The sequence below is a fragment of the Arachis hypogaea genome, chromosome 5, assembly GCF_003086295.3.
Source record: "Arachis hypogaea cultivar Tifrunner chromosome 5, arahy.Tifrunner.gnm2.J5K5, whole genome shotgun sequence".
NCBI lineage: Eukaryota > Viridiplantae > Streptophyta > Magnoliopsida > Fabales > Fabaceae > Arachis > Arachis hypogaea.
Genome location: NC_092040.1, coordinates 26,685,125 through 26,757,213, shown reverse-complemented (window position 1 = coordinate 26,757,213; position 72,089 = coordinate 26,685,125). Strand labels below are relative to the sequence as shown.

The window sequence follows — 72,089 nt, the reverse complement described above, 5'->3', positions numbered from 1 at the left end:
CGTGTTTGTCATAGCATACCTTCACAGTGTGACCTCTTCGACTGCAGTAAGTGCACTGCTTGAAAGAGTCGCTGCCGCATCCAAAAGAGAGATTCGGGGTGCCACGGCCGCGAGCAAAAGTAAAGCGGCGAGTGTTGAAGGTGACGGCGATAACTCTTTTATCGTCAAGGATTCCAACCTTTGCTTGGAGCTGCCTGTCGTGTTGGATCACCATAGCGAACACATGGTTCACTGGCGGCAATGGATCAAGAAGAAGAAGTTGCGAACGGACAATGGAAAAACGTTCGTCGAGTCTCTTGAGAAACTGAATGATGAAGTCTCGTGCTCGGTGTGATTTCGTTGGACAGAGGCAAATGGGTAGAGAATTTTGAGAAAAATATAGAAATTTGTAATAGTCAAAGTGCCCTATTTTAGGGAATAAACTTCTTCTTTGAGTTCCACTATTCGAAATAAATATGACTGAGAGAAACGTTCATGGAGGTCTGACCAAACAGAAATAACAGTTGTGAGATAGATGACACTCTGAGTGATGGACGTAGACAGAAAATAAAATAGCCAAGGAAAGACCAAATTGTTGCAATGTTCCCAAGTAAGAAAAATAAGATTATCAGAAAAAGGGGAAGGAATATGACTAGTAAAAAATTTATATTAGTTTTTTGAAATTATAACCATGGAAAATGTTTTGGACCAAGAATGATAATTATTTCCTATTAAAATTGGTGTAACAAGAACAGAGGTGAAGTTTTTACTAGCGTGAATATGATAGGGACTGCTAGAGTTTTATGATTTAAGATGTGAATTGTTATCTAAGATAAGAGGAGGGTCAAAAGGAGGAGAATTGTTTGGGTTGGCTGTTTTCACAATTACAGAATATCAACAGAGCTTTAAAAACTCTTATACCATAATAAAACTTATAGTAAATAAAAATAGAGTGTAAATAATTATATTTTGTATTACTTAATTTTTTAATGATTGAATCATATTTTATATATATATATATATATAACAGCTCATCAAAATTTTATAAAAATATTTACAAATTCTTTTAAAAAAATAACTAACAAAAATAGTGAGTTATTATCTTCTAAAAAATACTGATACGACAAAAAAGATAAGAAATAACAGAATAAAAAAAGAATAATTATACTATTCGAATTTTTGTGTTCTCTGAGTATTGGATTTATTGTTTATTATGCTCCAATATCACCATTATATTTTAATTTTATACTTTCGTGCATAAATTTAGTTCGATTATATTATTTATAAAATTTATTACAAGTATAAGTTAAATTTGATTATATTAATTATAAAGTTTGATTACAAACATGATTGTATGATCATTCCGCGTATTCACTCAGACACACATATTATATTAGTAAAATTAAACATAATTGTTAATTATTATTTCAATATTCATAAATAAAATATATCAAATTGCACAGGTTGTGATTTGGTGATTCTGGCTCACCTTCTCATATATTTTTTTGAGAAAAAATAAATAGTTTATTTTTTTTGGCTTGTCCTGACTTTTTAAAATCGGACATATCGATTCGTGAGTTTAATTTATCTTATTTTAAAAAAAAATTTTATATGTACATCTATATATCGGTCAGATCAATATAACAGAAGTCATGTTTAATTTCTTTTGTTAAGTTTGCTAGATCCAAGTGAACAAAGAGATTGATGTGTCTAAATTTTGAAAAGGTAAAAGACTTAAATGTATTTTTAAGTCGTTGAAAATTTAAATGTCCACATACCAAAAGGTTAATGACATGTTTATTCTTTTCTCATATTTTTTTTATGATAGAGTATAATCTTAAATTTTTTTCATACAAGGAATAATAATAATAATTAATAATAATAATAAGAATTAAAAAATATGATAAAAATGATACAAAAATTGAGTTTTTAATATATTTATTAAAAGAAAAAAAGTTTATACTAATAGTTACCCTAGCAACTAGCATATATCCTAATTAATATATACCACATCTTAACTAAAATCTAATAATAATAATCATCACATCTCCATCATCTGAATCATATGGATAAATGGATTACTGTTGAATAATCTGACGGCTACTAGTAACCCGTGAAACGCAACGGGCTTCATGTTTTTTGCAACCTCTTTGCATGTGAGTATTCTATTATGCTAACATTATATTTCATATCAATATGCAAGAATATCCAAGATATGTTGTCAGACATAAATCTAACTAGAAGTTAATATATATATTAGTTCAAGCTTTGCATTTTTTGATACTCAATTATGACTTTATATAACATTTAATGCTTCTTAATTAATACCTAATCATCATCATAATTGACTTTATCTTGTTCGTGATGTATACCTACGCTTTAACTTTGTAACATGCTTTTTATTAACTAATGCGAGCAGTAGGTATATCAATATGCAATACTTAATACGCAAGGAACTTTGTCACCACCTTCACGTTTTATATAGAATAAAAAAAATATAAAAAAATGTACAAAAAAGTGCTCAATCATAAGTTGAGTACTTACATTTCATAAAAAGAATGTGTGTTGCTTTGATGGCGGATTATATTGACGGTGCATAATAATACAGATAGCTATCTACTATCAAATCAAAATTAAATAAACGACTTAAACAGTGAGCCCAGAAGATTACAAAAGAACTGGGGAAAAAGAGAAAAGAATAAAAGTAGTATATTTCCTTTGCTTTATTCGAATGTGATGAGAAGAGGCAAGAATAATTTGCTTATGCTGTTGTGTTGGTAAATTTATTTATGTTGTCTTCAACTAAAAAATATTGTAAATTAAGTTACTCAAGCGCTCAAAACCAACTAGTGTATATGTTGTGTAATTGTACAATTTTACAAATAAAATGTATCCAAAATTTTATGCCCTAGTAGTAATCAGTAACTGTTTACATACTTATTTACAGAATTTTAAGTTAACAACTAAAATAGCCGGATAAAACTTAATCTTAGTGTATCCCACTATTTTTCCCTTGGTTCCACTAATTGGAAATAAAAATGCACCAATCTGCATGCGAAACCAGTTACAATGCAGTGTTGTCAACATTAATTTTAGAGTAATTATCTAAATCAGTCTTTAAAAATTTTAGAATTGGACATTCTAGTCCCAAAAGAAAATTAATACACAGATCAATTTCTAAAGTTTTATTTCAGTAGACAAATCAGTTTTAAGTTCATTTTTCGGCAGAATAATTACCCAAATCAGTTCCCTAAAATTTTAAAAATGGACATTTTAGTCCAAAAAAAAATTAACCTACAAATCAATATCCAATGTTTCTCTCTATTAGACATAATAGTCATCTATCCAAAAATAAAATAAAATAATTATTATTATTAATTGCTCAATAATATTATACTATATTTTTTGTATTTTTTAGATAAAAATAATGATAAATTTATTCATTAAATTCATATATATATATATATATAGTCACTCAATAATAAAAATAATAATAATAATAATAATAATAATAATAATCAATAAAATTATTAGAGATTATTTTACAAGAAATTCAAAGTTAAAACTATTTGATATTTTTGTATTTAATATAATCAAAAGATGTACTATTTTAAAAAATATGTTTGTATTAAAAAATATGTATTTAATATAAATTCAAATAAAAATATTTTTTAATACATATTTTTTAATACAAACATTTTTTTTATATAGCACATCTTTTAATTATATTAAATATAAAAATATCAAATAATTTTAACTTTAAATTTTTTGTAGAATAATTTCTAATTATTATTGAGTGATATATATATATATATATATATATATATATATATATATATATATATATATCTAATGAACAAATTTATCATTATTTTTGTTCAAAAAATGCAAAAAATATAGTATAATATTATTGTACAATTAATAATAACAATAATAATAATAATAATAATAATAATAATAATAATAATAATTTTATTTTATTTTATTTTTGGACGGAGGACTCTTATGTCTAATGAAGAAAAACGTTAGGGATTGATTTGTACATTAATTTTTCTTGGAAACTAAAATGTCCATTTTTAAAATCTTTAGAGACTGATCTGGGTAATTACTTTTTCGAAAAATGAATTGAGGACTGATTCGTCTGCCGGAGTAAAACCTTAGAGATTAATCTGTGTATTAATTTTTTTGGAGACTAAAATGTCCGATTTTAAAATTCTTAAAGACTAATTTGAGTAATTATTCTTAATTTTATAGTTTGTGGAGCCAACACATAAAGTTGCTTCATTTTAATTGTAACACACTAAATTCATATAATTAAAAATTCATATAAATCCATAAAATTAGGGAGTATATATACTATATAATAAAAAATCAAATAAATATAAAAAAAATAAAAATTATTTTTTATCATAAAAAAATTTGAATGCTAAAAAAACTGATCACAGAAGAACTAAATGAACTTTATATCTATAAAAGATAAATTATATTTTATAAAAATATTCAATCATTAAATTTTTATTGATTTTATTTTAAAAAACACATTAAATTCTAAAATTAATCTTACCATCAATCATTTTCAACATTCAACCTCCTGTTTATGTCTTGCTTTGAGCCAACAAAAATTTATCAGTGTCATGCTGCTAAACACAAACAATTTCATCCTAGTAAGTGCTGGTCATCATGCCTTCAACAAGAACACTCATATCAACGCCAACGACAAACTCCATGTGATAATCGTACCAACTCACAGGCGCATCCTCCACTGTAAAATCCCAAACACAAATCGAAGCAGTCACATTATGGAGTCGTCGCACTTATTCCAATTGAAAGTAGTTAGCTAACACTTTTAATTCGTGAGGAGGAAACACCTTGATAACAAAGGTTCACAAATATCCCACATGCGGAGGGTTCCATATCGCAATGTAGACGTAATAGGAGTATTCCTGGAAGATGTGGTGGAAGGAGGGACGGTCGAAGGTCTAGAGTTTGACGGTGTCGTCCCAAGAAGAAGTGAAAAAGGAAGCATAATAAGAGGTTGATAGTTGGAGATGATTAATAGTAGGGTTAATTTTAGAATTTAATATTTTTTAAACAAAGTCAATAAAAATTTAATAATTAGATATTTTTCTCAAATATAATTTTTTTTATGAATATAAAGTTTATTTAGTTTTTTCTGTGGTCAATTTTATAAGTATTCGAATCTTTTTATCATTGGAAATGACTATTTACGCATAAAAAAAGTTAAAATAATCAAATAATAATATTATATTTATTATTTAATTATATTTTTATATATTATAATATCTTGTTCATCAGTCTCTGGTATGTTGCTCCTGCGTTTTTTAGTCCGAATGGCATCACCTTATAACAGAAGGTTCCTCCCGGCGTTATAAACGCTGTCTTGTCCTCGTCAGAAACGTCGCATCACCAACATCCCACACGGCTGTTGCTCACGCATCGGGGGCACTGTTACGGCCTGGCCCAAGAAAGAATTTGGGCCTACCCGACCCGATCACCACCCGACCTCAACGGTCAGGTGACCCGAACCTATCCGACCTGCGCATCTTTCCGGGACAGCTGGCCACCACAGCTGTACAAGGAAGCTTCGAAGAAGGTGGGCTCTGTCCTCCTGGGACCCACACCTGACATGGTATATAAGGGAAGGGTCCTACCCTCCCCCAAGGTACGTCACACATTCCACCTAACCTATTCCTCACCTGCATACTAGCTAACTAGAGCGTCGGAGTGTCTTTGCAGGTGGCACCCCCTCTTTCCTTCCACAACGAAAGCTCGGCTATCCGGCAGATCCGAACCCAGCACGACCACGATTGAAGCGTTCTCACCCCCTCAAATATCCACCCGAACTGTCCGGTAACCGCCCTACCGAACAAATATGATTTTTATAGATATGACTAAGCTATATATCATTTTGACATAAAACGAGGTCCATGACGTATAGGCTTATACAATGATAAGTTCATTGGACCCAAAGACAAATAGATTATAACTTGTAACATGAGCTTATATTACCATACCTAATATAAACCAAATGAAGCTCTAAGGTAACATAAATTTTTGTAATTTTGGTGGGGTAAAAAAGGTGCAAAACGAAAAATAGTTTGAATTAAATGACGAAATCGAAAAAAGATGGAGGGATGAAAATCAAGGACTTAAGGGCACAAATTTAGTTTTATTGGACAAGTAATGTTAGCGTCTAATAAAATACCCTAATTCTACTTTATCAAGAATGCTCAAAGCTAAATATTTTAGATATACAGATTTTGTACATGCAGAGATAGGAAGCATACTGTTGTGGGGCTGGAGAAGTATTCTTGAAGGGCGCAAGGTGATCGAAAAAGGCTTGTTATGAAAAATAGGCTCTAGTGCTAATGTCTGCATCTTCCATGACCCTTGACTCCCACCATTAGTGTCCTTTAATGTCCCTCAAGATGTACTCACAATCCCATCAAATCTGCAAGTGTATTATGTTAGTGCGTTACTAAATCCTGATAGAAGTTGGAATAGAAATCTGATTGAGTCAAATTTTTCAGTTGATATATGCAATAAAATATTTTCAATCAAACCAACAGAGGAGAAGGATAAAGTTAATTGGTGCTGGATAAAATCTGGTATATATGAAGTTGGGTCAAGATACAAAATTGCTTATAGATTCTTTCATTCTCCTACTTCATTGAGGTCCCAAAACATACAGAATAACAAAGTATAGAATAGCATTTGAAAATTGAAATTACCTCATAAAATTAAAGTTTTTTTTATGGAAAAGTCTTCATGAAAAGCTTCCGGTGTTGCAACAAGTTCACAGTTGGTTTGCATCCACCCCTACCACTTGTCCAAGATGCATGTTGAAGGATAAATCAATTTCTCATACTTTGTTCCAATGCCCCCTGTCTTCAATAATCTGGAGTCTAAGTTTAATAACCCCTAATCTATGGATGAGAGAAGAAGAGACCTTTTTCAATTGGTGACAATAAGCCTTATCCTGGGTAACGGCTCAATTCGATGGTAGACAAAATACCCTCTTCATAGCGGCGTTGTGTTGGAGCACTTGAAAAGCGAGAAATTGGTGTGTTTTTATGAAGGTAATAAGTTCGGCACCAGAAATAGTGAAAGAAGCCAATAGTTTAGTGCGTGAACTCATAAGCCATACCTGATGGATGCTGCTAATTTTCTTTACTTTTACTTTACTCTTTTTAAGCTCTTAGTCTTCCAGTCACAGTGATAAATGAAAATACCCAATTCTTTTCCTTTACTCTTACTTTACTCTTTTTAAGCTCTTAGTCTTCCAGTCAAAGTTGGTGATAAATGGAAATACCCAATTCTTTTGTACTTCCTTATGGAAACACCTTTATTTTATATTAATAAAATAGTGGTGAATTCTATCGTATCCTCTCTAAAATAAAAGGGTAAATTATCCTTTATAATATATATATATATATATATATATATATATATATATATATATATATATATTGAAAGTGATTCACCAGATGAGTTTTATGACATGAAAGAGATAATTACAAATGCAATTGATGCACTTGAAGGTAGAGGAGAGCTTATGGTCCGTGATGATAGAAGTCATAAACACAGTTAAAGATATTGTTGTTGATGATGTCAAATACAAGTTTCAAGGGATGGTAGATTCGGATCCTCATGAGATTGAAGACATTGTTGTCGATGAGGTAGAGATCAATAGGATTTACAAGATGATGTGACAATTATGCACAAGAATTTAATCATTTTCATGGGACAAAAATTTTGCAGATAGTGAACTCCGAGGATGTTATCTCCATACAGAAGAGGGTGGAGGAGGCACAGTGGGTGTACGCTGAGGTTGGGAAGGAATTGCGCTTATGTAGCAGAGATTTTCCGTACGTTGGTAGCACAAATGATGCCACGTGTACCGAATTGAATACGTACTTGCACTTTGTAGATGAGTTTGTGAATTTACCGCAGAAAATTTTTTCAGCGGTGACAGTCACCACCACCACCATAGTGCTAAACTAAATTTAAATAATCACAAGAGAGAGAAAGAAAAATAAAGAACATATACCTAATTATTATGGTTAACATTCAATTTAATTACAATTATAGGCATTATATAAATCACAGAAGATAATTTATCTTTTATTTTAGAGAGGACATGATAACATTCACCTAATCAAATAACATTTATCTTTAAAAAAAACATAAATTTTTAACATAATAAGTATAAATAAAAATCCAAATAATGCATTCGTGCACTACAAGAGAAGAAGAGAAATACTCAATGACCAGCTAAATTTGTTATTTTTGGCCAGTATTTTCAGCTGTCAATCTAATATTTTTAAAGTTAATTTGAGATCGAATTCGATAGTCCCAAAATATTTGGACTATTAAATAATTTCATAACAAAATATATTTTTTAAGTTTTTTAATAACGGCTAAATAGTCTTTATTTAATTTTAATTACAAATTAATCTTTTATATATTATTTAATTATGAAATTTATTTTTTATTTTATAAATTATTATTTTATCATTCATCTATCATGTTTATTAATTATCAAGAACAAAAACAAAAATAAATTAGATTTTCCATTAATCCTAATAAATATTTTAGCAATTCTAATCAATTAGAACTTTATCAATTATCATTGATCCGTTACATCCATGAACGCTCGTGAAATAGTATTTCTTGGATATTCAATCGATTGGACATACAACACAATCGATTGAATTTCTGAGTTTCTCAAAATTCAATCGATTGAATTTTGTAAGGCACGTAGGTTTTTTCTAATTCAATCGATTGTTCGTGCTACTCAATCGATTGAAGTCATCAAATCAATATGGATTTTCACAATTCAATCGATTGGATGTGTTACCCAATCGATTGAATTGTGCATTGTGTTATATATTATGTCATTCTAAATTTTTCAACTCGTGTTTATAAATTATTATTTTATTATTCATCTATCTTATCTTTAAAATTCTATCTTCAATTTTTAAGTTTTTATTTTGATTTAGATACTCTAATTTTATCTTTTCTTTAATATTAAGATTATAAATTGGTGAATAATCTATCATAAATTACTCAATCCTATAATTAAAGAAAAGATTGCAATTTTGGAAAACCCAGAAATTTAATTAGTTGTGTTGTATGTCTAATCGATAAAATTTTCAAGAAACACGATTTTACCAGCGTTCTCGGATGTAACGTAACAGATCAAGGATAAAATTTTAATTGATCAGGATTGCCAAAATATTTATTACGAATAATGGAAGATCTAATTCTTTATTATTTTTGTTCTTGATTACTAATAAACATAATAGATGAATGATAAAATAATAATTTATAAAATAAAAAATAGATTTTATTATAATTAAATAATATATAAAAGATTAATTTATAATTAAAATTAAATAAAAACTATTTAGTAGTTATTAAAAGTTTAAAAAATATGTTTTATTATGGGACCATTGAATCCTATGTCTAAATAATTTAATTAAATTTAAAAAAATTAAAATATAAAGACTTATATTAAAAATAACTTAATAAATAAGTTATTTATGTTTGAAAAGTTATCCATTATCATAGAAGTACTTATTTTAAAGTTGTTTAATAAATAGGAGTGATAGAATAGCTTTTGAGAAGGAGAGAAGTTTTTTTACTTCTTCAAAGCTCTTAAACAACTTTCAAAAAAATTAAAACATATTTAAAAAACTGTACTAAATACTATCAATATGACTTTTCATAAGTAAAAAAGAAAACAAAGGAGTAGTTTTTGAAACTTTTTAAACGGACTTTTAATTTAATAATTCATAGAGATTGGACTGTCCAGGAAGCATTAAAGGCTTCTTTGAAAATTGGAATTGAACACCTAATAGAAAAGAGGAGTAGAAGAGGTGGCTGACTAGGTTCTTTGCAGTTATATGGAACGTCTGGTTGGAACGCAATAATAGGATGATAAGTTTGGAAAACTCTAAATTAACATTTGTGATGACTAAACATTATTAATATGATTAATTGCAAAAATATTAAATCATATATTTTGAATAAATTAATTTTTACAATGCAGGTTTTATTTGGGCCGAAACATAAAAGAAATATTACAAGCCCAAATCAAAATCAACATTCAGCCTTGGTGTATGTTTCCTATAATATGTGGCTGAAGCAATTTGTGATTAATTGGGCCAGAACTCAAACATTGCCATAAGCCCAATTAGTTTGGATGAATCAAAATTTTATTGTGCCAGATTAAATGTTGTTGCTACTAAGCCCAATTTTAATTTTGATGAATGTTCCTCATACTTGATCCGAAATCAAGAAGAAGAAAAAAGCAAAAATTGCTTCCAACGGATCCAAGCATTTTACCATGTGATGGATTCCAAATTTCATTAAATTATCATTTATTACATGAAAAATATGAGAGAGAAATTTGCAATTGAGTTGATTGATTGTCATAGTGCTGCACGCTACCAATAGCAAAGAAAGGGAAGTAAATTAATTCATTTTAGTTTTAATTATTCAAAAACACTTGATTGCTTCTCTTTCTACATTTTCTATTCTCTCATCTCTTTCTTCTTTTCGGACAATACACAGCAAACTATGGAAGCAACTTTGAGTCACCGAAAAGAAGGAAAAGCAAGTCACAAGACCATCACAATGATGGCACGAAAAAGAAAATATAAAGTATGTTGTAGTTGAGATTCTTATCACTTGTGGAAAGATTTGGTGATGAGATCTTAGCTTCTTCATACCAAAAAAATGGAAGAAAAGATCTCGGCCAGCAAGGTGAAGATCCTTGAAAAGTTGGCTTGTCTCTGATTCTACTCAACCACCACAGAAGGTAGCTAGGGTGGCTACGTGATGGAAGAGGTAGAGATTGGAGCAGATGAAGCCATCATCATCATCATGAAGCATTAAGGGTCAGAATTTCATCTTGGAGAACAAGCCAAGGATGGAGCGCTCGGATTGATGAAGGATGATGACCAAGGAAGAACTAGAGGTATTTGCATGTTGGGTTTTGCATGGATTACCTCTTCTCTCTCTCTGGCCGAACCGGTTATGGGTGAAGAAAAAAGAAGATAAGCTTGGTTTTTGTTTTAACTGTGAAGGCTTCTCCTCTCTATAAAGGGGTGAATAGTCACGGTTTGATTCAAGGAGTTAGAAGTAAGCAGTGAGAGTGCAAGGCACAGGATTCTCATAGCTACCTAAACTTACAGATTTTTTTCTCCTTCAATATATTCTGTTTTGTATTTTTCTGTTTAATTTTGTCATGTCTTGAATCTCATGGAAAAAGACAAACAGTGAAGTTTGTATGAAAAAGCCATAGAGCGAAAAAAGGTAGAGAGTGCAAAATTAAAAGAAAAAGCCATAGATGTCCTTAGAGTTTCTTTGTACATCTGTGTTGTGTTCATGATTCTGTGGGAATCCCCTTGTAAGTTGGGTTAGCACTTTACAGTCTGTAATCAAGAAGATTATAGTGAAAATTCCATCATTGTTGTGATGGAGACTGGATGTAGGCTACACTGCACTTAGCAGCTGAACCAGGATATATCTGGGTGTAATTTTCTCTCTCTTCTACTCCATTTCTATTTCTACTGCACAGGAGCTAAAACTGGAAAAATGTATCGTGTCAAGTGACGAGATAAAAATAAAAGTCTCGTGGCTAGGGACAAGATAAAAATAAAAAAGTCTCCTCAAAAGATCAACAAGTGTAATCAAACAAAAAGGGGGCTAAGATTCAACCCCCTTCTTTTAGCCACTGAAAACCATCATAGGATCTTCAACAATAAAGAGATACATGTTGATGTCATGCAAAATAGGACGTTTTTGAGCTATAAGGAGTGGACTGGTATTGATCCTACTGGTTGTTGATGGCAATGTCACAGATAACATAGAATTGCTAACTTTGTGTTTAGATTTGTTTTATTTCTGTCGATTTTATGCTCTACTCTCATGTGTCGAACTTCATTTGTTTCAAAAAAAAAATTAATAATTTAATAATATACTTTTAGCTTATATTTTTAAATATTAATGACTAATTATTGATAAAAAAATAATAAATTTTATTAACTCTCTAATATTTCTCTTACAAAAAATTTATTCATATGCCAACCTTTTCTCTTTGAGCTACATTTAAAAACCGTAACTGATTCCATTTATAAAGATTTGAACTTAAAGATATTTGAAAGGGTTTTATTTCAACTTAAAGATTTGATTGTTTATAAAAGTTTACTTATTTAAAAAAATTATCTCTGAACATGATTTTTTTAGAAAAAAAAATTTATCGTTCTCATTTGTGCAATTTAAAAAGTCTAAAATATTTAATATAAAAATATTGTAATGAATTTAACGCAAAACATTTTTTATTTTGTAATAAATATTAAATATTTAAGATAATTTTAGGAAAAATAAATGGGTTAGGTTTTTTTTTTTTTTTTTTTTTTTTTTTTTTTTTTGTTACGGAGCTTTGACTGCTCTACAACGAACACCTTTAGAGTGATTTTGATGGTAGTTGATAATAGTCTTAACGAAACACCTATAATAAATGAGTAGAAGAAGGTTCCAGTTCCCTATATATCTGTTCTATTCTAGGATTTGTTTATGCATGAATTATTGTTGACTTCTCTTTCTTGACTCTTGAGAAGCATTTATTTTGGGTACAGAAATAAAATAAACTAAATATAGCATTTATTTTAGGTACAGAAATGAGAAATCGGAACAGGATACCAAAGTAAACTAGGGAAATATCAGCGAGTCACTCTCGAGGGAATTGAAGTTTCCTACGTTAATAAGAGTGTTTGATTTTTATCTTAGTAATTGGGTTTTGGCGGTAATCCTCTTAATTCTTGCTGATTGTCGTAAGAATTCGAAATATAAAGTGAAGCATATTTTTAATATTCAAAATAAACACTCTTTTCGTATACCTTTTTATCTGAAATTCCAACCCAGATAAGAGTTTTGATGCTCTAAGTCCGAATAAAGGTCTAACCTAATTTAATAAACTTACGTGCAATATTGTTTTGAATCTTTAATTATAATCAAATGCCAAAAATACATTTTTTCGAATCTAATATTGTTGTGAAACTTAGCACAAACACTTGTGGTTGAAGCGTTATCTATTGTGCTCTAATGCTCGAGCAACAAGCAAGGCAATTAATCATTGGAAGGGAAGGACGTAATATGCACCACTTCATGTACATTTTTCTTATACATATTTTACTTTTGGTATTAAAAATGATTATTAAGAAATGAAAAAAAAAAGTTTTTCCTTTAATATACCATAAAAATAAATATAGACAAGAAATAGTACACACATCATTCTCAATACTAATAGTTCATCATTACATCATTTATAGCAGTTTGATTAATTCGTAGACAATCTGATACTCAATTATTCATGTACAAACTAAATTCCAGACCAAAACAGAAAACGTTTCGCAACACTCTTTTGGGTTAGCTAAATTCCAGACCCTAAAACAGTTAGCTCCAGCTCAAACCTACCATATGGATCCATGACATAAACAAACAACAAAAAAGCAAGGGGGCACATACACAGACACACCAAGAAAGAAGCATGAGAATAAGAGACTGGTTGAAAAAGGAAAGAAAGAAAAGATAAAAGCAGCAGCTAAAATATCGCTGTGAAAGCTAGGTGAACTCGGTAAATTTTTCTTTTGGTTTCCCACGGTATCCCCAAACTCAGCAAGCTAAGGACTAATCCATGGTGGATTAGAATTAGATTTAAGGGTTTGTCACAGGCTAATGGGTTGCTGCATACACAAGACAGAATTCAAAAATTTAACTTTCAAAAATAGCAACTTTCAATAATAGTATGTTTACTAGTACAATTATAAGTCCAAATAAAAAACGTGATAGTTTAATAACTTTGCTTATAATGACTATCGACATAACTAGATCTTCCAGCAATGTGAGACTTACAATAAGTAAACACACCAAATTTACCACATTATCAAAATCAAAGGTTTAGATTATAAACACAACCTACTAAGTATTAACTATAATGGCAAAAACTTGCCACCAATTAGTGAAAAAGACAAGTGTTGGGAGGAGTTGTGCACAATTAATTCCTCAAATTTGCAGCAACATCAGTTGCATAATGCTATATAGCCATTGGTTGGTTCATCCAAAATTACATGCACAAAAGTATGAATTTCTTCCCCATTGCTACTCAAGTAAAATTCCTATACATAATGGAGAGAACTCAACCAATAGGCAGAGAAGTAACCTGTTAACATGACATCCTTTTATTTTGATTGGTAGTCTGATACTAAGATAGTAACATACTCAACTCGCAAAGTGATGTTATTGATCACGGCAAAGTAGCTCTCACTTCTTTCCTATCAGCACCAAATGACTGCGAATTCACAAGGGCACTACTGGTCAAGGGTTGAATAAAACATAGCATCCTCAATTTTAAAAGTAAAAGACGAAATCTTAATTTGTCATTTTCTTATACTCGATGAAACCAGTAATGAATTTGGAATAAATCGATACCTCAACTCCTAAACCCTTAACATATACATTGGTAAATAGTTCAGATGGGTCTGGCATTGGGCATTCCTGATTACAGAAAATGAACGTGAAAAATAAGATTGTTAACCATGTACGGCGATCACAAGGTAAGGCTGATTGAACTATATATTTTTTGTTCTTTACCTTTGCTTTAGCGATGGCATCATCGACATCTTTTCTGACTTGTTTCTCGATGTCCTAAAAGAAGATCAATTGAATATGTTCAGCATAGTGCTTAAAATAAAATGTTTCATCTGACCCTTAAACATCAAAATATATACTTGCATGTTTCAACTACAAATCTTCCTAAACTCCAATTGAATTGGAAACTTGAAAGAAAACCATGAATACAACTAGTAATTCACAAAATAGGCAACCTTCTACACATAGCAGAAATAGTTATAGGCAGAATATAACTCAATTTAACGGTACTTACTATAATAAGATCTATACCCTATTAGAGGACTCGAATCCACTTACAAACTCCAAAGTATGGTAAACACGAATTGGAACCCACGAAAAATATAACGTAACCCATAATTCTTTAAGTCAAGTCTGATACCTTACATCATAAATTCATAATAAAGAAAAGTTTAATCCATGAACTATATTCAAAGAAATAAAAAATAAAAAAGGCAGGTAATTCGGCAAAGATGTCATCAATATGGAAGTCATAGTATTATACATAACCAACCCTTAAAATTATCACACTTCACATCAAAAGAACAAAGCAAGAAGTCTAGTTCCGTTGACTACCTTTAGCTCCTTCTCAGAAGCAATGTCATGAGCCAATAATAGCTTCCTTACTCTCTCAATTGGATCACGCTCCTATAATCATATTAGCCAATCAAAAAATTTGAGAAAGAACTCCATGATATTAAAATAACAGCACATTATATGCCTTGCTCGGTAGTGTGACAAACCTGTCTCACACCGGAAATCTCATCACGTGTACGGTATGTGCTACCAGGATCAGACATAGAGTGCCCGTGGTATCTATAGGTGTCCATTTCAAGAATCTTTACAAAATAGTCAAGAATACAAGAAAGCAATCAGAGTAAAGCAAATACCAAACTTTGATAATTTAATCAAAGCTACACATGCTAGAAAGTATTAAAGTTAGGGCAATCCTATATGCAGCACTTGGGTTGAGAAAGCCCAATCTTATTTTATATACACAAGTAAGCTTTAATTCAGAGATCTATACGTACACCCATGTCTGATGGCTACAAAGTTTTCATGGTTAATGCAATACCACTTATAAGTTCTTTCAGAGATCTAGAGAGTTTTAATTTGTTATGTCAAGTAAGCATTTGTTAATGATCCACTTAGAACTTTGAATTGCTAATAATTATTATTAAGATATAAATATCAAATATAGCAAATAAATATACTCACAAGGGGCCCATTTTTCAAAGCATTCTCCTTTGCAAACTTGCAAGCTTGTTTCACAGCAAGAACATCCATGCCATCAACCTGGAAAAGTTTATAATATTGAAAATTTTCAAACACTGGATTAAAAGAGACTACTATCATACTATGCATATTCAAAATTTAATGTATGCATCCAAGTAAACAAGTAAATAAAATATACACTTAAACAATGGTAACAAATAACTTATATGTTCAAACAAAACAAAACAAAACACAACATAGTGCTACAAATTTAGATACAAAATCATGGAAAGGAATATAGCCCAGGAACACACTGTACATAGCAACATCACTGTATTGATGACTTTAACTAAATTTCAGTAATTTTCTATAATCTACATCCCATACACTGACATGTATCCACCCAACAGAAGTGTTAGAGAACAATAAAGATTATTGATCACTTCCATGAAGCTAACATACCGAAACAAGACCGAACTAAAAATCTAAGCAACAATTCTCAATCTCACCTTCAACCCAGGAACATAATCTCCACGCTTGTAATAAGCAGGGTTTTTAGCAGCCCTCCACTCTGCTGTTCCCATCCCATCTGCGAAAACCAAAGTCAAATAGAATCAAATCAACCCAACCAGTCCAATCCACTGCAAAAAGCACAAAACTTTAAACGTCCCCAAGTCCCCAAACACTCACAATGGTTATTCTCGCAGACCAAGATCGCAGGTAGGTCCCAAAGCGCTGCCATATTAAGCGCCTCAAACAATTGGCCCTGGTTGGCAGCACCATCACCATACAAGGTAAATGTCACATTCTCTTCCTTGGAGTACCTCTGAGCAAACGCCAACCCACATCCAAGCGGAATCTGTTGAAAAAAGAACAAATTTGAGAGCCAAAAAGAAGGTCAAAGACAAACGGAAGAGTGGAAAGTGTTTGATCACAAATTAGTATAATTATCTACTAACTTAACTACTTTTAACTAAATCTTTGGTTTCTATGGTATCCGCCAGTCCAGCAAGCCAAGAACTAAACTATCGCCTATCGGAGCTCATTTAAGGGTTTGCCAATGGGTTGTAGCATGTACAAGGCGGGATATGAACTGACACTTGCTTAAACTGACTAGTAAGCTAACCATTAGACCCTCCAGCTGTACTCTTAACTAAATCTAACAAATAGACTTGGTTAGGCCTACTTCATCTCTTATCAGGGTCAAGGACTTGAAGTGTAAGATTTGATTTATTGGAAATATGCAGTGGCCTTGACCCACTAACAATCATAGGATATGCTTCATAACAAATTAAAATTGAGTGGGCCTAATCCAGCATGGAAAACTTGCTAACAAGTACGACTAACTACTTACTTAATTCCTCAACTAACTCAACGAATTCTTAACTAGATCATAACAAATTTGAACTAACTGTAACTAACTCTTAGTTAACTAAAATGCACCTGAGCTCCGACGATGCCATGGCCACCGAAAAAATTGGTCTGCTTGCGGTAGAAGTGCATGGAGCCGCCCTTGCCCTTGGAGCCGCCGCAGATGCGGCCCATGAGCTCGCCGAAGACCTCGAGGAGCGTGCCTCCGCGGCCAATAAAGGTGCAGTGGTCGCGGTAGGCGGTGATGATGGCGTCTTTCTTGGTGATGGCGGCCTCCATGCCGATGGCCACAGCCTCCTGACCGTCGTAAAGGTGGCAGAAGCCGCGGATGAGCTTGGCCTTGTAGAGTGAGTCGGCGGCGATCTCCATGCGGCGCATGGTGGCCATGTCCCGGAAGAAGGAGAAGAGCTCCGAGGCGGAGGTGTCGACGGCGCGTGGGGGCGCGTCGCATTTATGGGAGATGAATGGAAGAGAGGTTTCGATGGTGAGGGGAACGGTGGAGTCGGAGGAGATAAGGCGGCGGATGGATAAGGCGGTGGAGAGGGGTTTAAGGAGGTTGGATGCATGAGATGATGATGCTATGCGTGACAGAGCCATGATTAGATTCTCTTGTACCGAAGAACAAAGAAAATTGGTTTAATTTTTGTTTTGGTGTGGAGAGTTTTTGGGGTAAGAGTGGAATGTGGAAATGGGGTTGAGGGGTTTTGAAGTGAAGAAGAGAAAAGAGAGAAAAGTTTGGAGGTTAGAGAGAAAGGTGGAAGATCAAGAAGGAGAAGGAAACAGAGGTGAAAAAATATAAAAGGAGAAATTTTTGGAGGGGAATAATCGTGTCCGAGAGTGATTTGTTTTGTGTCTCGTCATGTTACTGCCACATGAACTAAATTAATTAGTGTGTTAAATGTTTAATATTGTTGTATTTGCTTTTCGATGATCTCTAATCTAATATCTCTAAGAAGTAATAAGTAATAACTATATACTAAAATAATTAATTTGTTTAACTAGTATTTGTTTGGTAAAATACTATATGTTTGCCATAGGTCTAAATATTATTGCCTAATTATTAAAAAGGTCAAATAATTAATTTTATATTTATAAATATAAAAATTATAAAAATTTAAATATCTACAATTTATTATGAAAAATAAATATTATGTTGTATCGAACATGATATTCATTAACATTCGTTAGACACACATATTTTTAGTGACCAATTGTATCGTAATAAAAAATAAAAAAATTTCTTCGAATACGTTTGAATATACTTAAATACTATCACGTATGAGCGTGTCTATTCTTATTCTTAAAATAAGTTTAAAAATAATATATATTATTATTTATTAAACTAAAAAATATTTAAATATTTTATATAATTAAAAAATATTAAAATATCGGCTCATTTTTTTATATAGAAATATTTTGGATGTTTTTCTGAAAATAAACCTATTTGGTATAATTGCAGGTGAGTGGATGTTGCAGGTGGAGCAGTTCCAACACATAGGAAACATGTTGAGTTAAACATGTAGGATGCGTGATCTGTAAGGCCCACATCAGTTGGGGAGTAGAATGAAACATGCCTTATAAGGGTGTGGATACCTCTTCCTAGCATGATGTGTTTTGACGAGTGAGTGTTGAGACTTCGGCTAACATCCTTATCGTCAAATAGAATGGTGTACTACAATGGTGAGATTATAAAAAAAGTACTATAATGGTGAGATTATAAAAAAAGTATTGTTGATGTAATAGAGGGTACTACAAATAGAATGGTGTACTACAATGGTGAGATTATAAAAAATACAAATGAGGTGGTGAGTTTTGTGTGTGAAAATTCATTTTCATTTGTGGTTCCATGCATTATGACATTTGCAGAACTACAGTATGGTCTTTGTCAAAATATAGAAAGTAATATTTTAAAGAGGATAAACAATATTCTCTACAGGAATTTTGTTATCGTATTTGGCGGCCTAATATAGTTTGATATTATGCTAATCATTGACGAAACAAGTATTCAACATATGTTTCATATTCACCAGCAGATTCAGGTACAACACCCAAAGATTGAGTTGTATGTTGAGTTTGAACATATAGCTACGGATGAGATTCAACATGACTCAGACGTACAAGATGATAGAGTTGAAGTGTACAAAGAAATGAACAGTGATAACAAAGAAGACTTCGAAACTACCTACAAAGTCAGTTTGAAGCTACCTACGAAGCCGGTGACGAGGAGGAGGATGAGGATGATGATGAAAAAAGTGAGGCAGTTATGCATTGGAATTCTCTGAATATCATGTATGCATTGGATCTTGATATCATGTATGCATGGAATTCTCTGAATATGGGAACATAGGTACGTGAGGAGTGAATAATAATTTATAGAGTAATTACCCAAATTAGTCTCCAAAGATTTTAAAAGCGGACATTTTAGTCGCTAAGAAAAATTAAAACACAGATCAATCTCCAAGGTTTTACTCCGACAAATAAATCAATCCTTAATTCATTTTCCAGCAGAGTAATTACCCAAATCAGTCTTTAAAAATTTAAAAAACGGACATTTTAATCCCAAAAAATTATTATTATTATTATTATTATTATTATTATTATTATTATTATTATTATTATTATTATTATGAATTGCACAATAATACTGTACCATAATTTTTTTGTATTTTTTGGACAGAAGTAATAATAAATTTATTCATTAGATTCTTATGTATGTATTTCTAATATATATATATAGCCACTCAATAATATTCAATAAAATTATTAGAGATTATTCTACAAAAAATTTAAAGTTAAAATATTTGATATTTTTGTATTTAATATAATCAAAAGATGTCGTATTTAAAAAAAAATTGTATTAACAAAAAATGTTTTAATTTGAATTTCAAAGTATCATTATTCACTGCTAGAGAGAGTTTAAAAATAAATAGTGCCTAGAGCTTGATCTCGAATATAAGTATAGTAAATTTTAAATTTAAAAGACTAAAATGATAAAAACCGTGAATTTTAAAGGACTATTTTAGAGATTTAGTCCCCTACCAATCAAATTGACTGCTAACCTTTCGAACTTCCTGCGCTTTAAATAAAGTTCGTCTCGAATCCTAGTTGACTTCCCATTGATCAAAACTAACTTGTACACTTATGAATCTATATTGATATCATAAGAATAATCTTTGGAATTAATCAATAATCATACAATATTTACAAATGAATGATACACCAGAAAAGAAGCAAGAGACAGACAGACTACCCGGCAAGCTCACTAATTGGCGGCCGGTCCATGGCATCATATGCAGCCTTTGCATTGCGCTGCAACAAAGGATCAATGTCTGCCAATTTTGGAATCTGAGCTAGCAGATCAATAGTCCTACGTAGGAGGCGAGCAAGATCGCCTTCGTCCATTGCACAATCCATCATTATCTCTCTCCAAGTCAACCCAGAAGCCCATGCTTCAACCATACCGCAAAACTGGCTATCCAAACAGCAAGGTATCATCACCCCATGTTTCTCCTGAATGGTCAACAGGGCACTTCTTTGTTCATCCAATAACTTTATGACATTCATAACTGTTGTGGTTGGCTCGTAAATGTAACTGTTATTCTTCCATGGTCGGAGTTTGATACCCTCAGAGACCAAGCTTGCACAAACTGCAGCAAGTTGTGGAGGTTTTAGCTCTAGAAGAATTTTGCTGCGAAGAACCATTGCAAGCCAAAGCTCGTTTTCTCCTCGGATTGCTGCTGCAGTTTCCCCAAGTGGAAATATGACCTGCGTGTTTTTGTCCAATGCTCTGGTTTCATGTATGACATTGCTAACCTGCATAAACTCCTTCCATCCGGAGGGTTCAATTTGTTCTATTCGATTAGTTAAACGTTTTGATCTATTCTGCAAGCGCTTGATTTTCTCCTCCGTAAACTTGACTGCGTCTATGACTTTACTGTATTCTTTGTAGCCTTCTGTACGAGAAATCTTTTTCTTCAAGCGTGAAACTTTATTTCTTTGATCCTTGTAACGGTCTACAGCATCTCTGTAGGCTTGAGATTTTAGCAGTAGCTCATCATTTTCAGAGAAGCTACTCAAAACAGGAACATTCAGACTCCAAGACCATGTATCTAAAGAGCCTTCCATGAACCATAAACCACCATAGGCAGATTGCGCAAGATTATCCCACTTCATGTCCTCCTTATCAAGGAGAGTGCTCATAATTTCTCGTGGTAGAGCATCCCCTTGAGCCAATGGAACGTTAGGAAAGCCAGTCCCATATACTGTTTTAATCCACTTTTCTGTAAATAGATACCAAGAGTTATCAGAACCAAGAGCCACATGGTATGATGGTTCAAGGCCATCATCCAATACTGAATCAGTAATGCTTGGTTCCGCATCATCTAAATTTAGTGCAAAAGAATCAGCAGAAGATACCAAGTTCTTAAGTTTTGAAGCATTAAGTGAGTCAACCTTCCCCAGAAACACAGCAGGCAGTGAATGTTGAGTTCCTTCAGAATCTGTGTACTGCAAGCACAAAAATGGTAGATGTCCATTTTCAGGGTCTTCCAACAAAGGTTTTAGAGCAGATATTCTTGTTGCTTCCATCTGTTTACGCAGTTCAGCCCGAACACGTTTTTCTGCCCTTAACTGCTCCTGCAATTCTGCAATCTCCTTATATTGTCGCTGTGATAAAGCTTTCCTGCTTCTTTTATCTATGGCTTCATCAGTTATTTCTGACATCAGAATCTCAATTTCTTTCTCAATTTTATTAATTTCCTCTTTAGCAGCCAGCATAACATTGCTACTAACGTAATTTCCAAAACTCTGCTCAACTAACTTCCTAGCTTCTTCCAAAGTTCTCCCTGATGAAGGTCTCCCATCATCCGACTCATTTGACCTATGAATGGCTTTCACACCTGCAAGAAGATTTAAAACCATTCCAAACGAAGCAGTAAATTGTGAGACTAGGGGCTCAAGTCCAGCAAACAGCACCTTGCAGCACTCTTCAGCACCCTCATTAGGTGTCTGTATGAGCACCACATGACCACTTTCATCAATGCCCCTTCGCCCAGCACGCCCAGCCATCTGAAGCAGTTCATTTGTGCTTAACTGGACACGTCCACTATCACCTCTTTTGCTGAGGGATGAAATAACAGCAGTTCTAGCTGGCATGTTGATTCCTGCAGCCAGTGTTTCTGTAGCAAAAACAACCTTGACAAGCCCTCTTTGAAACAATTCTTCAATGAAAGCTTTCCACAAGGGAAGACAACCCGCATGATGTGCAGCAACTCCTTGCAGAAGTCCTTTCACAGCGGTTTCTCTGACAGCATCAGGATATTGAATGCGGAACCTCTTCAAGGCAAGTTCAACCTCACTTGTTTCACACTCATCTAAAAGATTGCAATTTTCAACATATTGCACAGCTGCATCACAGCCCTTTCTGCTAAATATAAACCATATAGCTGGCAGCATATCCCTAGACTGAAGTTGCCATAGAGTATCAATTATTTGAGGAACCTGGAAAACAAGTGAAATGATTAATACTCCATTTTGAAGAATATACTTACTAGGATAAAGTATACTTTTTGTCCCTGAAATTTGACAAAAGTTTTAAAAATATCCCTAAGTTTTATTTTGTTTTAATTTTGTCCCAAAAGTTTTCGATTTGCATCAAATATAACCCTCACGGCTAATTTTTCAAAAAATTTAAGACCAATTCAACAATAATTTCATAAGAACAACTCTCAACACAAGCAAATCAAGCATAATTTTCATGCATTATTGTTAGATTGGTCTTAAATTTTTTGAAAATTTAGCCGTCTAGGGTATATTTGATGCAAATTGAAAATTTTTGGGACAAAATTGAAACAACACAAAATTTAGGGGTATTTTTAACATTTTTACCAAACTTCAAGGACAAAAAACATACTTTACCCTACTTACTATTATAAACAAGTTCATTCAGTCTTTTTTGTTGGTCTTAATAAAGTTTTTGCACTTATACCCTAAGTGTGTCTTAGAACTCAAACTCCCTATTTATTATTCATGAACACTTATTGGACATCAAGATCTATCCATAGCAGTTTCAGCATCATGATTTTTGAAGGTAGGGAAAATACGGCTAAAGTGATAACCAAAAAGTATGAAGCATCATCTGAAATTTTTTTCAGAAGGCTTACCTGTGAACGACGAATTGCATTTATATTATTCTTTGAAAGAGAACGATTTTCCAGTGTGCTACCATCACTATCGTACCTCATTCCTCGTCTCCGGGAATTCTTTCTTCTAGGCCAATCATCATTGTAAGATTTGACCCCTGCACCTTGAAGTTGTAAATAATTGAGAGACAGCTTCCTGCTTTAAATAAAGGAAGAAACTAAGTTTCCACTTTTATCCGATTCACTAATAAAAATGTTATAATCTTTGGCACCAAGTTGTTTAACATGTTGAATAATGAATAATCTATAGCAATGTCAGAAACGATTAACAAAACTAAATAAATGCAGTAAGGGTCCCTGACCAGACCTGTTCATGCGTGTTCCTTTCTCATCAAGAAGTGGCAATAAGGAATTTTTCAAAGAGAAATGCCAAGTTAGTGGAACTGGGCGTTTTGATGATGTTACCAACTCTGTTGAACCATGAATCTGAAAGCCAAACAGTTATCCTCATTGTAAGATCGCTCTTGCAGAAACCACTAAATAAAATGCAAGGATACACTGACCCACATACTTAATTCCATTCACGTCATAGAAAACAGTACAGAAAATTTTGGGTAGATAAAAGCTAAATCCAGGAATCCTATAACCATCAGGACCCATACTTAGAACAAAAGATTGAAATCATTGAACATCAGTATAGGCAAGATCTAACACCCAAACACTCTTCAAATCCCGAACTTCCATAAGTACATCAAGATGATCAACCTGCAAAATTCCCTAGAAACTGAATTTAGGTAAATTTGAAATGCACTGTCACATGTTTTTCGATATTTCATGCTAGTTACAAAAAAAACCTTTCATGTCCAAGAACAGGGGGGAAGACCTCCCATGGTTACGTAATTGTTTATAGGATGTTAAAATGCTTGGTATTTAATGAAGCTTTTCAAACCCATTTGAAATTTCACTGTCTATTTGCTTCTTTCTTCCTTTCTTTCTTTCTTATCACTCTAAAACTGAACTCCTTTGTATGTGTATGTGTAAGTGGGTGAGCGAGAGAAGGGGGGCAAGAATCTACTAAGTCGGACTGAATCATTTTACAGATATAGAAACCCAGCCAGTGCAAGTACCTGGCCAATCCAGCCAGCCAACTCATCAGGATTTGCAACAGTTGCTGACAAACAAATTAGTTGAACTTCTTTAGGGCAATAAATAACCTGCAGTATTTGATTGCATAAGTATTTATAATTAAGAGAAGCTGACTATGCTAAGTATTAGACAAAGAAAAAAACAAAATTTGCTTACAATTTCTTCCCAAACTGTACCACGAGATATGTCACTAAGGTAATGAACTTCATCCAAAACGATCACATCAACATGGAGAAGTCCACCTCCTGAAGAAATATTACCAACACTGCATGAAAAAACAAGTTATCTATGATTGATGTCCACAATAGATGAGCTCAAATACCAAAATCACAATGGAGAAGAGAAGCTTTATAAATGTTATAATTCGGACGAAATGGTAGGGTTCAATAATATTTATGCAAACAATTGGACTTTAGGTGAGAAAAATAATCTAGTCATAATCAAATTTTAAGATCAAATACATAAAGCCAGTAACTGGTAGCTGAAGTCCTCCTAGCTTAAGACAACATATACCAAAGCTTAAGACAACATATACCAAAATTATTCTCTGAACAAGTTATGTGACTATGCTTTCACATAACAAGCAACTCCATTTTTCAGTTAGGCTCGACTTCTAACCCACTGAAATGAACCATTTTGGATTTCCAGGGAAAAAAAGGAGAATAAATTATCTTCTCTAATAAACGTATCCAAAGGGGTAATTAACAGTAAGACAAGGCCTATTCAACATAAAGCCCCAACTCACAGCTTCACTGCACAACGTGAAAGTTATTAGAGATATAACCATTAATATTGCCTTCTCCTATCACCTTAAATTTTGGGATGAGTGGTTTCATGACATGGTATCAGAACTCTATGTCCGAAAGGTCTTGAGTTTAGTCTTTGGTGAACTCCAGAAGTGAAGAAAATAGCATAAGGCAAATAAAAGAAGGAAAAAAAGGCCTAAGCAAACCCAAAAAGAGGTTCTTGCTATAGTATGAGAAGTAGCACTTGATTGGATGCCAATGTAGAAGAGTCTTACACTAACATTCCATATAAATTAAACTTTTGCAATTATGTACCTCTGATATAGCATGTTGCGCAAAATCTCTGTGGTCATAATCAAGACTTGAGCATCCCTGTTGACAGCGGAATCTCCTGTAAGAAGGCCAACATTGTTGTCTCCAAAAGTCTCCCTGGATATCCACAACAAAAGCATCAGCAACGATTCAGCTTTGTAACGAAAATGACAAAAAGATAAGGCAACAGCAACTCTCTCACACGCTGCAAAATAGGAAAGTCAAATTTAGAAGCATTGAACTTCCATTTCTCAAAATTACTGCATACCGAAATTCTCGGAACTTCTGATTGGACAATGCCTTGAGCGGCGTCGTGTAGAATATCCGGCGTCCCCTGGCAACAGTGGCAACCGCCGCAGATTCCGCTATCAGAGTCTTCCCGCTGCTCGTTGGAGCCGACACCACAACCGATGAGCCTCTTAGAAAAGCTTGTATTGCCAGCCGCTGAAGGAAAAAGCCAGAGACGGATAAAAAAAAACAGCCAGCAAAAACTTCACTTCGAGTAACAAAAATTCTCCGAACGAATTTCGAAATGAGAAAGAAGAGAAAACTGAACCTGAAACTTATCGATTCGGAAATCGTAAACGGAGGCAAGCTCGTCGACGTCGATGATATCGGAGCCGAACTCCCTGACCTCTTTGCAGAGCTTCTCAACTCTCTGCCACTTGAACGTTCCATCGTTGCCAAGTCTAGCAGCCTCGAACGCTTCCTCGCCTTCGTCGGAAACGGCGCCATCGTACGCCTCGCTCGAAACGTCGTCGTATTCATCAGCAGCAACATCTTCGTCGTCGTCGTATTCGAATTCATCATCTTCTTCATTTTCTTCAAAATCTTGTTCGCCTTCTTCGTCTTCGTCAGCCTCGTGAAGAGTAGAGGATGGGGACTTAAAGGAGATTTGGAAACGGAGGGAAGAGTGGACGGAACGGTGGCGAAGTAGAAGAGAGAAGGGGAGAGTAGTGGCGGCTCGTGTAAATGGGAAAGGAGTGTGGCGAGTTGGAAGGAGTGAGAGAATGAATGGAGTGCTGGTGGCGGGGACGGTTGCCACGACCACCATGGCGGGAGAGTTTTTCGCGTTTGGATTTGGTTTGGCTGCTATTTTCTGTTGCCGATGACAATATATCCAACTTTTTTATTATTCAAAAATGAGAAAAATATCTTAAGATTTTGGCCGGTGTTTTTTTTGTCAACATTTTTGGGCTTTTTTTTTCATTATGGAAAAAAATAAGGTGTTACACCATGAAATGAACGTGTGGTTAAAATTTTTAGTGTTATGGCGTGAGAAATAAAACTATCATTTTTGTCTATGAAAGTTAAGAATATTGACAAATCTACCCACGAAAAAAAGAAATTACCTAATGTACTTATTAATAATGACATCCGTGAGACGAAACTAACTAATCGTTATTTTGGCATTGACTCCGTTAGTTACACTTCCTACGTGGCACATCACGGCGTTACGTGACTTGGGGAGCTTCTTATGTGGATAATGCAATTTATTTTGTTTTAAAATATAATTGGTAGTTAATTTTTTTAAAAAAATGGGAAATTAGAAATCAAGAGTTAGCAAATGTAAACATGTTCGTGCGTTTCACAAAACAGAGGTGAGAGCCCTAGAAGAATCAAATTGTTCTTCTTCTTCACTCAAAGAAAACGTCCAGTCCCATTCGTGTGTGGGTTAGCTGCCGACGATAATATCTGTATTGAAGAGAGGGTGCTTGTTAGTGTGGAACGTCTCACCTGTTGGAAGTGCGTGGTGTCATCCATAGGTAAGTAGTAACTTTTGATCTCTTTGTTATCAATTTCTAGATTTTAGATGCATGGTTATGGATATGGGTTTTGATTAGGGTTTGTTTGTACTGGCTATGATGTGGTTGTGAATTAGTTTTGTTTTCTGACTTTCTGTGTATGTCTATTAACAGATGGGTACCATCCACATTACATTGGTTATTAGTCACAGAGAAAAGTTTGAAAAGGATGATGATGGCAAATTGGCATACGTTGGGGTGAGAAAACGAAGATTGAATGAGTGAATGTAGATACCTTAAATAAGTTCTTCATAAATGACTTAGTAAAGGATATAGGGTACACTGATGTGAGCGAGTTTTACTGGCGGGAACCTGGGGAGGAGTTGGATGGTGGGTTGAAGTTGCTTAGACTTGACATGGATGTGGTGACCATGTACGAAGCAGCCATTGCTAATGGGAGGAGAGTTGCGGTGTTCATTGAGCATCCAGTTAACCTTCTTTAGTTCACAGAAGAAAACAATGATCTTGAACTAGATGTTGAGGTTTTAACTGTTACTAGGACCCCAGTTAAGCACAAACCCAAACATTGTGCTAGGAGAACCCCAACTCCAAAGAAGAAGGGAAAGAGACTGTTGAAGTTGAGTGAAATAGAAGGAGGTAATTTGCACGATAAGGACCCTAACATGCTTGGACCGGATGCCCAAACTCAAGATGATGTGCTGGACAAAGATCTCCAACCTACCATAGAAAACACACAAGAACCAGAAATAACCAGTGATCCCCCAAATGTACTCACACAATTATCAAAAGTAACCTTCTAAGAGCCACAAAGTACCATTCAGCCCCCAAATACACCCACCCAACCCAAGTTACCTACATGTCAACCCCCCTCTATATCGTCATAACCTTTAGAGAAGACTCCTCCACACCCTCAACCATCAGATGTACCTCGGGCAAGTGAAGAAACTGGACACCAAAATCTAGTTTTTGCAGAGTCAGTTGCTCCTACGCTTGATAAAGGCAATGCAGAATCTGTTGAGGTTTTTACACAATACATCCCACAGCCTTGCAATGAACCGAATTGTCAGGAGCATAGCATCCAAAATGAGGAGGAGACACCCTGTGAAAGGGGTCAACCCAGCAGTTGACAACCCGAATCAAAAGTAAATCCAGAAGTTGGTGGTGGGAGTCAAAAGAAGAGGAAGAGACAGTCAACAGTGAAGCCTCCTCCATCAGGCCAAATCTTTATACCTAACCAGGATCCCAATAAGCATCCTTCATTTTTTATACCTGTGGAGGGTGAAGATATGTCGGAGGCAGGTGCAGGCATGCATTGTTATGAATCGGAAGAGCTGGATTCTATTGCAAGTGATGATGAAGAGAGTCAGCAGGCACCATTTTCCCAAGCGAATGCAGATGCACCAGTTAGAGAAGTACGATTGGAGCTAGGCATTAAGTTTGAAAATCTAGAACATTTCAAGAAAGCAGTCAGGAAGTTCAACATCAACATAAGCCGAAGCATATTCTTTCCAAGAGTGGATTCAACCAGATGTAAGGCCATATGTTATGATGAGGATTGTCCATGGCAGATATACTGTGCGAAAAGGTCGTATCCATTAAGCTTTCAAGTGAAGACATTTGTCAATGAACATACATGCAGTAGAGTTAATAAGAATAAGTCTGCAGATGCAAAGTGGGTTGTTGAGGAGCTTGAGGATAAGATCCGTGATCATCCAGACATGAGTCAAAGGCAGGCTCAAGACTTTTTCAAGGAGTATGATGTAATAGTCAATGAGAGGAAGATATATAGGACTATGGTGAAGGCAAAAGAAATAATTAAAGGGTCAGAAATAGCTTAGTATGCACTTCTTAGGGACTATGCCAATGAAGTTATCAAGACTAACCCTGGCTCTAGGGGTGTTCAAAACCGATCCGAACCGAACTAAACCGATGGACCGAACCGAAAAAACCGAAAACCGAAAAAAGTGATGTTTTGCTATTTTTCTGCAGTTCGGTTCGGTTTTCGGTTCTTGCCACCAAAACCCTAACCAAACCGAACTGAACCGGTTCTTCCCAAAATCCTAAAAATTAAAACTACCCCACCCCCCAAATGCGATACCCTACCTACTTACCTTACCTTACCTTACTGCTACCGTGCTGCGCGAGTCCCTCCCCCCATGGAAACCTAACCCCGCCCAAATCCCAGATCGGAGCCACCATATCTCGCCCACTCACCCAGACGGCCAGACCCTCCACGGAGCCAGCTTGAGCCACCCACCTCCTTGATACTCGAAGCCTTCCTCTTCCTTTAAATCTCACCTCCTTCACTCCTTGAAACTCGAAGTCGAAGCAAGCCTGAGCACCCACCCACCGCGAAGATGAAGACGAAGACCCAGTCATCCACTGACCCAAAAGCCACAGGGTAGCACAGCCACGGGCGACGATCAACATAGGACCCCTACTCACGACCTCCGACCTCGCCGCCTCCACCCAGAAAGCCTCCACCCAGCAGCATTTTTGGGTTCTGTAGGGTCACCTCACCACCTCCGACCTCACCGCCTCCACCCAGCATCGTTTCTGGGTTCTGTAGGGTCACCTCACCACCTCCAAGTCTCTGACCTCGCCTCCTTCACCCAGAAAGTCTCCCACCCAGCCACCGATTCAAGTGCATATGGAGCCCGAGCCATCTATTCAGGTAAACTTTACTGATGCATTGTTGCCTTGTTGGTATTGCTGCTTGAGGTTATTGTTCAGTTTATTCAGGTTAGGGTTATTATTGGTATTGCTGTTTAGTGTTTACCATGTATTCAGTCTATTGTTGGTAATTTTGGTCTTGCTGGTTATTGCTTGTTTATTGCTGGTTTTGTTCATTGCTTGTTCAGATTATCAAGTTTTGTTTTGTTTTGTTTATTGCTGATTCATTGCTTGTTTATTGCTGATTCATTGCTTGTTTATTGCTGGTGATTGCTTGTTTATTGATGGTTTTGTTCATTGCTTGTTCAGATATGAATACATGATAAGAATTAATTAAGAAAATTGAAGCAACAGGAATTCTCAAAACTAAGGCAACAAGCAGCATATTAAAAGCTAAGAAAAAAATAACCTCATGTCAAGAATTAATTCGTTCTAAATCTAAATTTCAGTAAGAATTTATTGTTAGTAAATAAGTTATGAGATACTTGATCAAGTTCTACTGATGTGGTGTAAAACATATTTCAATCAAATTAATTAGTAATATTATGATAGAATTTTAACACGTTTGTTTCCTAACACCTAAATTATATTCTTGATTTTTACCTTTGATTGAATTGGATATCTAGAAAGATGTCACTATTATTTTGTTGATTGTAAAAAAATGATGAGAGGGCATTTAGCAGAGTTTGTGCATAAAACTATAGCTATTTCTTTCCCTCATAAAAACTTAAAACGTGTATAGTGCAACTAGTTTCAGATTGTTGTAGTTCATGTTAATTCCAAAGCACCAAAAGGACAAAGAAAAGTGTGGTCCATCTCTCACCCAAAGCAAACACACATGCCTCACTATCCCATATAAGATGAATTGGAAGGTACTATTGAGTTCTTGTTACATAACTCTTTACTCTTGTCTGTTTCATGTATCATCATGATCCATTCTCTATGGGGCCCTACTTTGAGTGAAATCGTTGGTCAAAATACAATGTATTGCATTGCATTGAATTCATATTTGCAACATCATATGCTGCTACACTCTGAACAACTTCAACAGTCAGAGAATGAATTATTTTTTAAATATTAATTTTTTTATTATTGCTTGTTTATTGCTTGTTTATTGCTAGTTATTGCTTGTTTATTATTGGTTTTGTTCATTGCTTGTTCAGATTATCAAGTTTTGTTCTGTTTTGTTTATTGCTGGTTAATGGTTATTGCTTGTTTATGTAGGTTGACATCAGTTCAAGTGAGAATATGGGCGACACTAGATTGCCTCCAGTTCTTATTCTGAATGAATCAACAAGCATCAGATCTCCGATTGCTTTGCCTCCTGTGCCAGCTCCTCATCGAAACACAAGGAAGCTTGCTAGTAGAGGTCGAGGGAAAAGGCGGGCTGTTGAAGAAGCTCCCGTTGATGACTCTGCTGAAACTGAGACCGACGAAGGTAAGAAAAAACCTTCTAGACCTAGGTCTTGGACATGGGATCACTTTACTAAAGATGAAACTAGTAATCCACAGTATCCTAGAGCTAAATGTAATTGGTGTGGGGCTAGTTATGCATGTGATACACATAAAAATGGCACTAGTAACATGAAAAATCACTTGTTGTCGCAATGCAAAAAATTTCCGAAGGAGGCATTAGATCCTACCCAAAAGATTCTTTGTTTTCAAGATGTGGTAAAAGATGATAGGAAAGGGATAGGTAGTTCACTTTCTGCCGTGTCATTTGATGTTGATCGTTGTAGACAAGCGCTTACTAGAATGATTATTGTGGATGAATTATCTTTTTCGCATGTTGAGGGGGAGGGTTTTCGTTATTATACGAGTTGTTTGTAACCCAAGTTTCCAATTCCTGGAAGGCTCACAGTTGCTAGGGATTGTTGGAAGCTTTATTTGAATGAAAAAATTAAGTTGAAGTCTATTTTCTCTCAACCAAATCAAAATGTTTGTTTGACAACTGATTGTTGGTCATCTGTGCAAAACTTAAAATATCTTTGCCTTACTGCTCATTACATTGATGCTAATTGGAAGTTGCAAAAAAGAATCTTGAATTTTTGTGCTATCAAGAATCACAAGGGAGAAACAATTGGTAGGAAGATTGAGAGATGTTTGTTGAGCTGGGGGATATCCCGGGTTTTTTCTATCACTGTTGATAATGCTAGTTCAAATGATGTTGCACTTTCTTACTTGAAAAATAGAAAGGAGGATTGGAACTCACATCTATTAAGAGGAGAGTTTTTACATGTTAGATGTTGTGCTCATATTTTAAACCTTGTTGTGAATGATGGGTTGAGAGAAATGCATGAGTCAATTTTAAAGATTAGAAATGCGGTTCGGCATGTGCGTGCATCACCTGGTCGTACTGAGAGGTTTAAAACTATGATTAAGGAAGCTAGAATTCTGGAAAAAAGGCACTGTCCATTTAAATGTTCCTACCAGGTGGAACTCTACCTTTTTAATGCTTGAAAGTGCTTTGAAATTTCAAAAGGCATTTAAACGTTTGGGGGAGAGAGATTCTGAGTTTGCTATGATGGTTGGTGAGATTCCTAGGTCTGAGGATTGGGAGAATGCAAGGCATTTTTTCAAGTTTTTAAAAATATTTTATGAGGTTACTAACAAAGTTTCTGGTTCAACGTTTGTGACATCTTCTCAACACTTTAATGACTTTTGTAAAATATTGTCTACACTTAAGCATTGGATGGGAAGCTTAGATACGGTACTTTCAAGCATGGCTGAGAAAATGAAGTCCAAGTATGATAAGTATTGGAGAAATATTAAGAACACAAACATGATGATTTTCATTGCAGTTGTTCTTGATCCTAGGTATAAGCTTCAATTAATTAAGTGGAGTTTTGAAAAGTTGTATGAAAAAGAAGATGCTGAATTTTTAACTTCAAAGGTGAAGGAGATGCTTTTCAAGGTGTTTGATAGCTACAGGCTGTTTGGTGGTAACTATCAAAGGTCTACTCGGCAAGATCCTCCTGAAATTAGCACACAAGAGCTTGAGGCACATGAAACTTCTTTCGCTATGAAATTTGAGAAGGAAATGCAATTCAATGAGAGTGTTAACAAGAATGAGGTGGAGTTATATCTTACGGAGGCATTAGAGAAGAGTGGTGTGCAATTTGACATTCTAAATTGGTGGAAAGTGAATTTCACTAAATTTTCAATTCTTGGGGGGATTGCAAGAGACGTCTTAGCCATGCCAGTTTCCGCAGTTGCTTTAGAATCGGCATTTAGTACTGGAGGAAGGGTGTTGAATAATTATAGGAGTTTTCTAACTCCGATGACAGTTGAAGCGTTAATTTGTACCCAAAATTGGCTTCGAAACTCTCCAAAACTTGTCCTTGAGGAACTCATCGAGGAATTGGAGAAGTTAGAATTAGGTATGGTTAAGTTTCTACTTATAATTTTCTTTATTTTAATCTAGTTTTTATTAATATATATTATTTGTTATGATTGTTTCTTGTTTTATATATTTTGTAGAAGTTGCACCCACTCGTGATCCCAATGAAGAAGATTCTGGTGTTGAGTCTGATTAAAGTACATCTTGTTAAGTTTTATGGTATGAATTGTTCTCCTTATATTATTATTATTATTATTATTATTATAATTATTATTATTGTTGTTGTTCTTATTATGTAACTATTTTTTTATTTCAGGTTGGTTTGCATTATGAAGTTTTAGCTATTTTGTTGGAGAAGACACCATAACTTTGCTATCAGTTTAATGACAATTTATTTTTATTTTCAGTTGTGTTGACTGTTGAGCTATTAAACTTCTTTAATTGTCATATTTGAATTCTATTGTCGTTATATTTCATTAGATCAAGACTTTGTTAGCTATTGTGTATTTTGGTTTGTTGATTTCAATCTTATGACATTGCATAATAGTATGGTAGAATTTTTTTTATTTGATTGAAAAAACCGAACAAACCGAACCAAACCAAATCGATTTTAATTGGTTTGGTTTGGTTCGGATGACCTTGAAAAAAAACCGAACCAAACCAAACCGCAGCTTAATTAAACAATCAGACCGGATGGCTTTTCCTTCAAAAATCGAACCAAACCGCACCGCGAACACCCCTACCTGGCTCTACTGTAAGGATCAGCACCGATTATATTGAAGGGACTGGACATAAATTCAAAAGGATATACCTATGTTTGGAAGGTTGTAAAAAGGGTTTTTCGGTTGGCTGCCGGCCTTTCATAGGATTGGATGGTACTTTTCTAAAGTGTTACTGTTCATACCCTGGGTCAAGCTGTCCGACCCGGGATGTTTAGCGACAAGCTGACCGACCTCTTCAGAGCAGACTATCCGACCTCTTCTCAAAGAGCTCGGCCAATGCCCGACCTCTTCACAAAGAGCTCGGCCAAAATTGCTACAGAGGCCCAAGAAGGCCCAAATAAAGGGACACAACCCAATCTAAAGGCGGTTAAAGCCTAGAAAGATAAGGGCAGTTCCCCAGAAGATAAGATGACCTCATTCAAAGATAAGATAAGATAAGATAAGATAACTAACTTATCTTATCTAAGAAGGTCACTCTACACCATTATAAATACACTGGAGCACCCAGGTATAACTCATACTCTGATTCTACTAAAAACCTGTTTAATACCCATGCTAACTTAAGCATCGGAGTCTCTTGCAGGTACCCCCCACCCTCCGGGGACGAAGGATCAGCACCATCACCAGGTCTAACAAGTCGGACACACCAGCTCCGGCCGCTACACACCTGCCGGACACGTCGGCTCCGACCAGCACAGAAGATCTCGTCCGAGATCGACCTACAGTTTCAGGTAACCTTCAGAACATTGGCGCCGTTGCCGGGGAACCTGGAAGTCATCCCATCACCATGGCGGACGACCATGACAACTATACTACAACCACGACTCAGATCTAGAGGATAGAGCACCGCACAAAAACGCAGACACAACACTGAAAGAAACCCCGAAATCTAACGGGGACAAGAACTCGTCAAATCCGGGAGTGATAGAAGCGCTTCAAGATCGTTTAAAGCAACTTGAGAAAGAAACCCAGCATCAACGAGAAGTTGGAAAGGATCTACAAAGAGAGGTAAGGCGACGTCAGGAATTAGAAGATAAACATCTAAAACTCGAAGCCGAACTCAAAGCCAAAGCTACTCGGTCCACCCCTGAGGACAACTCTCGCAAAGATCAAGATCCATTCACTAAGAAGATCATGAAGACCAAAATCCCTAAGGACTTCAAACTTCTGGATATGACTTTATACGATGGCACTACAGATCCCAACCATCATCTTAGCAATTTTAGAAGCAGGAGGTATCTCACGGAGGCCTCATATGCAATCCGTTATTTTCCATCCAGAAGGACAAAGCCAAGCACGTCCCCAGTCTATTAGGAATCAAGCAAGGAGATCGGGAAAAGCCTTCACAGCTATATGAAAAGATTCAACAAAGCGTGCCCGGACATACAAAGTCTGCCAACAGAAGCAGCTATCATGGGCCTCATCAATGGCTTGTGAGAGGGACCTTTTAGCCAATCTATATCGAAAAAGTACTCAACATCTCTAAACGAGGTTCAAGAAAGGGCGGAAAAATATATGAATATGGAGGAGAACTCCCGATTGGGGGACAGCTCAAAAACCGGATTCTCCTAACCCACTACGAGACAAGGATAAAGAGTCCAGGAAGAAAGAAGACCAACCCACTGAGAAACCTATCTCCTGTGAATGTCTACCAAGAGATATACAACACTGAGAAGATCTCACTACCTCGCCCAATCAAACACAAAAGAGGTCGGACGAGTTGATGGTCCACCTCACACCAAAGAGGTTGGACGAGTTGAAGGTCCACCTCACACCAAAGAGGTCGGACGAGTTGAAGATCCACCTCACAACAAAGAGGTCGGACATGTTGAAGGTCCACCTCACACCAAAGAGGTCGGACGAGTTGAAGGCCCACCTCAGACCGAAGAGGTCGGACAAAGGTCCACCTCACATCAAAGAGGCCGGACAAGTTGAACGTCCACCTCACACAAAAGAGGTCGGACAACTTGAAGGAAGAGGTCGGACGAGTTAAACGTCCACCTCACACCGAAGAAGTCGGACGAGCTGAACATCCGTCTCACACCCCTGAGAGACATGTTCATATGATAAATGGAGGATTCGCAGGAGGAAGGATCTCTAAATCATCTTGCAAAAGACACCTCAAAGAGGTATCTTAAGGAAGGAAGAGAGGTTTGGAAAGGACAACGGAATGCGAACAAGCCTTTTGAGATTTCAAAAATTCTTAGGACAACCACCCATCCTCACCAGACCCTGGGAAAGTGAAGAACTCATATTATACCTCGCAGTGGGAAGTCGGGCAATAGCCTCAGCACTAGTCAGAGAAGACGAAAGTGGGCAACAACCCATCTACTTCATCAGCAAAGCTCTACAAGGGGCCGAACTAAACTATCAAAAGATAGAAAAAGTTCGCCTACTCCCTCGTACTCACCTCTCAACAACTCCACCCATACTTTCAAGCTCACACTATCAGAGTTCGGACCAACCAGCCCATAAAAGGCATCCTACAGAAAACAAACTTAGCTGGAAGAATCCTACAGAGGACAGCTCGGATAATTCGGGGGACCCTGGACAAAACCAGAGAACATCTCGGACAATTCAGGGGACCCTGGACAAAAACAGAAAACAGCTCGGACAAATCGGGGAAAATGAAGTCCGATACATAGAATGCCCGAGCTGATGTACTTTCATAACCAGGCAGCACCAACAGCTCGGACAATTCGGGGAATATGAAGTCCGACACATACCTCGGGAGCAGAATGCCCGAGCTGATGCATTTTCAAAACTAGCCAACCAAGGGGCAATAACAAAAGCTTCATCCAGGCTACATTACAAGACCACAACAAGTCGATCTCAAAGGCGGTATAAGGAATGTACTCAGGGTCAGCCACAGTAACACGCATTAAAACTATGAAATCCAGCTAATCAGACATGTTGTCCGGGATCTTAGTAGACATCTCAAAGACATAGGTCGACTATGGGATTACTACCAAACACCTCAAGCAAATCAGGAAATAACTCGGACAATAACAGCAAAATATCAAGTGACAGACATGGTAGTAAAAGGGAAACCCCAAGACTCACACGAAAGTCCAGGGGCACCTTTTGGAGGCAACAACAGGGCAGAAACACAGAGAAAAGAAGTCGACAATCTATACCCGAACAGTCCGAACACCTCTCAAACAAAAGGCCAAAACAAAAGCTAGATCTTTTGTATAAACGGAGTCAAGCAACGATGAAAAGAAATAGGAACAGCAACCAAACCCTAAGCAAAGCACACATTCTTCTCAAAGGCGAATGAAAAAAAAAAGAAAATGACAACAAACGATCAAGGATGCAAACTTTTTACAGAAAGAACCAAAGTTCTTCAGAGCAAATACAAAGTCAAAGCTTTACATCAAAGCATGCCAACTTCCCTATAGCCCCACCTGAAGAGCTCCCACAAGTCCTATGGGCATATCGGACAACCCCACACTCCACTACAAAGGAATCACCCTTCTGATTAGCTTACGGAATGGAGGCAATAATCCCAGTGGAGGTCAAAGAGGGATCACCCAAAGTGATCCACTACAGTGAAGAGGCCAACTCCCAACTTCAAAAGGAAGAACTCGACCTACTTCCAGAAACCCGAGAAAGAGCTCGGATCAAGGAAGAGGCGTTAAAGTGTCAAATGGCTTCAAGATATAATCGGAAGGTAATCTAGCAACAACGATCTCATCCTACCGAAATGACATCGGAACAAGTCGACCGGGAGAAGAGAAGCTAGCAGCCAAAGGACCATACCAAGTTGTTCAGAAGAATTGGGAAAGGTTGCTACAAAGTGTCCAACCTCGAGGGGCAAGAGCTACCAAGATCATGGCATGCCTGCAATCTAAAAAGGGCGCCAGGCCGAGATCCAAAAAGATTTCCCGACCTAGAAAGGTAAGTACTAACATGTACACACTCTTATCTTCATTTTATTGTTTAAAAGATTGCAGATTCCCTAAAAAGTTTCCTACCAAGACGCCCGACTATGGCAGGTCGGCAAGGTGAACACCAAATTCACCGCCCGATCATGACAAAGTCGGTAAAGATGAAAACCAAATTCATCGTCTGATTACAAAAGCGACAAGTCGGCAAGGTGAAAACCAACTTTGCCGCCCGACCACGATGAAAACCGAATTCATCGGTCGACAAAGTGAAAACAAAATTCACTGCTATACCAAGACGCATTAATCTGAAACGCAAATTTCACTGCCGGATCACGACAAGGTCGGCAGGGTGAAAACCAAATTCACCGCCCGATCACGATAAAAGTCGGCAAAGATGAAACCAGAATTCATCGCCCGATTTCGACAAGGTCGGAAAAAAAGTGAAAGCAGAGTTCATCGCCCGATTATAAAGCAACAGATCGGCAGAAAGTGAAAAATAATTTCACTGCACGATCGCGATAAAGACAATCGTTCGATAAAGGTGAAAACGCGATTCACCTAAAAGACGATCTAAAGATAGCAACCACCTTCTACAAATCGGCAAAGATGAACACAGAATATTGTAAGAAGTTATCGAAAGTGATCCAAAAAAGAACCTGACGAGGTCTTATAGATTGCTAAATAGTAACTTAAAGACTGGCCGACGTTAAGAAGTCAGACCAAGTCAACCCAAGTTATAAGTAAACCCTGGAAAGAGGTCTGGCCAACCCTATTAAAGAGGATTACTTTAACTTAGAAGGGCCCGACATGACAGAGACGGCCCAAAATGAAAAGTTATAAATGTCATCCCTGAAAGAGGTCTGACAAAGATCCAAGAAAGAGGATTACAAAAATAACTTAGAAGAGACCGACATAACGAAGTCGGACTCCTACTACCAAAGAGTTATAAAAGTAATCCCTGAAAGAGACCTGACAAAGGTCCAAGAAAGAAGATTACGAAATAACTTAGAAGAGATCGACATAAAGAAGTCGGTCTCCTACAACGGACAAGTTATAAAAGTAATCCCTGAAAGAGACCTGACAAAGGTCCAAGAAAGAGGATTACAAAAATAACTTAGAAGGGCCCGACATGAAGAAGTCAGCCCGAGCCAATTAAAGCGACAGATTGGACCGATGAGAAGAAGTCGGACCAACAAAAGTTACAGCTTGGACCGACAAGAAGAAGTCGGACCAACGAAAGCTACAGCTTGGACTGACAAGAAGAAGTCGGACCAACGAAAGCTACAGCCTGGACCGACAAGAAGAAGTCGGACTAACAAAAAACGTGCGCTAAACGGACATAGCTCCGGCCAAAAAGCCACGGCTCCACGACAAGGCTATCAAAAATTGTTCAGAGTGACTAAAAAGTGTTCTACGAGAACACTAAAAAGTCGTCGGATAAGTTAGCCCCAAGGACCACCTCGACCAAGCAGAAAGTAGACAAAATCAGAAGTGATCAAAAGAGGTCGGACAACAAAGTACCGACACTCTACAAAGATCCACAAAGGGGACAAAGACATCTCGCAAACGGCCAAGGAAATGTCAAAAGACCAAAGCCAGAAGTGCTTCGCTGAAAAGTACGAAGTCTTGAAAAAAGACACTACTTAAAAAGCGAAAAGCACGGCCTCAAAGACGGCGCTAAAAAGTCATCCAAACAAACTATAAAAAGTTGTCGGATTATGACTAAAAAGCCCGAGCAGTGAAGACAAACAAGTTGGAAGAAGGCTGAAAAGACCTCTCAACAAACTAAAAAGGGGCAACACGAAACTCGCACAAGGAGAAACTACTCAAGATCGACCAAAGTCAGGATGCTTGAGTACGACTTCCTCAAAGAGATCGAAACTCTGAAAGCACGATCTCACGGAAAGATTCGAACTCAAGCAGGGGCAAAGTTGTACAGGTCGACGTCAGCTAAAAAGAGGCGCAAGTACGATCTCAAAAAAGAACAAGCCAAAAAGTTGGGAAACAACTTAAGGCTCAAATGTGCTTAGCCAAAAGGGATACAACCCCACTCAAGGAAGGCATAATCTCAAACAGGGCTACGTACATTATCCGAGACTAAAAAGGGTTCTAAAAAGTCATTGGACAAGTCACTAAAAGCCCGGATATCAAGCCGCAAGGATAACTTCGCCAAAGCAGAGGGTTATCAACACAAAAGCAAGGCGTGATCCAGAAGGCAAGGGTAGAAAACCCACACTACCACTCAAAAGAGGACGGACTGTGAAGTACCAAACCTCTAGAAAATATGCAAAAGATTGCAAAGCAATGAAGAAACAAGCCAAACAGATGCTTGAGCACGACTTCCAAAGAGATCGAAGCTCTGAAAAGCACAATCTCACGGAAAGATTGAACTCAAGCAGGGGCACTGTTCATACCCTGGGTCAAGCTGTCCGACCCGGGATGTTTAGCGACAAGCCGACCGACCTCTTCAGGGCAGACTATCCGACCTCTTCTCAAAGAGCTCGGCCAATGCCCGACCTCTTCACAAAGAGCTCGGCCAAAATTGCTACAGAGGCCCAAGAAGGCCCAAATAAAGGGGCACAGCCCAATCTAAAAGCGGTTAAAGCCTAGAAAGATAAGGGCAGTTCCCCAGAAGATAAGATGACCTCATTCAAAGATAAGATAAGATGAGATAAGATAACTAACTTATCTTATCTAAGAAGGTCACTCTACACCATTATAAATACACTGGAGCACCCAGGTATAACTCATACTCTGATTCTACTAAAAACCTGTTTAATACCCATGCTAACTTAAGTATCGGAGTCTCTTGCAGGTACCCCCCACCCTCCGGGGATGAAGGACCAGCACCATTACCAGGTCTAACAAGTCGGACACACCAGCTCCGGCCGCTACATACCTGTCGGACACGTCGGCTCCGACCAGCACAGAAGATCTCGTCCGAGATCGACCTACAGTTTCAGGTAACCCTCGGAACAGTTACTGTTCCGAGGGTTACCTGAAACTGTAGGTCGATCTCGGATGAGATCTTCTGTAATGGTCGGAGTTGCTGTGTCTGACTTGTTGGACTTGGTGGCGGTGCTGATTCCTTCATCCCCAGAGGGTGGGGGTACTTGCAAGGGACTCCGATGTTTAAGTTAGCAAGGGTATTAAACAGGTATTGAGTAGAATCCGAGTATGAGTTATACCTGGGTGCTCCAGTGTATTTATAATGGTGTAGAGTGACCTTTCCAGATAAGATAAGTTGGTTATCTTATCTTATCTTTATCTTTCATGGGAATCTCCCTTATCTCTATAGGCTTAGGCTGCCTTTGGATTGGGGTCGTGTTCCTCTATTTGGGCCCTTTATTTGGGCTTTCCTATGACTTGGCCGAGCTCTTTGAGAAGAGGTCGGGTCATCATGACCTGAAGAGGTCGGTTGCTTTGTTTGTAGAACATCTCGGGTCGGACAGCTCGACCCAGGGTATGAACAGTGTCCCTGCTCGAGCTCGGTCTTCCTTTTTGAGGTTGAGTCTTTAGTTTTAAGACTTTTGATCCTTCTCGGGTGAAGTCGAACTCGAGCATTTTGTCGCTTTTGTCTTTGTAGGGTTCTCTTTTTGAATGCAGAATGTTTCGCTTCCTTTTGAAAATGCGCGCTTTTGGATTAGTGTCCTGGCCTTGGGAATGTGCGAGGGTTTTTAATGCCCCATTAATTGGTTTTTGATGCTCCGTTTCTCTTGGCTTTTATTTTGAAATTTACTCTCAAAAAATGTTTTTCTCCTCTCTTGCTTTTGCTGTGACTTCCCTTTTTCTCCTCTCCTTCTGTTTTCTTTTTTACGTTTCTTGGTGTTTCTTCTTGCGACGTTTGTTTGGCGATCGTAAGTGCTTTTGATGGCGATTTCTAGCTTCCTCGTTTTCAACCTTCTTGTGTATTCTTCTCCTTTCTCAGGTTGATTTTGCTTTCCCTTTACCGTTTATTTCTGCTGTGTTGTGTTTGATTTTGAAGCTTTGATTTTGACTGAGTGCATGTTGGAAAGCTTGAATTTTTATCACGCCTAGTTTTGTTACTGTGATGCATGCTTTTTCCTTTTGACCTTACGTATGCTTCTGAGTGTATTTTCCTGGTTTGGCTCTTTAGGGCTTTGTATGCTACTGCTGATTTCTGAACTTTTCTTTTGACGGCTCGTTTGATCTTCTTCGCATTTGTTTTTCTTGGAAAGGGTTTCTGTTGAGACATTAGTCTTGTAGATTTTCCTGAATCTTTATTCCCTGATTGCCTCTAAAGGATTCCCCTGGACCTTGGGTTGTGTCCTGGGGTTTTCCTTTTTATCTGCTGTACTGCGCTAGATTGTGCTGTCCGAGTTGTTTTGATTTCGTCTGGGATGTCTTTACCTTTTTAGTAATCCAATATTTTTCTTGTTTGTAGGACTAGTTGGCCATGTCTTCCCGAAAAAATATTGTCGAGGCATCTCCTACGGTTCCCGAAGGGATGTCCGATTGGCTGGACTCTCTTGTCTTGCTGTGTATTTCTTTAGCCGATTCTGAATTTTGTGTGACGCTTAGAAGGCATCATCGTGTCTGTAGCAGTGAGGATCATGAGAGCAATTACAAGTTAGTAGTACCCGATTCTGGTGATAGAGTTTGCTTCCCAGTCCTGACCCAGGGAGAGCGTCCCTTCTTCTATGCTTATGACTTCTTTTTTAGCCAAATGAACATCACCTTTCCTTTTACTTCTTTTGAAACTGACCTGTTGTGGTCTTGTAATGTAGTCCCTTCGCAGCTCCATCTGAATTCATGTGGTTTCATCAAGATTTTTCAGCTTGTTTGTCAAGAATTTGATGTTACACCTTCTAAAACTCTTTTTCTATATCTTTTTGTGTTGACTAAGCCTGGGACTACCAAGAAGAAGGCTTCTTGGATTTCTTTTAGGTCTGCTCAGAGGCATAAGGTTTTTTCCATGTATGATGAATCTTTTCGGGATTTTAAGAATTACTTCTTTAAGGTCCGGGCTGTTGAAGGAGCCCGACCTTTCTTTCTGGACGAAAATAACGAACCCTGCTTTCCCTTAGAGTGGCAGAGGAACATAGTGGTATCCCGATATACTTGGAAGATGTTGGACGAGGTCGAGCAGGCCTTTGTGAATGTCTTGGAGGATATTTGGGGGGAACCTCCTCATTTGGATACTAAAAAATCTTTGGGAGACCCGTCCCTTATTCGAACTACTTTGGGTATTGTTTTGATATATTTTGTTTCTTGTTTTTCTCCTACTTTCTTCCTAGTATGATAAATTGTTGTTTTCCATTTTTCAGAGATGGCCAAGAATAATGATGCAATGAAGGCTTTCAAAAAGGCGAGAAAAGCTACTGCAGCTCAAAACACCTCGGCCCGTGTAGATGGGGAAGGAACTTCTCAAGTTCCTTTGAAGCCGTTCGTGCCGAGCTCTCCTGGCCCGAGGAGAATGATCCCTACACCTCGGGTTTGTTTAGTGGATCCCCCACAATCTTCTACTGATGCTGTGGTTTCTTCTTCGGCCGCCCCTCCTCCTAAAAGACTTTGAACTATTGAACCTTCAATCTAGACGCCCCGGATTTTGACCCTATTGGTTTTGTGGACCAACAGATCGCACCTTATGGTGCCCTTTCAATGGATGATGTATCTCTCCTTCATCACTTAGATTTTATAACTCGGAGTAGTGTTAAGATGGCTCATATGGGAGCTGCTTTGTATCGAACTACCCAAAATCTGCCTCTGCATGCTACCAAAGTCTTTATGGAGGAAGCTAAGCAAGAGTTTGATCGGATGAAGGGTCTAAAGGAGGAGTTTGAAACGGAGGTGACTAAACTGAAGAAGGAGTTGGAAGGGGAGAAGGCCAGCTCTCTTGCCCTGGCGGCCTCTGTGCGGTTGGCTGAGGATGTGGCATTGATGCACAAAGAAATCTATGTCACGTCCTACCGAGAAGTGATGCGTCTTCGGGAGGAGCTAGAGTCGGCCCGGGTTGATTATTCCGAGCTCCAGGGTCACCTTGTGGCAGCGTAACTGCTGCTTATGAGAACCTGAAGGAGCAGGATCGGGTTATTGCCCCGGAAGTTGACATTGCTTTATTTAGTTTGGATAATGTTGTGAAGGATGGCAAGATCGTTCCCGAGGACCCTGATGATGATGATGTTAAGCCTCCCTCCGAGCCTATCTCCAAAGCTTCTGTCGTGTCGGCTTCTTCAACTCCTGCTTGTTCTATAGCCGATCCTGATTGCAGATATTGAATCGGGATGACGGGACAGTGGACGCGGTACCTCTCCAGACTCGCCCTCCTTCACCACATGCTGATGCTGCCGAGAAGCCTTCGGGTGCTTGGTTGACCTCTGTAACTATTTTGTGTAGATAGCCCGGTTTGTGGGCGTTTGAACTCTTATTTTGTTTGACTTTTGACACCTTTTTGGTTGCTGGTTTTAGCAACTTTATTTTGGTAAACAAAATAGTCTTCCGGCTTTGTGGTCTGCATTTGTCGGCCTCTGATGCTGGCTATTATTATGACTTTCTGTTTTTATATCATATCTGCTTGCGCTTGTCTTGGTGTCTTCGTAGTCTTCTGAGAGTATTTGGGATGATCGGCTTGATTCCTTTGCCTGACGCTGCTTTCAACAGTGTTTTCGTTAGGAATTGTAATACTGAGTTTGCCAATTTCTTCAACTTGGTTTTTGCCCGAGTTATTTGTATGTAGCCCTCCTTTTTGGACTTTACTAAGGTCTCTTCCAGGGGCAGCTTTATTATGTCAGATCATGTCGAGTTACTTGGTGATCCTCTTTCTTGGACCTTGTTCAGGTCTCTTTCAAGGATTACCTTTTGTCACTTTGTATCTTAGACCGACTTCATCATGTCGGGCCTTGTCGAGTTACTGGGTAATCCTCTTTCTTGGACCTTGTTCAGGTCTCTTTCAGGGATTACCTTTTGTAACTTTATATCTTGGGCCGACTTCATCATGTCGGGCCCTGTCGAGTTACTTAGTAATCCTCTTTCTTGGACCTTGTTCAGGTCTCTTTCAGGGATTACCGTTTGTCACTTTGTATCTTGGACCAACTTCGTCATGTCAGGCCTTGTCGAGTTACTGGGTAATCCTCTTTCTTGGACCTTGTTCAGGTCTCTTTCAGGGATTACCTTTTGTAACTTTATATCTTGGGCCGACTTCATTATGTCGGGCCCTGTCGAGTTACTTGGTAATCCTCTTTCTTGGACATTGTTTCAGGTCTCTTTCAGGGATTACCTTCTGTAACTTTACATCTTGGGCCGACTTCATCATGTCGGGCCCTGTCGAGTTACTTGGTAATCCTCTTTCTTGGACCTTGTTTCAGGTCTCTTTCAGGGATTACCTTCTATAACTTTATATCTTGGGCCGACTTCATCATGTCGGGCCCAGTCGAGTTACTTGGTAATCCTCTTTCTTGGACCTTATTTCAGGTCTCTTTCAGGATTACCTTCTGTAACTTTATATATTGGGCCGACTTCATCATGTCGGGCCCTGTCGAGTTACTTGGTAATCCTCTTTTTTGGACATTGTTCAGGTCTCTTTCAGGGATTACCTTTGTAACTTTTTCGTAGGAGTCCGACTTCATCATGTCGGTCTCTTCTAAGTTATAGTAATCCTCTTTTATAGGGTTGGCCAGACCTCTTTCCAGGGCTTTACTTATAACTTGGGTCGTTGTGGCTGGTCCGACTTCTTTATGCCGGCCAGTCTTCAAGTGATTTTATAGCAATCCATTTTATTAGGACCTCGTCAGGTCTTTTCTTTGGATCACTTTCTATAACTTCTTGCATTATTCCGCTTTCATTTTTGCCAATTTCGTAGAATTTGGGTTTTAACCCTTGTTTGGTCGACCTTTTAATGAATTTGGTTTTCATTTTTGGTCTTTATCGTGATCGCGCAGTGAATTTGGTTTTCACTTTCTGTCGATCTGTAGCTTTATAATCGGGTGATGAATGTTTTGGAATAATGCGGCTTGAGCGTTTGTAGAAAATCTGAACAGATCTTATTAAAAGAGAATGCAAATATATACATGCGGGGGTTAATTTCCTAAGTCGGGTGATTTATAGGTCTTGGTCTTGGCGCCTCATTAAAAAACCTTTTCAGGAAAAAGAGTGCGCCTTGTCCCAAGGTCCTCTACCATCCCTAACTATAGTACCTTCTTAGGTTGCAGGCGTGCCATGACCTAGGAAGTTCTCTTCCGTCGAGTTCGAAAAGCCTGTAGTAGCCTTTTTTAGCACTTCTATGACTCGGTAGGGTCCTTTCCAGTTTGTTGTCAGCTTTTCTTCTCGAGGTCGAGTTGTTCCAATGTCATTTCGAATCAGAATGAGGTCATCCTCAGCAAAGGATTGCTGTATTACCTTTTGATTGTATCTGGAAGCCATTCGTCATTTTAATGCCTCTTCCCTTATCCGAGCTATTTCTCGGACTTCCGGAAGTAGGCCGAGCTCTTTCCTTTGAAGTTGGGAGTTGGCTTCTTCGCTATAGTGGATCACTCTAGGCGACCTTTCTTCAATCTCTACTGGGATCATTGCCTCCATTCCATATGCTAATCGGAAGGGTGATTCCTTTGTGGTGGAATGTGGTGTTGTTCAATATGCCCATAAGACCTGTGGGAGCTCCTCGGCCCAGGCTCCCTTTGCATCCTGTAACCTCCGCTTCAGCCCAGCCAGTATGACTTTATTGACAGCTTCAGCTTGTCCATTGGCTTGGGGATGTTCAACAGAGGTAAATTGTTGTTTTATGTTTAAGTCGGCTGCTAGTTTTCTGAAGCCTGTGTCTGTGAACTGAGTACCATTGTCTGTGGTGATGGAGTATGGAACCCCAAACCTTGAAACGATGTTTCTATATAGGAATATCTGACTTCTTTGAGCCGTGGCATTAGCTAGGACTTCTGCCTCAATCCACTTTGTGAAGTAGTCTACTCCCACTATGAGGAATTTAACTTGTCCCGATCCTTGAGGAAAAGGTCCGAGAAGGTCGAGTCTCCATTTTGCGAACGGCCAAGGTGAGGTCACGCTGATTAGTTCCTCTGGTGGGGTGATGTGGAAGTTGGCATGTTTCTGACATGATGAGCATGTCTTTACAAATTCTACAGCTTCTTTTTGTAGGGTTGGCCAATAAAATCCTGCCCGAAGTACCTTTTGGCGAGTGCCTGCATTCCGAGGTGATTGCCATAAATGCCACTGTGTACTTCTTCTAGGATGTCTTTTGTATTGGAAGTCGGCACGCATTTTAAAAGTGGTATTGAAATCCCTCTTTTGTATAGAGTATTATTTATAATGGTATAGTATTGTGCTTCCCGTTTTAACCTATTTGCCTCTTTCTTATCTGTGGGGAAAGCTTCTGTTCTGAGGTAGTTAATTATGGGAGTCATCCATCCCTGGTCGCGACCTGTTATGGCTAGGAATTTTTCTTCTTCTGAGATTGATGGATTCTGTAGAATTTCTTGAATGAGACTTCTATTGTTGCCTCCTGGTTTGGTGCTGGCTAGTTTTAAGAGTGCATCGGCCCGAGCATTCTGTTCTCGGGGTATGTGACGAATCTCATACTCTCCGAATTGTCCAAGCTGTTCCTTGGTTTTGTCCAAGTACTTTTTCATAGTGGGATCTTTGGCTTGGTAGCTTCCTGCTATTTGTGAAGTAACTACCTGTGAGTCGCTAAAGATGATAAGTTTTTGAGCTCCAGCTTTAAACTAGCTAGTAGTGCCTCATATTCCGCTTGATTATTTGAGGCAGGGAACCCAAATTTGAGGGAGAGTTCGATTTGGGTTCCCTGGTCGCTTTCAATTATTATGCCCATGCCACTTCTCATTTTATTTAAGGAACCATCCACATAGAGATTCCATTCTGTGGGGATTTTCGGTGTGTCCGTGAATTTCGCAATGAAGTCGGCCAGATATTGAGATTTAATGGCTGTCCGAGCTTCGTATTGAAGGTCAAATTCGGACAACTCGACTGCCCATTGCAAGATTCTACCTGCCAAGTTTGATTTCTGTAAGATCCCTTTAATGGGCTGGTTGGTCTGAACTCTAATGGTGTGAGCCTGGAAGTATGGGCGAAGTTGTCGTGATATTAGTATGAGAGCATAAGCAAACTTTTCTATTTTCTGGTAGTTCAGCTCGGATCCTTGTAATGCTTTGCTGATAAAGTATATGGGTTGTTGCCCATTGTTGTCTTCTCGGACCTGTGCTGAGGCTATTGCCCGATTTCCTACCGCGAGGTACAATATGAGTGGTTCTCCTTTCCGTGGCCGAGTTAGTATAGGTGGCCGTCCCAGGAATCTTTTGAAGTCTTGAAAGGCTTGCTCCCATTCCGCTATCCATACAAACTCCTTTCCCTTCCTTAGAGTGGCGTAGAAGGGGAGAGATCTTATTGCTGATCCGGCCAGGAATCTAGACAAGGCTGCCAACCTCCCGTTGAGTTGTTGTACCTCTTTGACACAAGTCGAACTTTTCATGTCGAGTATGGCCATGCACTTATCCGGGTTTGCCTCGATTCTTTTCTGTATGATCATAAAACCCAAGAATTTACCAGCATCTACTGCGAAGGTGCATTTGCGGGATTCAGTCACATGCCATGTCGTCTTATAGTGTTGAATACTTGTGTCAGGTTGGATAATAACATCTCTTCGTTTTGTGTCTTTACTAGCATGTCGTCCACGTAGACTTCCATGACCTTTTCGATGTGATCCGAAAAAACCTTATTCATTAATCTTTGGTAAGTGGCTAACGCGTTTTTAAGACCGAAGGGCATGACAATGTAGCAGTAATTTTCTTTTGGGGTTAAGAATGAGGTTTTTTCTTGGTCGGGTAGGTGCATTGGGATTTGGTTATATCCCGAGTATGCATCCATGAAGGAGAGGTATTTATATCCGGAGGAGGCATCTACCAGTGCGTCGATGTTTGGGAGCGGATAAGGATCTTTTGGGCAGGCTTTGTTGAGATCGGTATAGTCAGTGCACATTCTCCACTTCCCGTTTGACTTTTTTACCAATACGACATTAGCAAGCCATAGCGGGTATTTAACTTCTCTTATGAAACCTGCCTCCGGTAGAGCTCGTACCTATTCTTCCACAGCTTGAGAGCGTTCTGGTCCTAGCTTTCTACGCCTTTGTTGTACCGGCCGAGATCTCGGGTAGACTGCTAGCTTGTGGCACATTAGCTTGGGATCTATGCCTGGCATGTCTGCGGCCTTCCACGCAAAGAGGTCGGCGTTGTCCCGTAGAAACTGTATGAGTGATTCTTTTATGTCTCCTTTTAGGAGTGTGCCGATATTGGTTGTTTGGTCCGGGGTATCCCCGATCTGGATTTTCTCTATTTCTCCTTCAGGTTGTGGGTGGAGCTCTTCCCGCCTCTGAACTCCACCGAGCTCAATTGTGTGGAATTCTTCTCCTCTGCCTCTGAGGTTTAGACTTTCGTTGTAACAGCGGTGCGCCATCTTTTGATATGCTTTTATCGTAGCTATTCCTTCTGCAGTTGGGAACTTCATGCATAGATGCGGAGTCGAGACTATTACGCCGAGCTGATTTAACGTTGTCCGACTTTTTAGGGCATTGTAGGCTGAACTTACATCGACTACGATGTAATCTATTTTGAGTGTTCTTGACTGACTTCCTTTCTCGAAAGTTGTGTGGAGCGAGATATATCCCATCGGTTGAACTGGGGTATCACCTAGCCCGAACAGGCTGTCCGGATACGCTCTAAGGTCTTTTTCTTCCAAGCCGAGTTTGTCGAAAGCAGTTTTGAATAAGATATCGGTGGAGAATAGCTATTGAGTAGAATCAGAGTATGAGTTATACCTAGGTGCTCTATAATGGTGTAGAGTGACCTTTGCAGATTAGATAAGTTGGTTATCTTATCTTATCTTTATCTTTCATGGGAACCGCCTTTATCTCTATAGGCTTGGGCTGCCTTTGGATTGGGGTCGTGTTCCTCTATTTGGGCTCTTTATTTGGGCTTTCCTGTGACTTAGCCGAGCTCTTTGAGAAGAGGTCGGGTCATCCTGACCTGAAGAGGTCGATTGCTTTGTCTGTAGAACATCCCAGGTCGGACAGCTCGACAAAAAGTATGAACAGATACTATCCTAGACAGTTGTTGACTGCTATCGGCCACGATGCCAACAACCATATATACCCTATAGCATATGCAGTTGTGGAATGCGAATGCAAGACTAGTTGGAAGTGGTTTCTGGAACTTCTCAAAGAAGACATAGGTGATGCAGCAATCAATGGATTCAACTTCATGTCAGACATGCAGAAAGGTAATTAGTGACTTCTTATTCTTTAGATAGTTGTTAATTATTAGTCATTGACAATGTATTGTACATATTCAGTGGTGTTCTATTTGGCTAGGTGAATGTGATAGTTAGTAATTGACAATGATAATTGTTCCATGGGTTACTTGAAACTGTAGGTCAACCTCGGACGAGATCTTCAGCACTGATCGAAGCTGTTGAGTCCGACTTGATGATGGTGGCCGGACCCGCCGTATCTGACTTGTTGGACTTGGTGGTGGTGCTGATCCTTCATCACCGGAGGGTGGTGGTACCTACAAGGGACTTTGATGCTTAAGTTAGCAAGGGTATTAAGCAGGTTTTTAGTAGAATCAGAGTATGAGTTATACCTAGGTGTTCTAGTGTATTTATAATGGTGAGGAGTGACCCTCTCTTGAGATAAGATAGTTATCTTATCTTATCTTTTGAGTGAAGTCATATTTTCTTTGAGGGAACCGCCCTTATCTTTGCTTTGGGCTGCCTTTGGACTTGGGTCGTGTTCCTCTGTTGGGGCCCTTTTCGGGATTTTCTGGTGATTTGGCCGAGCTCTTTGAGGAGAGGTTGGATATTCCTGACCTAAAGAGCTCGGTCGTCTTGTCTTTGATCAGCCCGGGTTGTACAGCTCGACCCAGGGCATGAACAGTGCCCCTGCTTGAGTTCGATCTTTCCTTTGAGGTTGTGTCCTTTTAGACTTTTGACCCCTTTTTAGGTAAAGTCGAGCTCGAGCATTGTCGATCTCACTTTGCAGAGTTTTTTGAATGCAGAGCATTTTTTCTCTCTCCTCCTTAATGACAGCGCGCGTTTTGTTTTTTGTGCTTTTCTGTTTTTGGGAACGTGCAAGGGTTTTAAAGGCTCATTTAAACCCTTCCCTTTTTTGCCATTTCTTTTGCTTCCTTCTTTGTTTCCTTTTGAATTTTCTCAACAGTTCCCTTAGTCTTCTATCTTTAATGTAGTTTCTTTGTCTTCGCTTTGCTCGCGATTCTTATGTTCTCTTGACTCCAAGTTTTTTCACATCTTTGCGCTTTTCTTGGAGGTGATCGTTCAGCGTGGCTTCAACCTCTTAGCATTTATTGTCTTCCTCCTCGCTTACAGGTTAGTCCCCCTTTTTATTTTCGTGCCATTCCTTTGTGGTTGCCTAGCTGAGAAAGTTTCGCCTTTGGCTTGATTTTGTTTGGAAAGTTTGGATCTTTCTTGGCTTGCTGCATCTGATTGCTTCTGCCATGTGTGCTGCTTTCTTTAATTTGTAGGATCCTTCATTGTTTTCCTGCTGGTTTAGGGTTTTGACTGTTTGTTTACTATCTCTGATTGTATCTTCTTGATTTGGTTCTTTTGCGATGCTGAGCTGCTTGATTCTAAGAAAGGTTGCGCCTTTGATGATTTCTTGTATGGTCTATTTGATTCTAATAGTTTGCTTTGTCTTGTGCATCTTTATCTGTTGTCGATGTTGATGGTTTCTTTGAGTCTGAAAGAATCCCTTTGCCAATAGACTTGTGAAAAACTCGTAGCTTTTGATGGTTTTGTTGTGACTTTGTAACTTTTCTTTGTGGAGTGTCGCTGTCAAAGGGGAGTTGTTTTCCATTTTGAGGGGTGATGTAAGCTGTAGATTTTTCCTGCAACCTTGTTCTGTTATTTCCTCCAAAGGATGCCCCTGGATTCTTGGTGTGAGTCCTGGGGTTTTCTTTTGTTGTCATATCTGACTTCTTGATACCTGTATGGTTTAGTTCGGGTTGTATCCATTTATGCCCAAGTTGCTCTTCTTTGACTTGCCCGAGCTGTTTCACTAGTAACCCCTCTTCCTTTTTCTTTGCTGTAGGACTAGTTGATCATGTCTTCTCGCAAAAATATTGTTGAGACGTCTTCCAAGGTTCCCGAGGGTATGTCCGACTGGCTGGACTCCCTCGTCTTGATGTGTGTTTAGTGAATTCTAAGTTCTACGCGGAGCTTAGAAAACATAACCGGATTTGTAGTAATCCAGAGCAGGAGAAAAATTATGTGCTAGTGGCACCTGATTCTGATGAGAAAGTCTGTTTTCCTACTTCGGTCCAGGGGGAGCATCCCTTTTTTATGCATATGACTATTTTTTCAGCCAACTGAATATTACTTTTCCATTTACTCATTTTGAGACCAATTTATTATGGTCGTGCAATGTATCTCCGTCCCAGCTACATCCCAACTCTTGGGATTTTATAAAGATTTTTCAATTGTTGTGCCGTGAATTAGGTGTCCAGCCTTCCCAATCCCTCTTCTTTTATCTTTTTGTTTTGACAAAGCCTGGTGTTGTTAAGAAGAAGGCCACCTGGGTCTCTTTCCGAGCTTCCCAGGGAAAAAAGGTATTTTCCATGTATGATGAATCCTTTCGTGATTTTAAGAACTATGTTTTCAAGGTCTGAGCTGTTGAAGGAGCTTAGCCCTTTTTTTTGGATGAGAATAATAAGTCCGCTTTCCTTTAGAGTGGCAATAGAATTTAGTAGTATCTAGATATTCTTGGGAGATGTTAGATGAGGTTGAGCAAGCCTTTGTGACTGTGTTGGAAGAGAATTGGGGGCAGCCTCCCCATCTTGATACAAAGAAATTTCTAGGAGATCCCTCACTTCTGCGAGCTGAGCTGGGTAATGGTTGACTTCTTTTGAATATTGTTGTGTTTATTTGCTTTTCTTTCTGATTTATAACTTGGTTTCTTGCTGTGTATTTTTAGAGATGATAAAAAATAATGATTCCATGAAGGCCTTTAAAAAGGCGAGAAAGGCGACTGCAGCCTTAAACATCTTGGCCAAAGTTCCTGGGGAGGGGTCGTCTAAGGCTTCCCTGAAGAGGTCAACTTCGGACACTTTTGGACCAAAGAAGGTCATCCCGACCCCCAGTGTTCGGCTGGCCTCATCTGTTTCTCCTTTACCGACCTCCAGTACTGCCTCTCCATCTATTGCCGGTCCTTCTCCTAAGAAGCAGAGAATTACTGAGCCCTTCAATTTGGATGCCCCTGATTTTGATGCCGTGGGGTTTGTCGATCAGCAAATTGCTCCCTATGGTATTGTGCCTTTGAATGATGTGTCCATTCTTCATCATTTGGACTTTATCACGTGAAGTAGTATCAAGATGGCACATATGGGGGCAGCCTTATTTAGAACTGCTCAAGATGTTCCAGTTCATGCCACAAAGGCTTTCATGGAGGGCCAAGTCGGAGTATGATAGGATCAAAGGTTTGAAGGAGGAGCTCGAGGTGAAGGTGGCAGAGATGGAAAAAGAACTAGAGGGTGAGAAGGCTCGAGCTACTGCGGCTGTGGCTTTGGCAGATCTGGCTGAGGAGATGGCTTTGAAGCATAAGGATAGCTATGTCCGGACTTATAGGGAGATGGTAGAGATTCGGGAGAGTTTGGAATCTGCTCGATCTAATTATGCCAAGCTCCAAGGTCATCTGATGAGTAGTGTAACTGCTGCTTATGAAAATCTGAAGTGTCAGGTCTGAGTTCTTGCTCCCGAGCTTGACCTGTCTCTCTTTAGCTTAGACAATATTGTAGAAGATGGGAAGATTGTCCCTGCCCCGGATGACGATGATGACGACGTAGATTCGCCTCCTGTACCATCTGCCGAAGCTCCTGCTGCCCCGACTTCTTCGGCTCCTACAAATGAGGTTGGCCATCCTGAGTCGGATCCTGATGTTCAAATCCTGAACCAGCTAGATGGAACCGTTGCTGCTGTCCCGCTTGCGACCCGTCCTCCTTTGCCTCGAAATGCTGCCACTTGAGGAATCTTTGCATCCTTTATAGTTTTTGTTTTATTTTCATATCTTGTGATGGCCCGACTTGTGGGTCTTTGAACTTCTAGTTTGTGACTGTTTGGTTCATTTTGAGTTTGGATACTCTTAGTTGCTTCTCTTTTAGCAACTTTATTTAGAAAACAAAGTATTTTTTCAAGATCTTGCGGTCGACTTTCAAGTGGCCTCTTGAGTCTGTTCTATTATAACAGCTTTGTTTCTTTGTGATATGCTCCTCTGCAGCTTTCTTTAGTACTTTTTCAGGAGTCTTGAGACTGTTTGTGTTGTCCGATCTCTTTTTTGCGAGGTCGTGGCTAGCTTTGGGTCAAGCTAGGTCTCTTCTAGCGCACTTTTTTCGTCTTGAGTTATTTTTAGTAATCTCTTGAGTTTACTTTTTATAACTTTGTTTGCTTTATTTTTGGCTTGGGCCGACTTCTTCATGTTGGTCTCTTTGGAAGTTATTTCTTAGTAATCCATTTTTTGGACCTTGTGAGGACTCTTTTTATGGGTTACTTTTTATAACTTTTTGTCACTTTAATCGGCTTGGGCCGACTTCTTCGTGTCAGTCCCTTCTAAGTTATTTCTAGTAATCCATTTTTTGGACCTTGTCCGGTCTCTTTTTATGGATTACTTTTTATTACTTTTTGTCGCTTTGATCGGCTTGGGTTGACTTCTTCATGTCGGTCCCTTCTAAGTTATTTCTAGTAATCCTCTTTTTAGGGCTGGCCAGGCCTCTTTTTAGGGATTACTTTTTATAACTTTTGTTGCTTTGATCTGGTCTGACTTCTTTTGCATCGGTCCATTCTAAGTTATTTCTAGCAATCCATTTTTGTTTCAGACCTCGTCAGGTCTCTATTCATGGATCGCTTTTAATAACTTCTTGCATTATTCTGTTTTTATCACTTTTCATCTTGTCGATTTTGTAGAGTTTGATCCTCGCTTGGTCGATCTTTGATGAACTCGATTTTTCATTCTTGTCGACCACGTCGGGCAGTGATTTTGGTTTTCACTTTTGCCGATCTGTAGCTTTATAATCGGGCGATGAATTCTTGCGTTTTCAGATTAATGTGTCTTGATAAAGAGATTTTGTAGAAAATATGAAAAACTTTATTCAAAATAGGAAATATGCGAATATATACATGTGGGTGCTAACGCTAGGTAATTTTGTAGATCTTGGTTTGGTGCCTCATTAAAAAACCCTTTTCAGGAAAAAGAGTGCACCTTTGTCCTAAGATCTTTTATTACCTTTTAACTATAGTGTCTTCTTAGGTTGCAGGTGTGCCATGATCTCGGTAGCTCTCGCCCCTCGAGTTTGGACACTTTGTAGTAGCCTTTTCCCAGTACCTCTGTGACTCGGTAGGGTCCTTTCCAGTTAGTTGCCAGCTTTCCCTCTCCGGGTCGACTTGTTCCGATATCATTTTGGATTAGGATGAGATCATTATTGGCGAAGCTTTGCTGTACCACCTTTCGATTGTACCTTGAGGCCATACGGTGTTTTAACGCTTTCTCTTTGATCCGAGCTCTTTCTCAGACTTTTGGAAGCAGGTCGAGCTCTTCCCCTTGAAGTTGGGAGTTGGCTTCTTCATTATAGAGGATCGTTCTAGGAGATTCCTCTTCGATTTCTACCGGTATCATTGTCTCCATTCCATAAGCCGATCAGAAAGGTGATTCCTTTGTGGTGGAATATGGAGTTGTCCGATATGCCCATAGAACTTGCGGGAGCTCTTCAGCCCAAGCGCCCTTTGCATCCTGTAGCCTTCGTTTTAGCCCAGCTAGTATGACTTTATTGGTTGCTTCTGCTTGTCCATTAGCTTGTGGGTGTTCTACGGATGTGAATTGGTGCTTTATTATCAAGTCAGCTACGAACTTTCTAAAGCCTGCGTTTGTGAATTGAGTGCCATTGTCGGTGGTGATGGAGTAAGGGACCCCAAACCTTGTGACAATGTTCCTGTATAGGAATTTTCGACTCTTTTGGGCAGTAGCATTGGCTAGGGGCTCCGCCTCAATTTATTTTGTGAAATAGTCTACTCCTACAATGAGGAACTTGAACTATCCTGATCCTTGGGGAAGGCCCGAAGAGGTCGAGTCCCCACTTTGCAAATGGCCAAGGTGATGTTACACTGATGAGTTCTTCTGGTGTGGCGATGTGGAAGTTAGCATGCTTCTGACATGGTGGACATGTCTTAACGAACTCGGTTGCCTCTTTTTGCAAAGTCGGCCAAAAGAATCCGGCTCAGAGTACTTTCTTGGCAAGAGCTCGTGCTCCGAGATGATTGCCACATGTGCCACTGTGTATCTCCTCTAAGACCTCTTTTGTGTTAGAGGTTGGAACACATTTTAGTAGAGGTGTCGAAATCTCTCTTTTGTATAGGATGTTATTTATGATGGTGTAATAATGTGCCTCCCGCTTTAACCTCTTTGCCTCCTTCTTATCTGTAGGGAGTATCTCTGATTTGAGATAGCTGATTATGGGGGTCATCCATCTTTGATCCTGTCCTGATATGGCCAGGATCTTTTCCTCTTCTAAGATTGATGGGTTTTGCAGTATTTCCTGAATGAGGCTCCTATTATTGCCCCCTGGTTTGGTGCTGGCTAATTTGAAAGTGTGTTAGCTCGAGCATTCTGTTCTCGAGGTATATGTCGGATCTCATATTCCTGAAACTGTCTGAGTTATTCCCTGGTTTTGTCCAGGTACTTTTTTATAGCGGGATCTTTGGCTTGGTAGGTCCCTGCTATTTCTGAGGTAACGACCTGTGAATCGCTAAAGATGACAAGTTTTTGGGCTCCGACCTCTTTAGCCAGCTTCAAACCAGCTAATAGCGCCTTATACTCAACCTGATTATTGGAAGCAGGGAACTCGAATTTCAGGGAGAGTTCGATTTGGGTTCTCTGATTACTTTCTATTATCACACCTGCTCCACTCTCGGTTTTATTTGAAGAGCCGTCCACATATAGATTCCAATTTGTAGGGTTTTTCGGGGTGTCAGTGTACTCTGCAATGAACTCGGCCAAGTACTGTGATTTGATGGCTGTTTGAGCTTCATATTGAAGGTCAAATTCGGACAACTCAATCACCCACTGTAGGATTCTTCCTGCTAAATTTGTTTTCTGCAGAATGCCTTTTATGGGCTGGTCGGTTTGAACTTTGATGGTGTGAGCCTGGAAGTATGGGCGAAGTCGTCGAGAGGTTAATATGAGAGTGTATGCGAATTTCTCTATCTTTTGATAGTTCAGCTCGGACCGTTGTAGTGCTTTGCTAATGAAGTATACAGGATGTTGTCCGCTGTCGTCTTCTCTGACTAGTACTGAGGCTACTGCCTGACTTCCTACTGCAAGGTATAATATGAGTGCTTTTCCTTTCCGAGGTCGGGTAAGGATGGGTGGTTGTGCCAGGAATCTTTTGAAATCCTGAAAAGCTTGCTCGCACTCTGGTGTCCATTCAAACTTCTTTCCCTTCCTTAGTGTGGCGTAGAAGGGGAGAGATCTTATAGCTGATCTGGCTAGAAATCTGGATAAGGTTGCTAATCGTCCGTTGAGCTACTGCACTTCTTTGACACAGGTCGGGCTTTTCATATTGAGTATGGCCCGGCACTTGTCCGGGTTTGCCTCGATTTCTCTTTGTGTGAGCATGAAATTCAAGAATTTGCCAGTTTCTACTGCGAAGGTGCATTTTACAGGGTTAAGTCTCATGCCATGCTTTCTTAGGGTATTGAATACTTGAGCGAGGTCAGGTAGTAATGATTCCTCGCTTTGCATTTTTACTAACATGTTGTCCACATATACCTCCATGAGTTTCCCAACATGGTCTACAAAGGCTTTATTCATTAATCTTTGATAGGTGGCACCTGCATTTTTGAGTTCGAATGGCATGATGACGTAGTAGTAGTTTGCTTTTGGAGTTAAGAATGAGGTTTTTTCTTGATCAGGTGGGTACATCGAGATTTGATTGTATCCCAAATAGGCGTCCATGAACGAGAGGTATTTGTATCCGGAGGAGGCGTCCACTAGAGCGTCGATACTTGGGAGTGGATAAGGATCTTTTGGGCAAGCTTTGTTGAGATCGGTGTAATCTGTGCACATCCGCCATTTCCCATTTGATTTTTTCACCAAGACGACGTTGGCTAGCCATAGTGGGTATTTGACTTCACTGATGAATCCTGCCTCTAGTAGAGCTTGTACCTGTTCCTCCACAGCTTGGGATCTTTCTGGTCTGAGCTTTCTATGCCTCTGCTGTATTGGCCGAGATCCTGGATACACTGCTAGCTTGTAGCACATTAGCTTTGGGTCTATGCCCGACATGTCTGCATTGGCCTTCCATGCAAAGAGGTCGATATTATCTTTTCGAAACTGGATGAGTGACTCTTTTACATTTCCTTTTAGGATTGCACCAATATTTGTTGTTTTATCTGGGACATCTCCGATCTGGACTTTTTCTATTTTTCCTTCAGGTTGTGGATGAAGTTCATCCCGACCTCGAACTCCCCCGAGTTCGATGGTGTGGATTTCTTCTCCTTTGCCTCTGAGGTTCAGACTTTCGTTGTAACAGTGGCGCACTGTTTTCTGCTCTCCTTTTATCGTAGCGATTCCTTTTGTAGTTGGGAACTTCATGCATAGATGTGGGGTCGAGACTACTGCGGCGAGCTGATTTAACATCGTCCGACCTATCAGAGCATTGTAGGCTGAACTTACGTCGACCACGATGTAGTCTATGTTGAGCGTCCTTGATCGGTTTCTTTTTCCGAAGGTTGTGTGTAGTGAGATGTATCCAAGTGGTTGGATTGGAGTGTCTCCTAGTCCGAATAAGCTATTTGGATATGCTCTGAGCTCTTTTTCCTCCAGGCCGAGTTTGTCGAAGGCGGTTTTGAACAAGATGTCAGCCGAGCTTCCTTGGTCCACTAGTATGCGGTGGAGATTAGCGTTGGCCAATATGATAGTGATGACCATGGGATCGTAATGTCCCGAGATGACGCCAGCGGCGTCTTCTTTAGTGAAAGTAATAGTAGGGAGGTCGGGTGTTCCATATCCTCCCTCAATGTGATATACTTCTTTGAGTTATCGTTTGTGAGATGATTTAGAGATTCCTCCTCCCGTAAATCCTCCATGTATCATGTGAACATGTCTCTCCGGGGTACGAGGTGGTTGTTCAGTTCTTCCGACCTCTTCGTCTCTTCTTCTCTTTCTGGGCTCATCTGTTTTAACTGGCTAGGTACTGATCTAGTCTCCCTTCTCTTTCCATCTTTTCTATGACATTCTTTAGGTCGAAGCACTCGTTAGTGGGATGTCTATAAATTCGGTGGTATTCGCAGTATTTCGTCCGATTTCCGCCTTCTTTTTTGCTTTTAAGTGGGCGAGGTGGTGAGATTTTTCAGTGTGGCATACTTCTCGGTATACTTCCACAAGAGACACCCGGAGAGGGGTGTAATTGTGGTATTTTTTAATCTTCTCTCTATACTGATCTTCTTTTTTCTTGGACTCTTTATCCTTGTCTAGGGAGGAGTAAAAGGATCCAGATTTTGAGGTCTCTCCTAGTCGAGAGTTTTCTTCCATGTTGATGTACTTTTCTGCTCGTTCTTGCACTTCATTCAGAGATGTGTGATGTTTCTTTGATATTGAGTGACTAAAAGGTCCCTCTCATAGGCCATTGAAGAGGCCAATAATGGCTGCTTCAGTTGACAGACTTTGTATGTCCAGACATGCTTTGTTAAATCTTTCCATGTAGTTGCGAAGACTTTCTCGATCTCCTTGCTTGATCCCTAACAAACTTGGGGCATGCTTGGTTTTGTCCTTCTGGATAGAGAACCTAGCAAAAAACTTTCCAGCTAAGTCGTCAAAGCTTGAGATGGACCTTGGGGGCAGGCTGTCGAACCACTTAATTGTCATCTTGGTTAAGGTAGTTGGGAAGGCTTTGCACCGAATTGTATCCAAGGCATCGTTGAGATACATTCTGCTTCTGAAATTTATGAGATGATGACTTGGATATGATGTGTGGTGCACGAAATTGTGATCAATACTTTTCACAACTCAAATAATCCCCGGTAATGAATCCAAAAACTTGGTATTCAATACCATGGCATAAACACAACTTCGCACAACTAACCAGCAAGTGTACTGGGTCGTCCAAGTAATAAACCTTACGCGAGTAAGGGTCAATCCCACAGAGATTGTTGGTATGAAGCAAGCTATGGTCACCTTGTAAATCTTAGTCAGGCAGACCCAAATGGGTATGGTGATAAACGCATAAAACATAAAGAATAAGATAGAGATACTTATGTAATTCATTGGTGGGAATTTCAGATAAGCGCATGAAGATGCTGGTCCCTTCCGTCTCTCTGCTTTCCTACTGTCTTCATCCAATCCTTCTTACTCCTTTCCATGGCAAGCTCAAGCAAGGGTTTCACCGTTGTCAATGGCTACCTCCCATTCTCTCAGTGGAAATGTTCAACGCACCCTGTCACGGCACGACTATCCATCTGTCGGTTCTCGATCAGGCCGAAATAGAATCCAGTGATTCTTTTGCGTCTGTCACTAACGCCCCGCCCTCAGGAGTTTGAAGCACGTCACAGTCATTCAATCATTGAATCCTACTCAGAATACCACAGACAAGGTTAGACCTTCCGGATTCTCTTGAATGCCGCCATCAGTTCTAGCCTATACCACGAAGACTCTGATCTCACGGAATGGATCGCTCGGTTGTCAGGCGAGCACTCGTTTGTCAGGCGATCAACCATGCATCGTGTATCAGGAATCCAAGAGATATTCACCTAATCGAAGGTAGAACGGAGGTGGTTGTCAGTCACACGTTCATAGGTGAGAATGATGATGAGTGTCACGGATCATCACATTCATCAAGTTGAAGAACAAGTGATATCTTAGAACAAGAACAAGCGGAATTGAATAGAAGAACAATAGTAATTGCATTAATACTCGAGGTACAGCAGAGCTCCACACCTTAATCTATGGTGTGTAGAAACTCCACCGTTGAAAATACATAAGAACAAGGTCTAGGCATGGCCGAATGGCCAGCCTCCCAATGATCTAAGATAGCATCAGAACAAAGATAACTACCCCCCGATATATCAATACAATAGTAAAAGGTCCTACTTATAGAGAACTAGTAGCCTAAGGTTTACAAAAATGAGTAAATGACATAAAAATCCACTTCCGGGCCCACTTGGTGTGTGCTTGGGCTGAGAAATGAAGCATTTTCGTGTAGAGACTCCTCTTGGAGTTAAACGCCAGCTTTGGTGCCAGTTTGGGCGTTTAACTCCCATTCTTGTGCCAGTTCCGGCGTTTAACGCTGGGAATTCTGAAGGTGACTTTGAACGCCAGTTTGGGCCATCAAATATTGGGCAAAGTATGGACTATCATATATTTCTGGAAAGCCCAGGATGTCTACTTTCCAACGCCGTTGAGAGTGCACCAATTGGGCTTTTGTGGCTCCAGAAAATCCACTTCGAGTGCAGGGAGGTCAGAATTCAACAGCATCTGCAGTCCTTTTTAGTCTCTGAATCAGATTTTTGCTCAGGTCCCTCAATTTCAGCCAGAAAATACCTGAAATCACAGAAAAACACACAAACTCATAGTAAAGTCCAGAAAAGTGAATTTTAACTAAAAACTAATAAAAATATACTAAAAACTAACTAGATCATACAAAAAACATACTAAAAACAATGCCAAAAAGCGTACAAATTATCCGCTCATCACAACACCAAACTTAAATTGTTGCTTGTCCTCAAGCAACTGAAAATCAAATAAGATAAAAAGAAGAGAATATGCAATGAATTCCAAAAACATCTATGAAGATCAGTATTAATTAGATGAGCGGGGCTTTTAGCTTTTTGCCTCTGAACAGTTTTGGCATCTCACTCTATCCTTTGAAATTCAGAATGATTGGCTTCTTTAGGAACTCAGAATCCAGATAGTGTTATTGATTCTCCTAGTAAAGTATGATGATTCTTGAACATAGCTGCTTATTGAGTCTTGGCCGTGGCCCAAAGCACTCTGTCTTCCAGTATTACCACCGGATACATACATGCCACAGACACATAATTGGGTGAACCTTTTCAGATTGTGACTCAGCTTTGCTAGAGTCCCCAATTAGAGGTGTCCAGGGTTCTTAAGCACAAGCTTTTTGCCTTGGATCACAACTTTATTTCTTTTCTTTTTCTTTCTTTTTCTTTCTTTTTCTTCTTCCTTTTTTTTCGAATTTTTTTTGTATTCACTGCTTTTTCTTGCTTCAAGAATCATTTTTATGATTTTTCAGATCCTCAGTAACATGTCTCCTTTTTCATCATTCTTTCAAGAGCCAACATTCATGAACCACAAATTCAAAAGACATATGCACTGTTTAAGCATACATTCAGAGAACAAAAGCATTGCCACCACATCAAAATAATTAAACTGTTATAAAATTCAAAATTCATGCAATTCTTCTCTTTTTCAATTAAGAACATTTTTCATTTAAGAGAGGTGATGGATTCATAGGACATTCATAACTTTAAGGCATAGACACTAAGACACTAATGATCACAAGACACAAACATAGATAAACATAAGCACTAAAATTCGAAAAATAGGAAAATAAAGAACAAGGAAATTAAGGAATGGGTCCACCTTTAGTGATGGCGGCTCTTTCTTCCTCTTGAAGATCCTATGGAGTTCTTGAGCTCCTCAATGTCTCTTCCTTGTCTTTGTTGCTCCTCTCTCATGATTCTTTGATCTTCTCTAATTTCATGGAGGATGATGGAGTGTTCTTGATGCTCCACCCTTAGTTGTCCCATGTTGGAACTCAATTCTCCTAGGGAGGTGTTTAGTTGCTCCCAATAGTTTTGTGGAGGAAAGTGCATCCCTTGAGGCATCTCAGGGATCTCATGATGAGTGGGGTCTCTTGTGTGCTCCATCCTCTTCTTAGTGATGGGCTTGTCCTCATCAATGGGAATGTCTCCCTCTATGTCAACTCCAACCGAATAACAGAGGTGACAAATGAGGTGAGGAAAGGCTAACCTTGCCAAGGTAGAGGACTTGTCCGCCACCTTATAAAGTTCTTGAGCTATAACCTCATGAACTTCTATTTCTTCTCCAATCATGATGCTATGAATCATGATAGCCCGGTCTATGGTAACTTCGGACCGGTTGCTAGTGGGAATGATTGAGCGTTGTATAAACTCTAACCATCCTCTAGCCACGGGTTTGAGGTCATGCCTTCTCAATTGAACCGGCTTTCCTCTTGAATCTCTCTTCCATTGGGCGCCCTCTTCACAAATGACTGTGAGGACTTAGTCCAACCTTTGATCAAAGTTGACCCTTCTAGTGTAAGGATGTTCATCTCCTTGCATCATGGGCAAGTTGAATGCCAACCTTACACTTTCCGGACTAAAATCCAAGTATTTCCCCCGAACCATAGTAAGATAATTCTTTGGATCCGGGTTCACACTTTGATCATGGTTCTTGGTGATCCATGCATTGGCATAGAACTCTTGAACCATTAAGATTCTGACTTGTTGAATGGGGTTGGTAGGAATTTCCCAACCTCTTCTTCGGATCTCATGTCGGATCTCCGGATATTCACTCTTTTTGAGTGAAAAAGGGACCTCGGGGATCACCTTCTTCAAGGCCACAACTTCATAGAAGTGGTCTTGATGCACCCTTGAGATGAATCTCTCCATCTCCCATGACTCGGAGATATAAGCTTTTGCCTTCCATTTCCTCTTTCTAGAGGTTTCTCCGGCCTTGGATGCCATAAATGGTTATGGAAAAACAAAAGCAATGCTTTTACCACACCAAACTTAAAAGGTTTGCTCGTCCTCGAGCAAAAGAAGAAAGAAGAGAGTAGAAGAAGAAGAAATAGAGGAGAAGGGAATGGCGTTGTATTCGGCCAAAAAGGGGGAGAAGTAGTGATTAGGTTGTGTGAAAATGAAGGAGTGAAGATGGGTTTATATAGAAGAGGTGGAAGGGTGATGTTCGGCTATGTATGGGTGGGTTTGGGTGGAAAAGTGGTTTGAATTTGAATGGTGAGGTAGGTGGGGTTTTATGAAGGATGGATGTGAGTGGTGAAGAGAAAGATGGGATTTGATAGGTGAAGGGTTTTTGGAAAAGAGGTGTTGAGGTGATTGGTGAATGGGTGAAGAAGAGAGAGAGTGGTAGGGTAGGTGGGGGATCCTGTGGGGTCCACAGATCCTGAGGTGTCAAGGAAAAGTCATCCCTGCACCTAATGGCATGCAAAATTGCATTTTTAGCCATTTCTGGCGTTAAACGCCGGGCTGGTGCCCATTTCTGGCGTTTAACGCCAGTCTGGTGCCCCTTTCTGGCGTTAAACGCGCAGAATGGTGCCAGACTGGGCGTTAAACGCCCAACAGTTAGCCTTACTGGCGTTTAAACACCAGCACGCTCTCCTCCAGGGTGTGCTATTTTTCTTTCTGTTTTTCATTCTGTTTTTGCTTTTTCAATTGATTTTGTGACTTCTCATGATCATCAACCTACAAAAAACATAAAATAACAAAAGAGAATAGATAAAACATAACATTGGGTTGCCTCCCAACAAGCGCTTCTTTAATGTCAGTAGCTTGACAGAGGACTCTCATGGAGCCTCACAGATGCTCAGAGCAATGTTGGAACCTCCCAACACCAAACTTAGAGTTTGAATGTGGGGGTTCAACACCAAACTTAGAGTTTGGTTGTGGCCTCCCAACACCAAACTTAGAGTTTGACTGTGGGGGCTCTGTTTGGCTCTGTTTTGAGAGAAGCTCTTCATGCTTCCTCTCCATGTTGACAGAGGGATATCCTTGAGCCTTAAACACCAAGGATTCTTCATTCACTTGAATGATCAACTCTCCTCTATCAACATCAATCACAGCCTTTGCTGTGGCTAGGAAGGGTCTGCCAAGGATGATGGATTCATCCATGCACTTCCCAGTCTCAAGGACTATGAAATCAGCAGGGATGTAATGGTCTTCAATTTTCACCAGAACATCCTCTACAAGTCCATGAGCTTGATTTCTTGAGTTGTCTGCCATCTCTAGTGAGATTTTTGCAGCTTGCACCTCAAAGATCCCTAGCTTCTCTATTACAGAGAGGGGCATGAGGTTTACACTTGACCCTAAGTCACACAAGGCCTTGTTGAAGGTCATGGTGCCTATGGTACAAGGTATTGAAAACTTCTCAGGATCCTGTCTCTTTTGAGGCAGTTTCTGCCTAGACAAGTCATCCAGTTCTTTGGTGAGCAAAGGGGGTTCATCTTCCCAAGTCTCATTTCCAAATAACTTGTCATTTAGCTTCATGATTGCTCCAAGGTATTTAGCAACTTGCTCTTCAGTGACATATTCATCTTCTTCAGAGGAAGAATATTCATTAGAGCTCATGAATGGCAGAAGTAAGTCCAATGGAATCTCTATGGTCTCATTTTGAGCCTCAGATTCCCATGGTTCCTCATTGGGGAACTCATTAGAGGCCAGTGGACGTCCATTGAGGTCTTCCTCAGTGGCGTTCACTGCCTCTCCTTCCTCCCAAAATTCAGCCATGTTGATGGCCTTGCACTCTCTTTTTGGATTTTCTTCTGTATTGCTTGGAAGAGTACTAGGAGGGAGTTCAGTAATTTTCTTGCTCAGCTGACCCACTTGTGCCTCCAAGTTTCTAATGGAGGACCTTGTTTCAGTCATGAAACTTTGAGTAGTTTTGATTAGATCAGAGACCATGGTTGCTACGTCAGAGGTATTCTGCTTAGAACTCTCTGTCTGTTGCTGAGAAGATGATGGAAAAGGCTTGCTATTGCTAAACCTGTTTCTTCCACCATTATTATTGTTGAAACCTTGTTGAGGTCTCTGCTGATCCTTCCATGAGAAATTTGGATGATTTCTCCATGAAGGATTATAGGTGTTTCCATAGGGTTCTCCCATGTAATTCACCTCTTCCATTGAAGGGTTCTCAGGATCATAAGCTTCTTCCTCAGATGAAGCTTCCTTAGTACTGCTTGGTGCATTTTGCATTCCAGACAGACTTTGAGAAATCATATTGACTTGTTGAGTCAATATTTTGTTCTGAGCCAATATGGCATTCAGAGTGTCAATCTCAAGAACTCCTTTCTTCTGACTAGTCCCATTGTTTACAGGATTCCTTTCAGAAGTGTACATGAATTGGTTATTTGCAACCATTTCAATCAGCTCTTAAGCTTCTGTAGGCGTCTTCTTCAGATGAAGAGATCCTCCAGCAGAGCTATCCAAAGACATCTTGGACAGTTCAGAGAGACCATCATAGAAAATACCTATGATGCTCCATTCAGAAAGCATGTCAGAGGGACACTTTCTGATTAATTGTTTGTATCTTTCCCAAGCTTCATAGAGGAATTCTCCTTCCTTCTGTCTGAAGGTTTGGACTTCCACTCTAAGCTTACTCAATTTTTGAGGTGGAAAGAACTTTGCCAAGAAGGCATTGACTAGCTTTTCCCAAGAGTCCAGGCTTTCTTTAGGTTGAGAGTCCAACCATGTCCTAGCTCTGTCTCTTACAGCAAAAGGGAATAGCATGAGTCTGTAGACCTCAGGGTCAACCCCATTAGTCTTGACAGTGTCACAGATTTGCAAGAATTCAGCTAAGAACTGATGAGGATCTTCCAATGGAAGTCCATGAAACTTGCAATTCTGTTGCATTAGAGAAACCAATTGAGGCTTAAGCTCAAAGTTGTTTGCTCCAATGGCAGGGATAGAGATGCTTCTCCCATAGAAGTCGGGAGTAGGTGCAGTAAAGTCACCCAGCACCTTCCTTGCATTGTTGGCATTGTTGTTGTTTTTGGCTGCCATGGGTTCTTCTTCTTTGAAGATTTCTGTTAGGTTCTCTACAGGGACTTGTGCCTTGGCTTCTCTTAGTTTTCGCTTCAAGGTCCTTTCAGGTTCAGGGCCAGCCTCAACAAGAATGCTTTTGTCTTTGCTCCTGCTCATATGAAAGAGAAGAGAACAAGAAAATGTGGAATCCTCTATGTCACAGTATAGAGATTCCTTGAGGAGTCAGAGAAAAAGAAAAATGGAAGACAGAGGTAGAGAATTCGAACTTATCAAGAAAGATGGAGTTCGAATTGTGTGTTAAGGAGTAGTGTTAGTCCATAAATAGAAAGATGTGAGAAGAGGGGAAGAAATTTTCGAAAATAATAAAAAAAATTTAAAAACATTTTAAAAAACTTTAATTGATTTTCGAAAATTAAGAGTGGAAAAGAAATAAAGTGATTTTTGAAAAAGATTTTGAGATTAGAAATCAAAAAGAGTTGAGTGAAAGCTATTTTGAAAAAGTTGTGGTTAAGAAGATATGATTAGTTTTAAAAAGATGTGATTGAGAAGATATGAATTGAAAAACATTTTAAAAAGATTTGATTTTGAAAATCAATGACTTGGCTATCAAGAAAAGATATGATTCAAACATTAAACCTTTCTCAACAGAAAAGGCAACATACTTGAAATGTTGAATCAAATCATTAATTGATAGCAAGCATTTTTGAAAATGGAAAGAAATTGATTTTGAAAAAGATTTGATTGAAAAGATATGATTTGAAAAAGATTTGATTTTGAAAAACTTTGAAAACTTAGAAAAAAATTGATTTGAAAACAAAATCTTCCCCCTTGTGCCATCCTGGCGTTAAACGCCCAGAATGGTATCCATTCTGGCGTTTAACGCCCAAAATGCTACCCTTTTGGGTGTTAAACGCCTAGCCAGGCACCCTGGCTGGCGTTTAAACGCCAGTCTGTCCTTCTTCACTGGGCGTTTTGAACGCCCAGCTTTTTCTGTGTAATTCCTCTGCAGTATGTTCTGAATCTTCAATTCTCTGTATTATTGACTTGAAAAGACACAAATTGAAAATATTTTTGGATTTTTAATAATGAGGAATAATCAAAATGCAACTAAAATCAAATAACAATGCATGCAAGACACCAAACTTAGCAGTTTGTATACTACTGACACTAATGAGAATGCATATGAGACACATAAACACTCAAGTCAAGAGAATTTGAAGATCAAAGTAAGAAATCATCAAGAATTACTTGAAGATCCTTAAGACACATGAATGAAAGCATGCAATTGACACCAAACTTAACATGAGACTCTAGATTCAAACAAGAAATTTTTGGATTTTATGGTTTTGTAATTTTTTTTTGGATTTTTGAAAATTAAGTGGAAAAAAAAATATCAAAATTCTTAATGAGAATTCCAGGAATCAGTGCAATGCTAGTCTAAGACTCCGGTCCAGGAATTAGACATGGCTTCACAGCCAGCCAAGCTTTCAAAGAAAGCTTCGGTCCAAAACACTAGACATGGCCAATGGCCAGCCAAGCCTTAGCAGATCACTGCTCCAACAGCAAGATTGATAGAGATCAACAAGCTCTCGTGATGATAAGTTGAAACCTCGGTCCAATGAAATTAGACATGGCTTCACGGCCAGCCAGATTTCAACAGATCATCATGAAACTCGAGAATTCATTCTTAAGAACTCTGAAAAAAATACCTAATCTAAGCAACAAGATGAACCGTCAGTTGTCCAAACTCAACAATCCCCGGCAACGGCGCCAAAAACTTAGTATTCAATACCATGGCATAAACACAACTTCGCACAACTAACCAGCAAGTGTACTGGGTCGTCCAAGTAATAAACCTTACGCGAGTAAGGGTCGATCCCACAGAGATTGTTGGTATGAAGCAAGCTATGGTCACCTTGTAAATCTTAGTCAGGCAGACCCAAATGGGTATGGTGATAAACGCATAAAACATAAAGAATAAGATAGAGATACTTATGTAATTCATTGGTGGGAATTTCAGATAAGCGCATGAAGATGCTGGTCCCTTCCGTCTCTCTGCTTTCCTACTGTCTTCATCCAATCCTTCTTACTCCTTTCCATGGCAAGCTCAAGCAAGGGTTTCACTGTTGTCAATGGCTACCTCCCATCCTCTCAGTGGAAATGTTCAACGCACCCTGTCACGGCACGACTATCCATCTGTCGGTTCTCGATCAGGCCGAAATAGAATCCAGTGATTCTTTTGCGTCTGTCACTAACGCCCCGCCCTCAGGAGTTTGAAGCACGTCACAGTCATTCAATCATTGAATCCTACTCAGAATACCACAGACAAGGTTAGACCTTCCGGATTCTCTTGAATGTCGCCATCAGTTCTAGCCTATACCACGAAGACTCTGATCTCACGGAATGGATGGCTCGGTTGTCAGGCGAGCGCTCGTTTGTCAGGCGATCAACCATGCATCGTGTATCAGGAATCCAAGAGATATTCACCCAATCGAAGGTAGAACGGAGGTGGTTGTCAGTCACACGTTCATAGGTGAGAATGATGATGAGTGTCACGGATCATCACATTCATCAAGTTGAAGAACAAGTGATATCTTAGAACAAGAACAAGCGGAATTGAATAGAAGAACAATAGTAATTGCATTAATACTCGAGGTACAGCAGAGCTCCACACCTTAATCTATGGTGTGTAGAAACTCCACCGTTGAAAATACATAAGAACAAGGTCTAGGCATGGCCGAATGGCCAGCCTCCCAATGATCTAAGATAGCATCAGAACAAAGATAACTACCCCCCGATATATCAATACAATAGTAAAAGGTCCTACTTATAGAGAACTAGTAGCCTAAGGTTTACAGAAATGAGTAAATGACATAAAAATCCACTTCCGGGCCCACTTGGTGTGTGCTTGGGCTGAGCAATGAAGCATTTTCGTGTAGAGACTCCTCTTGGAGTTAAACGCCAGCTTTGGTGCCAGTTTGGGCGTTTAACTCCCATTCTTGTGCCAGTTCCGGCGTTTAACGCTGGGAATTCTGAAGGTGACTTTGAACGCCGGTTTGGGCCATCAAATCTTGGGCAAAGTATAGACTATCATATATTTCTGGAAAGCCCAGGATGTCTACTTTTCAACGCCGTTAAGAGCGCGCCAATCGGGCTTCTGTAGCTCCAGAAAATCTACTTCGAGTGCAGGGAGGTCAGAATCCAACAGCATCTGCAGTCCTTTTTAGTCTCTGAATCAGATTTTTGCTCAGGTCCCTCAATTTCAGCCAGAAAATACCTGAAATCACAGAAAAACACACAAACTCATAGTAAAGTCCAGAAAAGTGAATTTTAACTAAAAACTAATAAAAATATACTAAAAACTAACTAGATCATACAAAAAACATACTAAAAACAATGCCAAAAGCGTACAAATTATCCGCTCATCAATGTGCCATCGTATGGGGTCATGTCGGGAGCCTTGAAGTCCTTTGGGACTTTGGCTTTCATAATTTCTTTGGTGAATGGGTCTTGATCCTTGCGGGGATTATCCTCGTGATTGGATCGAGTAGTCTTGGCCTTTAGATCTGCTTCGAGCTTTAGGAGTTTGTCTTCCAACTCTTTATGTTGCCTAGTTTCCCTTCGAAGGTCCTTCTCCACTTCTTGTTGGTGCTCAGCCTCCTTTTCGAGTTGTTTGAGACGATATTATTGAGCTTGAAGTGCCTTCAGGATTTGTGTGTTTGGTGAGTTCTTGTCTCCGTTTGGTTGAGATGTTTCCTTTGGTATGGTGTCCACATTTTTCTGTGGTATTCTATTTTTTAGATCTGAGTTGTGGTCGTTGTCAAGGTTGTCCGTCATGATGATGGGATGACTTCTAGTTCTCCGGCAACGGTGCCAATGTTTCGTGGGTTACCTGAAACTGTAGGTCGATCTCAAACGAGATCTTTGGCACTGATCGGAGCTGTTGAGTCCGACTTGATGATGGTGGCCGGAGCCGCCGTGTCCGACTTGTTGGACTTGGTGGTGGTGCTGATCCTTCATCACCGGAAGGTGGTGGTACCTGCAAGGGACTCCGATGCTTAAGTTAGCAAGGGTATTAAGCAGGTTTTAGTAGAATCATAGTATGAGTTATACTTGGGTGCTCCAGTGTATTTATAATGGTGAGGAGTGACCCTCTCTTGAGATAATATAGTTATTTTATCTTATTTTTTGAGTGAAGTCATCTTTTTCTTTGAGGGAACCGCCCTTATCTTTGCTTTGGGCTACCTTTGGACTTGGGTCGTGTTCCTCTGTTGGGGCCCTTTTCGGGCTTTCCTGGTGATTTGGCCGAGCTCTTTGAGGAAAGGTCGGATATTTCTGACCTGAAGAGGTCGGTCGACTTGTCTTCGATCAGCCTAGGTCGTACAACTCGACCCAGGGCATGAACAATAATTAATTTGTTATGACATTAGCAATTGATCATGTAGTGTTTTACTTGTTTCGACCACGGACTCATTCCTGCTATGCGTGAAGTAAATCTAGGAGCACATAACAGATTTTATGCTATGCATATATGGCAAAACTTTAGGAAACAGTGGGGGGATACAGAACTAAAAATGGCAATGTGGAGATGTGCGAAGGCCACAACCTCCCAAGAGTTCATTGCTGTCATGGAGAGGATCAGTCAGGTTAATCCCCATGCTTGGGAGTATCTGAACAGGATCCCCTCAAATCAATGGAGTAGGTCGGGTTTTAGTGAATACCTGAAGTCTGACAATTACACGAACAACAACTGCAAATCATTCAATTCTAGGATCAAGAAAATGAGAGAGAAGCCTATTATAACTATGCTGTAAGAGGTGAGGTGTTATATGATGAGTATCATTACTAGAAACAAGAAGGCCTTAGTGGGATATAATGGAGTCATCACCCCTGTGCAGCAAAGTAGGCTGGCGAAAGAGAAGAGGGAAAGCAGCAAGTGGAGGCCATTTCCAATTGGAGATGATCTTGGACATATATATGAAGTACAATGCTTGCCACACAAGATTATGGTGGATATTGAAAAGAGGACTTGTAGTTGTAGATTTTGGCAACTGATTGGGTTGCCCTGCAGGCATGCATGTGCTGTCTTTACATACCAGAATAGAAGACCAGAGGAATATGCACATAACTGGCTCTCTATGGGGGCATATAATAGCACATACTTGTTTGTTATCCAGCCTATTTCCAGTCAATAATACTGGCAGCATGTTGATCTACCTCCCATACTGCCCCTAGTATACAAGAAGCAAATTGGGAGACCAAAGTTGAAAAGAGACAAAAAGA

At 39.0% G+C, this 72,089-nt stretch overlaps 2 protein-coding genes across 2 annotated transcripts; both read right to left on the bottom strand.

The window, feature by feature from the left end:
* Positions 1 to 13,967: 13,967 nt before the first annotated feature.
* LOC112801018 (pyruvate dehydrogenase E1 component subunit alpha, mitochondrial) lies at positions 13,968 to 18,212 on the bottom strand. Its single transcript, XM_025843515.3, has 9 exons — positions 17,356 to 18,212; positions 16,603 to 16,771; positions 16,422 to 16,501; positions 15,916 to 15,993; positions 15,441 to 15,536; positions 15,274 to 15,345; positions 14,662 to 14,715; positions 14,500 to 14,565; positions 13,968 to 14,359 (listed from the first exon to the last, which is right to left on the bottom strand). Exons 1-9 carry the CDS (start codon positions 17,878 to 17,880, stop codon positions 14,315 to 14,317), a joined length of 1,185 nt encoding a protein of 394 aa, XP_025699300.1. The 5' UTR covers positions 17,881 to 18,212; the 3' UTR covers positions 13,968 to 14,314.
* Positions 18,213 to 20,360: 2,148 nt separating this feature from the next.
* On the bottom strand, positions 20,361 to 26,859 carry LOC112801017 (DExH-box ATP-dependent RNA helicase DExH15 chloroplastic). The gene is made up of 8 exons (XM_025843514.2): positions 26,184 to 26,859; positions 25,896 to 26,071; positions 25,631 to 25,744; positions 24,726 to 24,834; positions 24,551 to 24,637; positions 23,791 to 23,909; positions 23,445 to 23,619; positions 20,361 to 22,782 (listed from the first exon to the last, which is right to left on the bottom strand). Exons 1-8 carry the CDS (start codon positions 26,679 to 26,681, stop codon positions 20,530 to 20,532), a joined length of 3,531 nt encoding a protein of 1,176 aa, XP_025699299.1. The 5' UTR covers positions 26,682 to 26,859; the 3' UTR covers positions 20,361 to 20,529.
* Between the last annotated feature and the right edge of the window lie 45,230 nt (positions 26,860 to 72,089).

Coding starts and splice junctions, on each gene's coding strand:
- LOC112801018 (XM_025843515.3), bottom strand. CDS start 17,880: ATGGCTCTGTCACGCATAGCATCATCATCTCATGCATCCAACCTCCTT. Junction 16,772..17,355: donor ATGGCATCGTCGGAGCTCAG/GTGCATTTTAGT, acceptor TTTTTTCAACAG/ATTCCGCTTGGATGTGGGTT. Junction 14,360..14,499: donor TTAAGGGTTTAGGAGTTGAG/GTATCGATTTAT, acceptor GTGAATTCGCAG/TCATTTGGTGCTGATAGGAA.
- LOC112801017 (XM_025843514.2), bottom strand. CDS start 26,681: ATGGTGGTCGTGGCAACCGTCCCCGCCACCAGCACTCCATTCATTCTC. Junction 24,638..24,725: donor GTACAGTTTGGGAAGAAATT/GTAAGCAAATTT, acceptor CAAATACTGCAG/GTTATTTATTGCCCTAAAGA. Junction 23,910..24,550: donor TGGCTGGCTGGATTGGCCAG/GTACTTGCACTG, acceptor TTTGGCTTTCAG/ATTCATGGTTCAACAGAGTT.